At 38.7% G+C, this 72,089-nt stretch overlaps 1 protein-coding gene and 1 pseudogene across 2 annotated transcripts; one reads left to right on the top strand and one right to left on the bottom strand.

The window, feature by feature from the left end:
* The first annotated feature begins 14,914 nt into the window (after positions 1 to 14,914).
* On the top strand, positions 14,915 to 20,554 carry PBDC1 (polysaccharide biosynthesis domain containing 1). 2 transcript variants are annotated; one of them, XM_036107620.2, is made up of 6 exons: positions 14,915 to 15,071; positions 15,160 to 15,225; positions 16,456 to 16,515; positions 17,025 to 17,165; positions 18,414 to 18,525; positions 18,832 to 20,554. In XM_036107620.2, the coding sequence occupies exons 1-6, from the start codon at positions 15,042 to 15,044 to the stop codon at positions 19,080 to 19,082; spliced, it is 660 nt and encodes a 219-aa protein (XP_035963513.1). In that variant the 5' UTR covers positions 14,915 to 15,041; the 3' UTR covers positions 19,083 to 20,554. The 2 variants fall into 2 exon arrangements, with proteins under 2 accessions (XP_035963513.1, XP_035963514.1); XM_036107621.2 differs by lacking the exon at positions 14,915 to 15,071 and having other exon boundaries at positions 16,409 to 16,515.
* A 22,992-nt stretch (positions 20,555 to 43,546) lies between these two features.
* LOC118545412 (POU domain, class 5, transcription factor 1 pseudogene) lies at positions 43,547 to 44,612 on the bottom strand (annotated as a pseudogene).
* Between the last annotated feature and the right edge of the window lie 27,477 nt (positions 44,613 to 72,089).

The raw sequence follows: 72,089 nt of genomic DNA, 5'->3' as shown, positions 1-72,089 counted from the left end.
ATTTGTCTGATAACGCTTTGTGTGGGGTTTGCTTATAGGCCCAAGTTTAAGTTTATTTCAGTCAGTATTTCCACCCTCCCTTGCATCTGATTTGCTATCAGCGAACCCGTAAGTAAGAAGATCTGAGGGAGGTCTCATCTGGAAGAAAAATCCATTCCATACATACATATATATATATATGGACATATATATATATATATATCCACATATATATATGTGTATAGATACAAGTATATGTATGTGCGCATATACATATATGTGTGTCGAGACATACACACAAATCCATAAATTTTATGTATTTATATCAATCATATAACATTAACATAGAATATTTAAATATAATAGTATAATATATAATTATACATAATAATATAATATAATTAATATAATCATGTATAATAACAGAACATATTATATGTAATACGTAATGTGTAATATATGCAAAATGATGATATAATATAATTAATGTAATTATAATATATGTGATATGTTATATTTAATATGTGTGTATATATACATATGTAAAACAGGAGAATTTCTGTGTTTGTCTGGTTTAGAAGAAGTTCCAACTTGGGGAAAGGGTATATACATTCCTGTTCTCTGACATGCTTAAACTTAGGGAGGTACTTAGAGAAGTCTTCCCTCTTCTAGTTGTAGCATGGCTCTTAGTCCCTCCATACCGGCATCAGGGTCTCAAACGGAGCACTTTGTAGGATCTGTAAATATTCATACAGCAGTTTGGACCAAGCAGGCCGGCAGGGCTTTGAAACTTGTTCATAAGCCAGTCCCTACTTATCTCCCACTGGTATAAGATGGTGGGGCTTACTGGTTTCCTTCTTCATCCTCTGAATGCCCTTTCCTACTTGTCTCTCGCTTTCAGATTTGGGACAAATTACCTAATGGTGTGAGCTCTTTCTCTGCAAGCAAACCTCAAAGTGCAGTCTTGCATAAGCTCGGAGTCCAGGAGAAATGTGTTCTAGCATGTCTTGGGCCCATCTCTGCTTCTTCAGCGCAACTGAGGAAGTAAGTGTAAACACAGATAACTGATTTCTTCACTCAGGCCTATCCCTACCACCCTCTCCAGCCAGAGCAAACGTGTATTCACAGGCCGGAAGGCCAGCAAGAGCTACAGTTTTCTGACTGGATCGTAAAGAGTGAACATTGTCTGATCTTGAACACCCAGTGCCGCTAGTTAAACTAAAACACCTTTCCACAAGATACTTAGTTCCAATGCTCAAGCTGCTTATTTTTCTCATGCCCCCATCCCCATCCACCCTTCTATTTCACGACTTATTTTCTCTCTTCAAACCTCCAACACTGCCTCTCCCATCCTCACTCTGAGCTGATGACCTCCCTTTCTAGTTCATTGAGAACACTGCAATAGGAGTCAACCCGAATCAACAAGTCCAAAATTGAGCTCCCCCATCTTCCCCTATGAACCTTCTTCAGCTGCGGTATTTTCCATTGCAGGGTAATGGCAACTCTATTCAATCAGTTGTTGTGCCATAGACTTGAGAGTGATCCCTCACTATGCTGCTGGACTCACCCCTCATTTTCAACCTGTCAGGAGAGCCCGTGAGGTCTTTGGAACAAAATATGCCCAGAATCTGACCACTTCTCACCACCTCCACTGCTAACATCCTGTGACAAGCTGCCATCGGTCCCCGCGCCGCCCCCCCCCCCCCCCCGCCCAACGCAGCATACTGAAACTGTTTCCTGACTTCTTTCTCTGCTTTACCCTCCCGCCCGCCACCCGCCACCCCCCTCCGAACTGGCCCACTGATAGTCAATCCGGCAGCCAGAATAATGCTATTACAATATATAATCAGATCATATAATGCCTCTGCTTAAAACCAACAGCTTTCATTGCCCTCAGGGTAGAGTAAGAGTCCTTAGAATTGCCTACAAGGCCATACGTGATGTGTCCACTAGTTACCTCTCTTACCTTATCTCATAGTACTCTCCTCCTTTCTCATTCCCCTTTGGCCACAGTGACCTTCTTACTGCTCCTAAAGAAGCGGCTTGGGCACCATCTATCTGTTCTTTCAGCCTGGAGCATCCTTTCCCCCAGATGTCTGCATGACTCCTTCCCTCATCTCTTTTATGTCTTTGATTAAATGTCACCTTTCAGTGTGGCTTACCCCTAAACATCCTATTTCAAATGCCCCTCCCCACCACACATACAATTCCCCTTTACCTTGTCTTATTTTGTTCTTTCAACGCGCTATGTAATTTACTTCCTTATTATGATTGTCTGCTCGTCTCTGCCCACTAGAAGGCAAGCTCTTCAAAGCCAGGGTGGTGGTTGTGGCTGTTGCTTAGTATGTGTGTCTGATTGTTCACTGATTTGTCTCAAGAGTGACTGGCATGGAGGAGGTGCTCAATGAATGTTTGTTGCACGAGTAAATATATATTACCAACATCCTCCGCGTTTACTCAATTTTTTTTTTTTAATCCAGGGAACAGCGAGAGGGAGATGTTAATGTCCCCCACAAAATTATGTTTCCCTCAGTTTCCCCTTATGGTTGCACCATCACCAACGAAATCCCAAGACAAAGAAAAATATTTCCAACACACGTAACAGGCAAAGGGTAAATAACTCTAAGGAACAGAAGCGATGATAAATGGCGCACCGAACGGCGAAACAGACAAGCGAAGCAAACACAGTAGGGCACTCATGAATAAATGAACAGTGTTCACAAACAGTTTGGTAGTGGTGGTGGGGGTCAGGAAACAAACTACTTTTGCTCAACTGTACCCACACTGAGAGTGTTGTAAAAAATATCTCCATGAATGTTGTTGTTGCACCTGGTGTTAGGAAAATGTTGAAGAGGAAGTTCACTCATTACACAGCAACCTCCCTAGGATGACTTACGGGAGAAACCTACCTCAGGGAAAAGCATGGTCATTCCTTCTGTGCGGTCATGCAGGTTTGACCTCAGGGATACCGTGACTCCTGCTGGCGATCACGGTTCCCTCTTTCCATTTAGGCAGCTTGAAAACGTAGATCGACATCTCTGGCCAACTGGCAGTAAATGTGTAGGACCTCATGGCATGTGCTTTGTGTTCAGATCAGTCATCTGATTAGACTTTCACATTTTAATTTGGCCTTGATTTCCTCACCCAATATATCTATTAAAACTCTGATTTTCTTTGGCATTGATGTGCTTTGTAAGCTGTGTGATTCCTCAGCTCAAAGCCTGCCAATGGCTTCTGATCTCACCCAGAGTAAAAGTCCAGTCCTTGGCCTGGAAAGACTCTACCAGATTTAATTCCTCCTCTTCCCTTCACTCACTCTACCCTAGTCAAACTGGAGCCAGCTTATGCTTTTAATAAAATCTTCTGTTTCTGGGGTGATTGAACCCCATGATGTGTGACCACAGCCGTAGACTTTTTTTTTTTTAACCCAGCTTTTGATGACGAAGCATGATGGCTCTCCAAGCCTGCTTATGCCTTGTTCATGCCAACATTTGAATGAAGCTTATCTGTCAGTCATATCCTATATATCTATCTATATCTAAATTACATGTTATGCATTTCTGCAGATCTTCACACGTGCTTTAACGTGTGTGTGTGTGTATATATATATATATATATATATATATATATATATGTTATATATATAGAAGATATAGATATAGATATAGATAGATCGCTACACTTTCCACCAATAGCGTCGCTGGTGTACCTGTCTGGTCAATGCTAAATTCTTGTTCTACAGCTCAACTTCTGAGAAGAAATACGGTCACCAGCCACCACCGAGACCATTAGATTGGTGATGACAACTACCTTCCATCTTAGCGCATCCACATTGCCTGCCAGAAAAAGAAACTCTGAGCCTATTTACTGGGGCCTCGCTAGAAAACAACAATCATCATCCTTATGGTCATTTATCTCTGGCTTTTTCTGTCCATGTGAATCCACCGAACTTCCAAGGCTCCCTCCTCCAGCCCATCCGGTACGACCGTCCCCTCCCTACTTGGATAATTTCCCACAACGTGCACTGCTAACCCAGGATGGGGAAGTGGAGTATATGCAATACAAGAGAGGCTAGACTTTCGGGGCGCCTGGGTGGCTCAGTCTTGTTAAGCGGCTGCCTTCGGCTCAGGTCATGATCCCAGAGTCCTGGGATCGAGCCCCACATCGGGCTCCCTGCTCAGCGGGAAGCCTGCTTCTCCCTCTCCCACTCCCCCTGCTTGTGTTCCCGCTGTCGCTGTCTCTGTCTCTGTCAAATAAATAAATAAAATCTTAAAAAAGAGAGAGAGAGAGAGAGAGGCTAGACTTTCAATGGCACTGTGGCACTTCCAATAGGTCAAAACATCCTAATGAGCGAATCCTTGGAAATCCAGGCCTCTGGAAATCCATGGTATGGGATTTCATCAATTTGGAGGTGCACAGGAAAGCCAGTGGGGCACAAATAGTTTGAGGGTCATGAATTATTACCTGACGGTTCAGGGTCAAGGCCCAGAGGTTTCTCTCTCTTGCTTCCTTTCACCTCAGGGAATGGCCTCAGGCAATGCCTCTGGAGCTAGTTCACTCAGTCTTCTCTGACCAGCAGTGCCAGCCCTTCCTTCCAGATCTTGTTCTTGTGTTGAACCCACCATATGGACTTGACATCCTCACCAGAGAAAACTTGGAAAGTTGGGGAAAGTTAGCAGAATGAATTAAAAGATCAACCATAATTCCACAACCAATGTATAACCACTCTTTGTTCTTAATTTACTCCCCACTGGTCTCTTTCCTATGGGAGTAAGATAATGTAGACTGTAACCCACTACCATGAGATTCAGTGGTGTCCCCTGCTGCACTCCAGACATTGCTGAGCACGTGTGAAGATCTGCAGAAATGGCCTTCCTGCCCCCTGCCCACACACCCATCCTTCATGGGAAAAAGACACTTACCCCAACATTAGTCAGGCAATTAAAAAAAAAAAAAAAAAAAAAATTATTTATTTTTTATTTTTTTAAAGTTTTCATTTAAATTCCGGTGAGTGGACATGCAGTGTAATACTAGTTTCAGGTGTCCAATATTGTGGTTCAACCCTCTCATACAACACCCAGTGCTCATCACAACAAGTGCCCTCGTTAATACCCATCACTCATTTAACCCACCCACCCCCACACCCCCACCTCCCTTCTGGTAACCATCAGCTTGTTCTTTACAGTTAAGAGTCTGTTTTTCGGTTAGGCAATAAAAACAAAAAAAAAGAAATTTAGTCACAGTGAGATATCATTTCTTTTTCTATCAGAGGACTATTTGGTTTAGGGATGGAAAAGGATACTAGGAAATGACATCCTAAGGAAGAGAGAACCAGGAAGTCCGGCCTGGGCCACTAACAGCACTGTGGCTGTTTGAGGGAAGTGGTGCTATGCCTTACTCAGGTTTGTCCCCTGGCCCAGTTCCCATGGGATCAGCTAGGAATCCAATGAGGGGCTGAGAGTAAAAACTGAAAGAGTTGTTTCCATAATAAGAGTGATGAAGCAGTGCCAATCACTCAGCACAGGCCAAACGGCTCCCTTTCATGGTGGGTGATCACCATGTGCAACTGGTGGGCCTGTGGTCAGACCACAGGATGCCCCTGTGCCAGCAAGCCCCACAGGAGCCACTCTCAGAGAAATCTGCTGGTGATACCTGGGTCCAGAGCCCCAGAATCTTTTGGAGATGTGGCTGAATAAAAACAGGGTTAACACCAGGTCAGCAGAACAGGCTCATCACCAATCTCATCCCTGCCTCTTCTCTGGATGCTCCAGAACTCCTAGCGAGCTCTGCATCAACGTATTCAGCCGCTCCAGCCAGGGTGTGTGATGGCCACCAAGGTTATCACCAGGCTTGGGCATGGACAGGCTTGATGGTATATCCTGACATAAGATTCCTTACCCTCACCCAAGAATGGAATGGAATGGAATGGAGTGGAATGACAAAGGATATCTGAAACATGGGCATGGGGCAGGCTTCAGAGGGCTCTGAGTAAAGAATTGATCCAAGTCCTAAATGACCAAATTGTTCTGATCATTTAGGGAAACACACACACACACACACACACACACACACACACACACACACACAACTGAAACAAAAACTTTACCACATTTCTAGCTGAGAAAATTTAGAGATGGGGCTTGGATTATCAAGTGGTAATACCATTAGAAACTGTTTTATGTTTCTATAAAAAATGTTCTGTGATTATAAGAAAGCAAAAAAGGAAAGAAGGAGCAGAGGTAGAGGAGCAGAGAGAGGGAGGGAGGAGGGAGAGAGAAACAGAGAGACAGAGACACACACACAGAGGATACAGACAAAGGAAGGAAAGAAGGGAAAGAGAAAAAAGTGACTATGTATAGAGACCAGCCATGGGCTTAGTTCAGTTTTCTTTTTGAAACCCATGGCTGCTGCCTCTAAAGCCCAAAGTCCTGATGATAACATTCTGGTATTGTGCTTGCTTAGTGAAGCTTTCAGAGCTTCCCTTGAGGAAAAGTTATGACCCACTGCAGCAAGACAGGCATGACTGGGGTCTACGCCCAACCAGTGTGACAGCCCTAGTTCACCGTAGCACCAGGAAGTTGCAGCTAGACCCACAAGTACCATGCCTAACTTGTGCCTATTTCTCCCCTTCATTGCCCCAGGCTTCCCTCTCTGGTAGCAGGTGTGGAACAAAGGAAACTTTGCCGAGAAAAAAAAAAAAAAAAGAATCTCAGAGCGTCAGTCTGAGCTATGTCTGGAAAGTCCATGGCATTCTGAACGATTAAGAATTTACTGAGCATTTGCTAGGCTCCAGGCCTTGTGCTAAGAGTTCCTATGTTCACTCATTATGTAATGCCATCATCAAAACAACCAAGCGAAGCAAGTGTGACTATTACCTCCACTTTTTTTAAATTTAATTTTATTATGTTATGTCAATCACCATACATTACATCATTAGTTTTTGATGTAGTGTTCCATGATTCATTGTTTGCGTATAACACCCAGTGCTTCATTCAATACGTGCCCTCTTTAATACCCACCACCAGGCTAACCCATCCCCCCACCCCCCTCCCCCCTAGAACCCTCAGTTTGTTTCTCAGAGTCCATAGTCTCTCATGGTTCGTCTCCTCCTCCGATTTCCCCCTCTTCATTTTCCCCTTCCTACTATCTTCTTCTTCTTCTTCTTCTTCTTCTTCTTCTTCTTCTTCTTCTTCTTCTTCTTCTTCTTCAACATATAATGTATTGTTTCAGAGGTACAGGTCTGTGATTCATCAGTCTTACACAATTCACAGCGCTCACCATAGCACATACCCTCCCCAATGTCCATCACCCAGCTACCCCATCCCTCCCCCCCCCACCACTCCAGAATCCCTCAGTTTGTTTCCTGAGATTAAGAATTCCTCATATCAGTGAGATCATATGATACATGTCTTTCTCTGATTGACTTATTTCGCTCAGCATAATACCCTCTAGTTCCATCCACACATTGTTGCAAATGACAAGATTTCGGTTTTGTTTTTGTTTTGTTTTTTTTTTTTTTTTGATGGCTGCATAATATTTCATTGTATATATATATATATATATATATATACCACACCTTCTTTATCCATTCATCTGTTGATGGACGTCTTGGCTCTCTCCATAGTTTGGCTCCACTTTTGAAGTGAGGAAACCAAGGCTCTGTGAGCTTTAGAAACCTGCCTAAGGTCACACAGATAAGAAAATTCAGGTGCCTCTGAAATACAAGATGACATACAGTAACCACAAACCATCATGGCCCTGAAACTGAAGAGGGGAATAAGGTTGGTAATTTCCAAGGAGGAGGTGATTTTTACATCTGACCTGATTTCAAATCCCTTTGAAGGGAGGTGCCTTCTCTCTTAAACATCTACTCGCAGACACACACACACACACACACACACACACACACACGCACACGCACACGCACACACACACACACACACTGACTGGTATGGGGCAGTCTGAGTCCCATGTGATCCAGATTCTGCAGTTCACAGAATGATTATTTCCTTACCCTTATTCATGAACAATATTAAATCAACATTCCCAGAATTTTCTTGGAAACTTAATGCATCAGAAGCTCCCAACCTGGGGTGCCTGTGTGGTTCAGTTGTTAAGCGTCTGCCTTCGGCTGGGGTCATGATCCCAGGGTCCTGGGATCGAGCCCCACATGGGGCTCCCTGTTCGGCGGGAAGCCTGCTTCTCCCTCTCCCACTCCCCCTGCTTGTGTTCCCTCTCTCGCTGTGTCTCTATCTGTCAAATAAATAAGATCTTAAAAAGATAAATTAATTAATTAAAAAATAATAATAAAAAAAGGAGAAGCTCGGAACTTAGCCCCAAATGTGTTCACTTCAGTTGAGCTGATTCCACCATCCCCCAAGGATAGCTTAGAACCCTTCTCTGTCTTCCCATAATGCCCTGGATGTATTGTTATCGATCCATTCATCCAACAAATAACCATGGAACTCCTCTAATACAGGTCAGCCGCTGTATTACCCCATGGAATCTCTATCATTCCAATCACTCCTATCTTTTTTTTTTTTTTTTTTTTTTTAGTGATCAGTTTCCATGTAACCATATCTCTCACTAGGATGAGTGCCTTGTGAGAAGGCACCCTGCATTATTCACTCTTATATCCCTAGGGCTTAGCCACATATGGGCACACCTCTGAGTAGGTTATCAACAAATACTGGAGATTGAATGAAAAATTTCATGAGGTATCTACTGCCTGTAAAAAATTAGGAAGACAAAGAGGGTCAGCATGTCAAGGGGTATGGAGGGTGGAATGGAATATCCTGACTGCACATAGGGACAGAGGGAGGTGTCCTCCTTTCTGAGCATGTGCATTGGAGAATCATGCCTCTTCATGGGACCCATGTTCAGAAAATGGTGGCGCAAGCATGATGAACGGGAGAGGTCTCGGGGTGCGTCGTCACAGAGGTTACTCTCGTTCACTCTTGGTCCCTTCCATGCAGCTGCAAGAATTCTTCCCGATTTAGTTCCAGTCTTGGCTAGTCTCATAGGTGGTTGGTCAACTACTGCAAAACAGACTCAGAACTCAATCAAATTAGCCAGAGTTTCTTTAGGGTAGAATGATCAAACATCTGCTGATGTGTCGGCTTCACTTTCAATTTGTCCCTTTTTGTTGTTGTTGTTGTTTCTGGACAAGGAGCCTGAATTGTCTCTTGGTCCCTGGTATAGTATTCAGGGATCGTGCAGGCCTTCTGACTTTAAGTCGTGCTGCCGGTGGCAGCAGGGAGCAGCCCCTCCTTTCTTCATACAGCTACTGATTAATAGTAAATAAATCATAGTTTTCATGAACTGAGCAGCTTTTCTAAATTAGGTTTCACACTACATCATTCATCTCAGAATAACTCTACAAGTTGAGTATGCTGCTTCATTTAATATTTGAAAAAGAGAAAGAGGGAGGGAGGGAGAGGGGGAGGGAGAAGGACCCTGTACAAAAACAGTAGATGGAGGAATTAAGACTTGATTCAAAGTCCAAGTTTATCACTGATTGGTATTATGGATATTACATGGTGTTTCTTGAGTTTTCCTTCCTGAGAAGCAAATCTGTTCATCAGCAACCAAAGAGCAGTAGCTGGAGTCCATGGCCAGCCTCGCAGCACTATCTTATCACAGCAACCCTGGGAACACTAGAGCTACTTTTGATGGTAAGGGGGCAGGATGGAGGTGAGACTGTGGCCATGACACAAAGCTGAGAGGGACTTATGGAGGCTAGTGAATGGTTGCACCTGTGTTTCAGTGAGGGAGAGGTAGTGGTGGTGTCGATGTCACGATGTCAACCCTTCCTGGCCACTGCAACCCAAGACAGAGCAAGATTTTCAGGGACTTGTGAGTCCCTGTGTCAAAAGGAACAAAAGGAACGCAGTGCCTTGGGCGTCACCTCCTGTAACAACTGTGTCAGATGGCCAGGATGGCATCTTAAGGGGCCGGTGTACTTCCGACCACAAAACAGTCCTGGAATATGATCACCCCACTCACATGCGACAGCTTCAGCAAGATGGCACCAACCATCTCTTTTACCTGGCCCTTGCTACATTTTGTAAATCAGGTTTTCTGTTTTCACGGAACACTCTCTCACGTGATTTCTGACCACAGCCCCGGTTGTTTTTTTTGTTTTTTTGTTTTCCCTCTCAACTTTTAGTCACAAGTTTCGAGGTCAGTCGAATTTGCTTTCCTGTCTTTAGTCCAATAGCCAAACAGTCCATGAGAACCACACCCCTGTCCATGAGAACCACACCCCTGAATACTATCTGCCTATTCAGCTGCTCGATTCCTGTTTCATATCTCAGTGACCTCATTGTCCCAGGACACCCTACCTCATACCATTTATGGCTTCTAGCCCGTCTGCATGAATTGGACTCTTCGTTCCTTTTTTTTTTTTTTTTTAAATGAGATGCACTTTGCCACATGTTAATATATTTATTTGTTTAAGAGTTTATTTATTTAAGACTTTATTTATTTGGGGGGGGGCATGAGCAGGGAGAGGGGAAGAGGGAGAGAGAGAAGCAGACTCCCCGCTGAGTGTGGAGCCCGATGCGGGGCTCCATTCTAGGACCCTGAGATCATGACCTGAGCCAAAGTCAGATGCTGAATGGACTGAGCCACCACCCAGGCACCCCCAACAATGCATTTATTATACCGGTTGCACAGATGTTTGACAGTAACGTGTATTACAGAATTGTTGGGTTCAGGGCTCAGAATTTATCCATTAAGTCAAGTTTGTTCACATGTTCAAAACTTCTACTAAATTCTTATTAAGTTGTTGGCTGTTTGAACAGTCAACCGCTGAGAGACATGTTAAAATATTCCACTATTTTACTGGATTTGTCCATTTCTGCTTGTAATTCTTTCAATTTTTGCTTTAGGTATTTTGAGGCTGTGTTACAGCTAGGTTTCTGGGACAAGTTCCAATCTGGGACAGCATCCTGGGGTCACTGTTGCACTCCCTCCTGACCATAGAACACACCCTGTGGACACAGTCACTCAAGATGTCATCTCTAACATCCTGCCTTGGCATGAAACACACTTACTATAAGATGAGTCAACCCCTGTGGGTATTATGAACCACACCTATCACAGAAAACACTTTTATTATCCAGATTTTATATTTTCACGGTAGACTAACTTACATGGTTTCTGACCATACTCCTATTTTTCCTCCCAACTTTTAATGACCAGTTGCAAGGTCCTTCGAGTTTGTCTTCCCATCTAGTCCGACAGCCACCAAGACCACGTGATCCATATTTTTAAGGAGTTTCTACATGGCTTTACCACCTGCAAATAGCAGCACTCACCCAACTGCCTTGACAATGACAAACATATTTGAAAACCGAAGATACTTTCCTTACAGGTAAGATGCCTTCTTCCTACCCTATGGCACCCTAGCTCCAGCAATTATAGCTTTCATTTCCTCCACACCCCTGTCATCCCTGGCATTACCGATACCTCAGCACCTTAATCAGGACTGGTGATGCCTTTGGCTCTACCCATGGCATGTCCACATTACCTGTCTTAGAAGGAAGCTGAAGGTCAACTCAGTGGTGCCCTTCCAGAAAAGAGAATCATCCCAGTTGAACTTCCATCTCCATTTTTCTTACCCCACACCAAAAGGTCTTTCTTCAATATAGTTCTTTTTTTTTTTTTTTTAAGATTTTATTTATTTATTTGACAGAGACACAGCGAGAGAGGGAACACAAGCAGGGCGAGTGGGAGAGGGAGAAGCAGGCTTCCCGCTGAGCAGGGAGCCCGATGTGGGGCTCGATCCCAGGACCCTGGGATCATGACCTGACCTGAAGGCAGACGCTTAATGACTGAGCCACTCAGGCAACCCTCTTCAATATAGTTCTTAAAGTCCACCAACTCTCCCCTCTTAGGTACTATCTTTTGTTCCTGGCCCACTCCTCTTTCCCTTATTTTAATAGCCAGCTGCCTTGAGTCCATCTGAAACAATAGGTGTGAGTGCAAAGGCCGATGCTTATTTTGATAGCTCTGCCTGGCCTGGCAATGGGAAAGGCTCTGGATGACAGTTTTGTCTCCTGCTGTTTGAGGGTACAGATCTTCCAATCTTGTGAGGACCCCAATTCCTGCTCCGTGAGAGTATCTAAGGCTGTGAATATTTGAGCAGCGAGAAGTTCCCTGGTTAAAAAAAAAAAAAAAAAAGTAAAATAATTCTAACAAACCATGTGCATAATATACATAATAATAATAAGGTTTTTTAAGTTTAAAGGCAAGTAATGTGCCCAAAGTATTAGATGAAGCGAATTACGTAAGTGCTTTCTCAGGTAAAAGGTCAGTTGTGTTTCTTAAGATTCTATTCCTATTCGGTTGTTATGTACAGATTTGGCCATCATCGTGAGCCTACCCTTCCACTTTACTGTTGTCTACTGACCTCCTGGTCAGGCCTCCACATTCACTAACGTCCAGCATCCATGCGGATGACCCATCTTACATTCAAACCTCTGGGTTACGTACAGACTGCTATCCTTGCAGAATCATGTCCTCTAGTTTTAGCTATTCCCTGAAAACGTCCCTCCATCTCCTTTAGATCGGTTCTCCCTTTCCTCTGAGCTGCTGTGCAGGACTTCTAAGACATTCTTCTCAAGACAAGACTTCTAACACATTCCCTCTCGCTCTCAGCTGCCTTCTCATGCTTCATAGAGAAAACAGAACGCTTCTGGAGGGAACACCTCGATTTCCTCTTTCTGCTACCTGTCTTCATTCAGTTTCTCTGGACATACACCCAGCTCACCCTCCAGGACAGTCTTTTCTATAAGGCCAATTCCCCAGCAAGCACATTTAAGTCTCTCTAAACCTAAAATAATAATTTAAAAAAGTCCCTGAGCTTCCTCAGAAAATTAAAAAATATAACCTCACTTCTGGGTGTAAATCCCAAAGAATTGAAAACAGGGTGTCAAAGTGCTATTTTCACACCCATGTTCATAGCAACATTACTCATGATAGCCAAAAGGTGGAAGCAACCCAAATACTCATCGACGGGTGAATGGATAAACAAAATGTGGTGTGTGTGTGTGTGTGTGTGTGTGTGTGTGTGTGTGTATTTATACACAATGGAATATTATTCAGTCTTAAAAACAAAGGCAATACTGTCCCCTGGCAACAACATGGATGAACCTTGAGGACATTATACTAAGTGAAATAAGCCAGTCACAAAAAGACAAATACTATATCATTGCACTTATATGAGGTATCTAAAGGAGTCAAACTCATAGAAACAGATAGGCGGTCGTTGCCAGGGGTTGGGGGGGGAGGGGGAAATGGGAAGTCGTTTTCAGTGGGTGCAGCTTTTCTGTTTTGCAAGAGGAACTAGTTCTGTCTCACAGCAATATGGATATACTTAGCACTATTGAACTGTATACTTAGAAATGGTTGAGAGGGTAAATTTTTCTGTGTCGTGTATTTCACCACAATTTTAAAAAGTCCCTGGACCTCATGTCTCTTTCTAGCTTCAACTCTTTGGAAGAACTTTCTGTGGTCATTGCCATCTCTTCTGTAACTCCCACTCCCTTCTCAACCCGCTGCCATCGGGCTTCTGCCCTCACCGTTCCACTAAAACTGCTCTTGCTAAGGTTGTCAATGACCTCTCGACACTGTGGGCTTAGTGTACTCAACCCAGGGTATTGGGACACGATTCACCTTGCTCTCTCTCTGTTTTACTCTTTTTTTCCTGCCTTTTTTCTTCTTCATAAATAGTTCTTTCTTTGGCCTGCTGATCTTTGTGTCTTTACAGTTCTTCATAGTTTCCTTTGAAAAGCTCAATTAAACCTAAAGAAACAGCTATCAGATTTATATCTCTGATCAGATCTCCCTCTAACTAGTCAACTCCATCTGAATGTCCCATAGGCTCTTCAAACTCAGCTCCTCAAATTCAACTCATCATCCCTCCTGTTTTTTTTTTTGTTGTTGTTGTTGTTTTTTTTTTAGCTCAATGCATGCATTCCCAAATCTTATTCTGAAATTTGGGACTCATACTGGAATCCTGATTCTTCTTTATTTCCCATATCCAGTTAGTCAGAAAGTTCTGTGGATTCTATTTCCCTTATTAATTCTTAAAATCGTCTCAACTGCTATTGCCTTGGTTTAGGTTTTCATCACCTAGTGCCTTCAGTTTGGTCTATCTGCTTCCAAAATTGCCTTCTTCAAATGTATCTTGCACGTTGTGTTTTAGTGATCTTCTTAAGACTCAATCTTAATCAGGAAACTGTCTATTCGAAGGTCCCTATCAGCTTACAATTGCTTTTAGGTTAAAGTCTCAAATTGCTGATATTCAGCATGGAAAGCTTAACTTTTCCCTCAATATCACAAATGAGTACACTCTTACTGCAGCTTTTTTTTTTTTTTTTAATTTGCTTCAAGGTCCCATGGTGTTTAGTTCTCCAGTGCCTTTGTACATGCACTCCCCTCTCCCTGGAGTGTCCTTCCCTACCTGCTTCGCCTACTTTGCTGGTTGCCCTTCATGACTCAGTTTTTGTAACCTCTGTTTGTGTTCCCATAGTACATGATGCTATTTCGTGATGACTACTTTATATGCTATCTCACTGTACGTATTTCTTCCAAAACAGGGACTAAATTCTTCACCCATCTTCTCCATTGCCTAGCACCATCCTTGTTTGTGATTTACTCCCTACTTGGAGTATTGGGGTGTGTGTGTGTATTGGTGTAGGAGCCTGCTTGCTCAAATGGAGAGCGTGAATCCGAATCTCTGCTGGGCACTCAGCGCAGTGGGCACGCGAAAGCTTTAACTCAGGCTTTTCGCATGATCACCACCGCTATTATTGAGCATTCAAGCACCTGTGACGTCCGAAGCATCCCAGACTGTGCAGCAGCGCCAACACCTTTACGCGAGAGCAGGGCGGATGAGGCGGGGCCAGGGACAACCGCCTCCAGGCGACGGCGGTTGCGCGCAGGCGCATCCGGAAAGAAAGCCTTTCTTATTCGGCCCTCTCTTTCCAACCCTGCAGGCAGAGCTCGCAAATAGTCATTTCCGGGAAACCGGCGCTTGCTCTGTGGGGTGCAACATGGAGACGACTAGTGGAACTGGTGAGCCGGTGAGTCGCTGCTCTGGGGTCGGGTGAGTGGGGAAGTCGAGCCGGGTCGAGCTTTGAACACCGTCTCTCCCCCTTGTTCCCTTCCCAGGTTGCCGGGGAACTGGTGTCTGTGGCACATGCTCTTTCTCTCCCAGCCGAGTCTTATGGCAATGATGTGAGTATGACTCACCCCCAGCTCTTCTCACTCAGCTAGACTGCTATGTCTGCAGGGCCTGCCACGAAATTGTAATCCCCTGATACCCTCTGTGAACCCACTCCATGCCCGACAGAAACCGCGCTTTTTCATTCATTCTAACCTTTTTGGTCCTCAAACCCAGGACAAATGCCGGTGGAAGTAGTTCCCAAACTTTGCTAAACTAGAACCACCTGAGAAGCTTTTATACCTTCCATTGTCCAGGTCGCAATCTATACCGATTAAATAAAAATATCGGGGGGGGGGGGCAGTGAGAGTCAGAAATTAGTATTTTTTTAAAGTGAGTGATTTCATTATGCAGTAAAGTGGCACCAAATTATGGTATGTCTTGTTTAGATTCTTAAGAAAAAAGCATATGATATTTTTGAGGTACAAGACACAGGGACATGAGAAATAGTAGTAACACTCAAATAAAAATATGATTGATGTTTGTTAGATTAGGGTGTAAGATCCAAAGGAGTTTAGCCGAAGAAGAAACCCCTAAGAACCGAGACAGTAGAGGAAGACTTCACTGAGAAAGTGAATCTCTAACTGGATCCTCAGAGTATAGATGGACAAAGGACATGGTGTAAGGCATGGAGGTAAAAATGCAAATGACTTTGCTGGGGTCAGTGAAGTAGATCCACGTAGCTGGAGTGGGAGGTTTTAATGGAACAGGTGGTAGGTATTTGGTAAGGCTTATTTATAATCTAGCCTGCTTCACAATACTGATTCAATTTTAAGTGTTATGGATGGGAAATTGACTATCTTATAAACACAAATGATGATTATAACATGTTATACTATCAAAAGTGAAAGGTATTTCACTTCCATTATCTTTGTTCTCCCAGCAACTCATTGATATATGTGAGTATATTGTATCAGTTTTACAGTGGCTTAATTCAGTCTTGAGAAGGCAATCTGTCTACTGCTTTATGTAGTCTCCCACAGTTTCACTAGCTGCTGGACAAAGAGCCAGTGGCTTATGCTGTTGACTAGACTGTGTAGGCAGCTCCTTTTGGTGGGTAGTTTCCTTCATAAGGACAAAAGTTTTCTATTTTCCAAACCCATTAGTCCAGTTTTTATCCTTTGACAGTAACACCAAGTTTGGTAGTGTTATTGACATTACCTAGACCTCCACAGAATTCCTCAATTTGTTCTCTAGTAGCAGGATTGGGAGATTCTGACCTGGCATTCTTCACTCCTTTGCAGCCTGATATTGAGATGGCTTGGGCCATGAAAGCAATGCAGCATGCTGAAGTCTACTACAAGGTGACTTGTCTGTCTTCATTATTAAGCAAAATTAAGCATGTAATTGTAGGGTATGGTTCTTTGCTAATCACTATTCTCAGCAAGTTAAGCATATGTATTTTGGAGATAATTTTTATTACTGTAAGATTTTACCCACAGAGAACGAGGGGGTGGAAGTGAATTTTGTTTTGACAAAGAGGAGTTGTACTTCTTTGCCCAGTGTTCTGCTGCTAACTGGCAAAATGATTCCATAGTAGGCAATTAATAAATGTTTGATGACTGAATGAACAATTAATTCACATAGGGCAAAGGCCAGGCAGTACTAGGACCAAAAGGGTTTGAACTGGTGACAGGGATTGTAGTATATTATGGCCCTTGAAAACTGTGTCATGATTTCATCTGGGACCTCGTCTTTCTGTACTTCCTAATAACTCTTCTGCCCTTAGAACCATAAATATTTTCTGGGGAAGGGGGGATAGAAGTGTAGTAAATTAGAGACCAGTATCTGTGTGTTGTCTTGTGTCTGGCAGCTGATTTCATCAGTTGACCCACAGTTCCTGAAACTCACCAAAGTGGATGACCAAATCTATTCAGAGTTTCGGGAAAATTTTGAGAAACTCAGGATAGATGTGTTGGATCCAGAAGAGCTCAAATCAGAATCAGCTAAAGAGGTAAGAATTCTCTCAAATATTGCCAAGCATCTGACCAACAATTATTGATTATGGAAATATTTTTAGGGGCACCTGGGTGGCTCAGTTGTTAAGCATCTGCCTTTGGCTCAGGTCATGATCTCAGGGTCCTGGGATCAAGCCCCTCATCGGGCTCCCTGCTCCACGGGAAGCCTACTTCTCCCTCTCCGACTCCCCCTGCTTGTGTTCCCCCTCTCGCTGTCTCTGTCTCTGTCAAATAAATAAATAAAATCTTAAAAAATTTTTTTTATACAATTAAACTTTTTTCAGTGTGTTTTAAGGAAATATGTAAAGAACCAGGGCTTTTATGTAGTTATAATCAACTAATAAGTAAGTTATGTTATGAAATAAATACTTTTCTGGTTTATGAGTTTGTTTATGTTCATGGGATCTGTTTTTTCTTTTTTTTGACTTGGACATTTCATCCCTTCCTACCCAGCCCTTTCAGGGGAGAAGGAGCAAATTTTCTTATGTTAGTAGTTTAGCTTGGATGGAGAATTGGCAAATTGGAAAAAAAAAAAAAAAAAAGGTTTGGATGGAGAACTGGCAAATAGGATACAGGGAGGTGTTTGAATTCTCCAGATTTAGGTTCACATTATCATGGGCCATGGATAATAGGAGAACTTAGGTTTCCCATTGCTTACCTGATTATCCTACTTTTACAGTGTGCTAAAAACTCTTATAGCAGGGAAAATATTTCCAAGAGTAGGTCCTTGGTTTACCATATATGTAAACTTTTAACATTGTTACTTGGTTTATGATGTATGTAAACTTTTAACATGGTTACTGTTGACTGTTAACTAAATTACTGATCTTTGGAAAAGTACCTTTAGCAATGGACTTCTTTCTTAAAATTTAACTGTGACTTTGTGACCACATTCCTGCTGCCTTTGTCTCATTTGTGCTTCAGTGGGGGTAAATAACTATTTTGGGCTGAGTTAACCAATAACATAAAAGCAAAAGCGAATACATTTAAGAAATCCAATTTTAATTCTGCAGTCGAGGATTTAAATATTTTCTCAAGGTAAAGTATTGTTCATGTTGGGAAATACCAGTCTAAAGACAATAGATAGCATGGAAACTCAATGCTAGTAAAAGTCGAAATCAACTCAGTCCTGGTCTCTTTCACTATGGGAGTTTTCCTTACTGAGGAAGTGGAATCCCTTCTCCTGGCCTGACTTCACCAGCCTCCTGCATTTGTCAGCTAAGGCATCTTTTTTGCCTTTATAGAAGTGGAGGCCATTCTGCTTGAAGTTTGACGGGATTGTAGAAGACTTCAACTATGGTACTTTGCTGCGACTGGATTGTTCCCAGGGCTACACTGAGGAAAACACCATCTTTGGTGAGATTCTTGCCTCTGGAATGGTTTCTATAAGGAGAGTGAGGGATCTGGTTTTACGGATGGATTAGTGACCTGAATAGTTTGGGGGTCATTTTATTTGTTACATATTTAAAGATCATGTTACTGTTTGTTGAGTAACTGTGGGATAAGCTGGTTAAGTATTTTCAGCCTCATTTAACAAGATTAGAATTCCACATCTCTGAAGTTTATAACTGTACTGGAATGCTTTGACTGTTAGTTCAGTTTTCTGTAAGTTTAGAGAAGTAACTGTAACTAGGACAATGATCAATTCTATTCACCTTTCAGCCCCCAGGATACAATTTTTTGCCATTGAAATTGCTCGGAACCGGGAAGGCTATAACAAAGCAGTTTACACCAGTGTTCATGACGAAGAAGAGAAAGAAGGCAACCATGGAAGAGAGGAAGGAACTGACAGTGGAGGGGCAGAAGAGAAAGGAGCCAACAGAGAAAGAGAAAAAGCAAAAACCAATAAAGGAGAAGAAAAAGAGAAAGGAGCCAACAAAGAAATCAGCAAGAGTGGTGAAACAGCTATGTAAGGTAGACAAGGAATAGCACTCTGGAAGCTGTGACTCAACTAAGTCTACAGATACTATGATGCTACTTGCACAGACTCCTGTGGTTAAATGTATGTCCTTGTGCAACTGAAACACATACAGAAGGACATTCTTTCTAGCCTAATAATCAGGAGCTACTCCGGTTGTTCTCTTGTATGAGCCAGCTTAAAAACTATTAGTGGGGTCTTAGTTGAGCATTTCTTGGTATAGTGTTTCTTGGTTCTCACCACTGGTCAAATAAGAAATTTTATGAATAAATTTCTTTTGGTTCTTAGGACTATATCTGTAATTGACTTTTAAAAGATATTTCAAATTATTTGACACTTCAGGTTTTTTTCAGGTATGTAATCTCTTTGTCATGTCTTAATATAAAGTGATTTATGCCTGTTTTTAAATGCTTATCATTGTTTCCTGCAGTGAAGTTTCCTCAAGCCTGTTAAGTTGTATATGGTTTGGGGATTAGAAGTTCCTATGTAACAATTAATTCCTGCTATTTGAGTAAGTATAGCTTTCTGATTTTCTTTGATATATGTGGCAAAATATTTGATGAATACTCTGTGGAGATAAGAGCTGGGGCCTGAACCTGTCAGACCAGTGAATGCAGCCCAGTTCACATTAGAAGAGCAGGACACTGGACCTGCTTCAGACCTGCTTCTCTTCTGCTACTGAAGTTGTTACCTGAAAGCTAGCAGAGATTAATAAGTATAAAGCCTGGTAGAGTGACTTCCCTTTTATAATGCTGTGGACAATAGCATACATTTACATAGTAACATAAAATGAACATTTTTAAATGATATTTCGTCAGACTCCAAAAATAAACCAGTTGATTTTATATAGATGGAGGGGTTTCTTCTCATCTAATGACTTTTAGGAATGCATGTTTCAGTTATCTTTACATATGTATAAAGGTTTGTGCATGTCCCCATAAACTCCCTGACCTTGATTGCTAAAACTAGTTAGAGGAAGCCACAATGTTTATAGTGCATACAGTAAATACTCTGAAAACTCTAACCACAGCATGATCATTCAAGAAAAGATTTATCAGAGCAGAGAAGGGGGAGAAATGAGGTTTTTTTCCCCTGGTGGACACAGAATAAAAATAAAAGTTAAACTTAACTGATGAATTCTTTTCTAGGCAAGAGCTGAACTAGATAGAGATACATACAGCTAACAGCAACAACTGTGCACAAAGCTAGGTTTCTCTATGGATTCTTTTTAGCCAGTTCTTAAAAATATTTAAAACATTTGTTAGACTTTTCATTTTACAAAAAATATGCTTTTAAACGGGTAGGGGAGTGTTAAATACTTCATACTAGACAGACTCTTAAAAATCAAAAACTTCCTTTACTGTATTGACTTTGTCTAGTTCATACGTTCTTAAATATCCATGAACATGTGTCCATACGCATTGCCTGAGGGACTGGGGAAGAATAAAGATTACTGGCTGCATACGATTCTGCCTGTGGTGGCCTTTTCCAGGTTACTCACGAGCAAGAAAACTGGCTTAATTACTTCTCTCTGATTTTGTGGAGAGTAAGAAATAAACCATTAAAAGACTACTTTAAAGCAAGAGGCATCTCTGTCCAAGAACTAGGAAATACAAACTGGGCAAAGGGAGGAGAATAAGAACACGGAACACGTCAGCAACATTGTAAGGCCAGGAAACCAAGACAGTATCCAAGGTCAAAGGGGAGAGTGGGCAGATTTCTTAAGATGGCCTCACGATTTCCACCTCTGGCATACATGCTCTGTATAATTCCCTCCTGTTGGTATGGCCAAGCCTTGTGAATACAAGGGGATTTCATTCCTTCATTTAAGTTACTAACCATTTAATTTTGAGTTAATCAAAGGGACATTATCCTGGGTGGGCCTGGCCTAATCAGGTGAGTCCTTAAGTGAGACAAGCAGCTGCAGATGTTCACCTGTTGGCCTTAAAGAAGCAAAAAGCTGTGTTGTGAGACAAGGGGGCCATGTGGCAAGGACCTGAGGGTAGCCTCTGGGAGCTGAGAATGCTCTCGGGCTGACAGCCAGCAAAAAAATGGGGATTTCACTCTATAGTTGGAAGGAACTAAATTCTACCAACACCCAGTGAACCTGGAAGAGGACTTAAAGTCTCAGACGAGCTTGCAGTCCTGGCTGATACCATGCTTTTCGTCCTGTGAGACCCTGAGTAGAGGACCCAGTTAAGCTGTATCTGGACTCTTGACCCACAGGACTGTGAGATAGTTATGGGTATTGTGTTAAGCTACTAATTATGTGGTAATTTGTTATGGAGCAGTAGGAAGTTGCTACAGACTCTGGTACTGGAAGTGGAGTGCTGCTGTATCAAGTGCCTAAAGTGTGGGAGTGGTTTTGGAATCAGGCCGTGGGTGAAGACTGGAAGAATTTTGAGGAGCATGATAGGGAAAGCCTAAATTGCCTTAAACAGGCTGTCAGTAGTAATATGGACTTGAAGGATGCTGTAGGCGGGGGCTCAAAAGGAAGTAAGGAACATGCTGTTGGAAACTAGAAGAAAGGGAATCCTCCTTAGGAGGTGGTAGCATTGTGGTTAGAGGCCCGGACGTTTGGGATTTGAGGCTTTGCTCTGAATTATTTGGGAGATGTTATCAAGCCAGGCTTGACATGGTGTGTAAACATCTATGATTTATTCAGAATATGGTGCCATTCCAGTTATTTACCTCCATGACAACTTTTGGAGGCAGGGAAAGGGCACAGACTAATTTTGGCATTTACAGAAGGGAAAATTGCAGTCATTTTAAAGTTTTAGGCCACTGAATTTGTGGTAATTTGTTACAACAGCAATAGGAAACTAATAAAGAAGGCATACTGAGCCCTGCTTCAAAAGTAGAGACATTCACTGCACTGTCATTATTTTGAAACTATAGTTGAAACAAAGATGTTGGACCAGATGACTGAGACATGAACTGCACCCAAAGCAAGCTTCAGTGATTCTGAACTATTTTGAACTTACTCTTCTAAGCAATTCCTGTAGCTGAGTCTGTGTGTGTGAGGTGCCATTAATATAATTGGGAATTCTTGAATTTGCTTAATGGTAACGATACAGTGCTTAGTAATGAGTATCTGCTCATTTGAAGCTTACATATATATATTAATAAAACTCAACAGTAACCATCAATTGTTTGGACCTTAGACAAAATATTTTTCTGGAGAGGTGTATTTTATCATTGACGTTGTTTAAAATTTCCAGAGCATGGTGATAATTCAAACAGACCAGATTTTTGTTGGTTTTATTGCTGTTTTTAAATTTTCTACAGATAATACAACTCTTTTTTGCTTGCACACACAATGTGAATGATTCTCACTATCCCACCTTGGTACACCACAATTACTTTCATACATATTTTTATTCAGATAGTCAATATCTTAGGGGCACCTGGGTGGCTTAGTCTGTTAAGTGTCTGCTTTTGGCAGGGTCCTGGAATCGAGCCCCACATCAGGCTCCCTGCTCAGCGGGGAGTCTGCTTCTCCCCCTCCTTCCTGCTGTGCTCTCTCTTGCTATTTCTGTCGCTCTCAAATAAATAAAATATCTAAAAAAATAGTCAATATCTTAATAGATGATTCACAATTAAGGCATGTATGTATGTTTTGTGAATGGCCATTTTCCCATGCCTACATGTTTTTATCTCTAGAATTAATAGAAGCGTTACAGATCTCAGCATGATGTTGGTCTCCTGAATTGTACTACTTTCACATGATGACCATTTATATGACTGGCTAGCTTTAAATTTTCCCTACTCAGGCTTTCTCTGATTTCCTCAATATAAACTGCATTTTCAGGGCACCTGGGTGGCTCAGTCGGTTAAGTGGCTGACTTGAGTTCCAACAGGTCATGATCTCAGGGTCCTGGGATTGAGCCCCAAGTCGGGATCTGCACTCAGTGGGGAGTCCGCTTGGGGATTCTCTCTCTCCCTCTGCCCTTCCCCCCACTTACACACACACTCTCTCTAAAATAAATAAATCTTTAAAATATATATATATGTATATAATATTTATTGCATTTTCTTTAAGTCAGTATATTTTCATTTTATAAAAATTGAGATTGAATTGGGGCACCTAGCCGACTCAGTCAGTGGAGCATGCAACTTTTGATCTCACAGCTGTGAGTTCAAGCCCCACATTGGGTGTAAAGCTTACTTAAAAAAAATTGATATTGAATCATAAAGTAATTTGCCCTCCATCACCTAAGTGGTGGTATTGGGATTCAGATCCATATCTTTTGGTTGTGAATCTTACTGTTTTCCCAAAATCCCACTCTAGATTCAGCTTCTTTCTAGAATAGAGACAAATAATTTGAGTAAGGAATCAAAGTATTTAATAATCAAAGGTAAGAGCATTCTAGTGTGGAGTGATGTACTGAGCTAGTTTAAGCTCCTCAAATATTTGTAATTTCTCTGCCTTTTTCCTTCTTATCTCTGCAAGAGATTCCTTGTTGCATATGCAACTCAGACTTGTTTAAAAAGCATTACAGTATAATCATTATAGTGTATCACTGTAATGTTCAGTTTCAAAATTACATTTTAATTTAAATTAAATTTAATTTCTTCACCTTTCTTATGAACTGAGATTTGGCTGATACATTTCCCTCAAGTGTTTTGCAGGGTTTTTTTTTTTTAAGGTTTTACTTTGTCTTTCTGAAATTCGTACAAGTTTTTCAGGATAAATCACTGGAAGCTCTAATAGATACTACTCATTGGTCTTTACATTGAAAAGAGCATAAGGGAAATAAAAAATGCCTTAACTTAGAGAAGAATAGGCTTTTGCAACTAGAAGGTATCTCAGAAGTCTAATTCAAAAATTTCATTTTTTCTGGTGAAAAAACAAGGCATTAAATGATGTGCTTTGCCCAGTTGAAAATCCTCTATGTATGTAAAAAATTGCTTATTAATTTACTTACTGTCCTTCCTTTTGTGCTAAGAACACCCACCAAGACATCATTCCATAAGGTTCCCTTTGTCCTAGATATACCCTGCACAGGATGCTTTCCTCTAGAAAACAGTTTTAAAATATTCACCATGCTTCTCCATAATTTAGGATTCTTCTGATATCCTTTCTGTTTACACTAATATCTGGCCAAACTTACACAGTTCTGAGAATTTGGATGATGTTTAAAATCAAAATCATAATAACTTAAAATTTCCAAGTTTTTGGCTTTTTATTAAAGAAAACAAGGCTTCTAAAAAGTTGGTCAATCTTTTTTTTCCCCCAGCTTCCAGTAGTTTATTTTTTAAAAAATTTTTAGTATGTTATGTTAATCACCGTACATTACATCATTAGTTTTTGGTGTAGTGTTCCATGATTCATTGTTTGCGTATAATCTTAAGATCATTTTTCTTCCACAAAGTTACTAAGGCCTACATGCTATCATTTGGTTTGGGGAAGATAAACAAGGGAATTCTTTCTGCCTCCAGCCCCTGTAATTGTAATAAGTTGATTGTAATAAGTTGATTGCCTCTTCATCCTGTATGAAATCAAGAACTCTAAGGACTCTTGCTTACCTGCCAATCTCACATCTTAAATTATCTTTTTTATTATGAACATTTTAAACATACACAAAAGTAGAAATAATAGTATAATGAACCCCTAAATATCTGTTACCCAGATTAGTTATCAACATTTTGCCACATTTGTTTTATTTATCCTTTTTTCTTTATTGAAGCATTTTAAAACAAATCTCAGACATCATATTATTTTACTCCTATATATTTCGTTGTGCATCTTTAAAAAATGGACATTTTCTAACATAATTGCAATAATAAATAATATTTTTAACTGATATTCAATTATATAGCAAAACTTAAAAGTGCATACTACAAATGATACTCAGGAAATAGTCCTTTAGAGTATATTTAAGGAATAGGCTGACTGAAATATGACTAGGAGGATATATGTATGTACCAGAAAATTGGTAGATGAGGTTGAAAATATGTATTTGATTCACTGTGGGCACTAATAATGAGCCCTAGGTACTGAGCTAGATGTCTTACATCTTATCCCTAACATATAGGCATTATTAACCCCATTTTACACATGAGGAAATTTAGACTTGAAGAGATTTTGAGTCCCAAGTTAAGGATTTTAGATTTAATTTAGCAAGTAGTGGCTAGATATTGGAAGTTTATTTTAATTTCTGGGTAGTCATATGATGAAAACTGCTCAAGGAAGATTAAACAATGTGCAATATTGAGTAAATATTAAGTACTTATTCTGGATTGATTGGTTCAACCTAATCCTTGCATTTTGTGATTAAAAAACAAATCTATGCTCCTTTAAGACATGGAAATCAGAACCTACAAAGAATAAATGTTTAATAACTCATTACTTACTGCCAACATTGCCCAGGAAGGGAAAACCCCATGAAGGATTGTTTATTAATTTTTACTGGCCTCTCTTAGAAATGATACACATCTTTTACTCATATCCTGTCAAATGGAATTCAGTCCCTGCCACTGAATTGCAAAAGAGGGTGGGAAATTTATTCTAGGTGTGTGTCTGGAAAGATGAGGAAGAAAGAAAAAGCTTGCTCCCCCTGCTTGTGCTCTCTCTCTCTCTCAGTCAAATAAATAAATAAAATCTTAAAAAAAGAAAAAGAAAAAGAAAAAGAAAGAAAAAGTTTTTACTGACCACCTAGCCAGTCTCTGTCACAGCAGGTGAATAGTTATTCTTGTCTCCTACACGTATTCATTAATTTCAGTTTATTCACCTCTCAAGTTATAGAAAGTGATTCCCAATCTGTGACTCTGGTGCTCAGTGAATTCCTAATTGTACAGTTGACTTCTTGAGTCCATGTTCTTGGACATTGTGCCAATATGGTCTGAAATAAGCTTCTTTATGGACTCTTCATTATTTCTTTTACATGATTAAAATGGCCTGTTTTGGAATAAAAACATGTCACTCACTATTGTGTTTTAAATTTAGACAATATAATCTACTTTTTATTTTATTTTATTATTATTTTTTAAAATATTATTTTAAGTAGGCTTCATGCCCAGCGTGGAGCCCAGCATGGGGCTTGAACTCACCACCCTGAGATCAAGACCTAAGCTGATATCAAGAGTCAGACGCTTAACTGACTGAGCCACCCAGGCGCCTCTACATTATTTATTTTTAATTAAAAAGAAATCCATCCATTCTGGGCACAGAGAGGCTGTTAATTTCCTTATAATCTGCAATAAATTTAGGACTTTAAACCTGGTGTAGGTTAGATGAGCAAATCACAGAAGTGACAGTTTGGTTTAGATTTTAGGTAAGGAAGTGTTTATATGTCAGACGATAAACATTACAAATTCACACGGAATGGACTTGAGCCTCAGCTTTGAAATCTGGTACTCTTAAATTTAATCTGTTCTAAATTAGTCCAGCACAGTATAAGAGAGAGAGAATGGATTAATATGTGTAATTATTATAGAATTATTTGAATTGCATACGATAAAAAGAAATAGCTTCCTTTCTTCAAGAAAATGTTCCATCATTACCAAAAAAGTTATAATTTATTCAAACAAGTTTGAAATATTTCATCTAATCTTGGAGCTCATTTTATCATCCACTTATTTATTTGTTCGTTTGTTCATGTGTTTATTTTTGTCTTTATCATGACTTAAAGGATAATCATTCTCTTCAAGATCCCTGCCACTTTCATCTCTGACTCAATTCTCCTGCTTCTACCTTCTACCTTCAGCCTCAGTGCCTTTAGACTTGATGTTCCCTCTGCCTGGAAAGCTTTCCCACAGATATTCATATGATATTCATTCACTTCTCAAAGATCTCTACTTAAATATCACCTTAATAGAGAGGTCTTTCCTGACTTCTTTATTTAAAATAACAACTCCCTTGGCACTCCCTATCCTTACTGTAATTTTCATTATAACTCATCACTGTCCCCTCCACCCCTACCCTGGAGGACAGGAACATTGTTTTGTTGGCTGTTGTTTGCCTAGCATGTAGATCAATATCTGGCTAGCATATAGTACGATCCCTTTTTAAAGAATTTTTTTAAGTTTGTATTTAAATTCCAGTTAGTTAACATACAGTGTAATATTAGTTTCAGATGTACAATATAATGATTCCACACTTCCATACATCACCCAGTGCTCATCACAACGGCACTCCTTAATCCCCACCACCTGTTTAACCCATTCCCCACCCACCTCCCTTCTGGTAACCATCAGTTTGTTCTCTATAGTTGAGTCTGTTTCTTGGTTTGCCCCTCTCTTTTTTTTTTTTTTTTTTCCCGCTTTGCTTATTGGCTTTGTTTCTTGAATTCCATGTATGGGTGAAATCATATGATATTTGCCTTTCTCTATTTCACTTAGCATAATACTATTTAGCTCTATCCATGTCCTTGCAAATGGCAAGATCTCATTCTTTTTTATGGCTGAGTAATAGTCCATTGTATATATATACACACCACATCTTTTTTATCCATTCATCAGTTGATGGACACTGTCTATTTCCACAATTTGCTATTGTAGGAAATGCTGCTATAAACATCAGGGTGTATGTATCCCTTTGAATTAGTATTTTTGTATTCTTTGGGTAAATACCTAGTAGTGCAATTGCTGGATCGTAGGGTAGCTCTACTTTTAATTTTTTGAGGAACCTCCCTACTGTTTTCCAATGCAGGAAAGAATATCCAATGGGAAAAATTTCTTCAACAAATACTGTTGGGAAACCTGGACAGCAACATGCAAAAGAATGAAACCGGACCATTTTCTTACAGCATAAACAAAAATAAATTCAAAATGGGTTAAAGACCTAAATGAGAGACCTGAAACCATAAAAATCCTAGAGGAAAACACAGGCAGTAACCTCTTTGACATTGGCCATAGCGACTTCTTTATATGAAGATCTTAATAGTTTTGAAAAAATTAGTAAATAAAATTCCTACTATATATCAGGCATAATTCCAATACACTGGAACCATAGCCGAAACACTAAATAATCAGATTGAAGTAAGATCCAAAATTTTTCCAGTGTTATTCTACCCATCCAGACAGGGGCATGTTGGAAAAGAAAAATTATGGTCCAAATAATTCCACATTTTGAAAGGCCATCATACACTGGGCAATAGGAGTTGAGAAGCCAACTCATGAACAAGAAAGATCCACTAGAAAAATGTCTACTTTTCTACAGGTAGTTGCAGTCATAACGCTAGGTTTATCAGATCACCTTTACAAAGTGAAATATGACTATGAATAAGATTCCAGATTTATAAAAAAAATGCCTACAGCATATAGGAGGCCTTTGACTCATATTAGTCTCCTTTTAAAAAGAATAGTGTCTCTTCCCTAACCTGTGCCTCCTCTGAATTCATATTTTTTTGGTCATAACCATTTTTTCTCTATCATTCTGGTTTAAAATTTTGGCAACTTCTCTCACTTATTCCTCTTCTCTTTTCACCTTCCACTTCTTTCTCATTCATATGGCTTCTAAATTACATCTATACTACTCTGTGGATGAGGCCACCACATTGAACAATTAACTCCAGGGGATGGCATTCACATTTTAGTCTATGTTAATGGAGTCATGCACTGCATAAGCCTGCACAACTATACACAGTGGTCCTGCATGTGGCTGAGACTGCTAGTTGTTCACTCAATATTTATTCTCCCCTTCTTTTTAAAATTTTTCATTATGTTCAGTTAGTCAACATATAGTACATCGTAAGTTTTTGTTGTAGTGTTCAACGATTCATTAGTTGTGTATAACACCTAGTGCTCATCCCAACACGTGCCGTCCTTAATACCCATCACCCGGTCACCCCATTTCCTTCTTTTTAATAGAAAGACTCCAAATTTTAGCTTAACATATTGATGCTTGGATTAAAGGACTATATTTGCCAACCTCTCTTGTAGCTAAGTTTAGACATCTGACTAAGTTCTGGTTAATAGGAGGCAACCTTAAGTTTGTTTTGTGGATCTTATAGGAAAGTTGATCAAAGAAAGCTAATTCATCTGCTGGAGTCCCTTCCACTCCTTTTCTGCCTTCTGTCTTTCCTTCTTTTTATGGCCTGTAACAAGAATGTGATGAAATGGGAGACAAACCATGAGAAACTCTGGACTCCGGGAAAAAAACTAAGGGTTACAGAAGGAAGGGGGGTGGGAGATAAGGGGTAACTGGGTGATGGGTATTAAGGGGGCATGTGATATGATGAGCACTGGGTGTTATACACAACTAATGAATCACTGAACGCTATATGAAAAACTACATGTATCATATGATCTCACTGATATGAGGAATTCTTAATCTCAGGAAACAAACTGAGGGTTGCTGGAGTGGTGGGTGTGGGAGGGATGGGGTGGCTGGGTGATAGACATTGGGGAGGGTATGTGTTATGGTGAGTGCTGTGAATTGTGTGAGACTGTTGAATCGCAGACCTGTACCTCTGAAACAAATAATACATTATATGTTAAAAAAAAAAGAAGAAGAAGAAGAAGATAACAGGAAGGGAAAAATGGGGGAAATCAGAGGGGGAGATGAACCATGAGAGACTATGGACTCTGAGAAACAAACTGAGGGTTCTAGAGGGGAGGGGTTGGGGGGATGGGTTAGCCTGGTGATGGGTATTAAAGAGGGCACGTACTGAATGGAGCACTGGGTGTTATACGCAAACAATGAATCATGGAACACTACATCAAAAACTAATGATATGGGGTGCCTGGGTGGCTCAGTTGTTAGGCATCTGCCTTCGGCTCAGGTCATGATCCCAGGGTCCTGGGATCGAGCCCTGCATCGGGCTCCCTGCTCAGCGGGGAGCCTGCTTCTCCCTCTCCTAGTGTTCCCTCTCTCGCTGTGTTTCTCTCTGTCAAATAAATAAAAAATCTTAAAAAAAAACCTAATGATGTAACGTATGGTGATTAACATAACATAATAAAATAAAATAAAATAACTAATGATGTACTATATGTTGGCTAATTGAGATTAATAAAAAAAGGAAAAAAAAAGCTTCAGCTTGGACTATATCTTGTACTATAAGGTGATCTTGAGGATGTAAGCAGTTATTTATTCTGCCTATAGTATCATTTGTTTCTTCTGTCATGTCTTACTTCTGACTTAGCCCAATCATCATAGGACCATCAGGGACAAACAGTTTGACAAAGTTAGGATTATTGAACCATTGTAAGGAGAAAGACTGCATATCAGGGAAATCATGGAGCATTTTTACAAAGAAAAATGGAATTATTATAGGATTTGGAGGAAATAAGGAGTTTAGGTGAAATTTAAAATTAAATACAAATGAAGTCATGTCTTGTTAGCCTCACAGCAAAGTAAGGTTGTGTTTAAAAGGGTCAACATCAGGTCCTGGTATGCGAAAGTCAACTAAGGGTTTTGTTTTCTTGGAAACTACAAAGGTAAGATAGATGCATAATATTTTGTTCTGAAATTCCTTATCTGAATCTCTCTACTTGGTTTGTATTTTGAAGCTGCTTTTCTGGGTCAAAGTAACTTAGATTCTCCAGGAAGAGATGGATGTTTTATTCTTTCTGATATAATTTCAAACAAAATTTCTGATGGTCTATGATTTTAGAGGGCAAAGTTCCTTGGTGAGTAAGAAAGCAGTGGTCACTCAAGGAGAAGTTGTTATGAAACTTTTCAGTTTCACTGTAGCCTTGAAAAAAAAAATTGTTTCTTAGTAACTTCTTTATCTGTGTCTGTTATACTAGCATGATGAATGGCAGTACAGGTTTTTATCTTCTTAGTTCAAGCTAATTTTTTTACTTTCTCACCTCTAACCTCAATAGTAATATTACTTTGCTTTTCCTTGTAAGATACTTTATAGTTTTCAAACCATGCTTGGGTGTACCCATTATAAATTAAACTTACAAAAATAACCTTCTGAAGTAGGAAAGGAAAAACACATATGAAGAAACTAGAGATCAGGGAGGTTATATGATTTATCTATGGTGGCATGCTAGCAAATGACTAGGCCAGAACTCAGGTTTAATTTCTGGTTCAGATTCCTTTTAAATTCTTAAAGGCACTTCTTCCTCTCCTTAAACTTTCTCTTTTTAGGGATGCCTTTGTGGCTCAGTTGGTTAAGCGGCTACCTGGGTCCTGGAATGGAGCCCTGCGTTGGGCTCCCTGCTCAGTGGGGAGCCTGCTTCTCCCTCTCCCTCTGCTGCTCCCCCTGCTTGTGCACGTGCTCTCTCTCTCTGACAAACAAAATCTTAAAAAAAATTTTTCTCTTTTTGGAAAAGGATTGGTGGATTATATAACCAATAAGCTTAGATTTAGCATTACCTATCTGCATCACACATATCCATTCAAGAAATAAAAGCAAGTGTTTTTTTTTACTTCTTTCTTCATACAGATATATGGCATAAATTGAAAAATAGAATAATTAACTTATACATTAGTAGCAATCAGTGCCTTAAAATATATAAGAATTTCAGTAAGATACAATAAGGTTTTAAAAAGAATAATTTTAGAACAGTTGAGAGAAATTTCCAATGAAAGAAAAATATAATGTTTAAATTCAAGTGAAACTACAGTTTTTCAACACTATAAAGGTTTTATTGAAAGTGCAATATACCATTTGCTCTTATTGAAACTGTTCATTTACTAAATCTGCATGGATAATGAAAAATCTTCATGGTCTATCATCTATCTATATCTATCTATCATCTATCTATCATCATCTCTATCTGCTTTTGTGGGTGTGTTGGTTATGGACAGTTAAAGTTAGTGATCAGACTTCCAACCTGATCATTCCTTTGCTTTAACTATTACCTATTCTCTCCTTCCATAAAAAAACATACTGTATTGGGATCCTCTTTTCCTGCATCAATTCTCTATCTTTTTAAATAATGGGATTGAAAGTTCTTTTTGTTCCAAATCACTTGTTGTTACTACTGTTACCTGGATCAGAGCATTCCCCAAGGCCAGGGAAAGCTAGAGGAAAAAGAATTGAGATTCTGGTTTGTAGAGCAAGACAGTGACTGGGAGGGCTGAAAGTAAGCATATGGATTAAGGGAGAAGCAGCCTTATGGTCCTCTAGCATTTAAGCTTTTGAATCCACTTCTGGGTCCTGGAATGGCACCTTGAATTTGTTCTTTCTCTCTTTTTCCCTCGCTCCCGCCCCATTCTTTCCCCTTCCTCTTTTTCTTCCACTACTCTCAGAGTTAAGGCCATACTTTAGTCAAAAGAATATAAAGCTTGAAGTCATCAGACATAAATCTTAAACACCAGCTATATAATCCTGCACTAGAGAGTAATTTACTTGGGCTATGTTTAGCAATGTCCAGTCACTGCACCAAAAGGAGATACATCTCCTGTTCCTTTTGAGATTGTATGGTGGAGAAAACTTGACATTCTTTCTCTTAGTACCAGCCCTCATTATTATGGCTTTTTAAAGGAAGTGAACTCTTCTATGCAAGGGAAAGGGAGGTGGAAGTAGAAGTCTTTGGGCTCTTGGCTTCGTATGTATTCTTCAACAGATGCTTTATCGGTAAAGCCTTGCATTTGGGGGAAAGCAGATTAAGTGGTAAAAAGCAAGTAAACCCATAATTTGAATAAGATCTATGAATCTCTGTTAGGCTTTGATTTGGTTGTCAGGCCATTTCTGTAATTAGAAAGCATTACCTATTAAAATAAAGAACCTCCTGGGGCTCCTAGATGGCTCAGTGGGTTAAGTGTCCGACTCTTGATTTCGGCTCAGGTCATGATCTTGGGGTTGTGAGATCAAGCCCTGCCTTGGGCTTTGTGCTCAGCAGGAAGTCTGTTTGGGATTCTCTCTCTCCATCTCCCTCTGCCCCTCCCCCCTCAAAATAAACAAGTAAATCTTAAAATAACTCAAAAGTCATTTATAACTTAGTATGAAATAGCTCAGAGCTTGTTTTATAATATTGAAATTAACTGAAACAAATAATACAATTAAAAAATGGACAGAGGATTTGAATAGACATTTTTCCAAAGAAGACATACAAATGGCCAACAGACAGAGGCGAAGATACTCAACATCACTAATCATCAGGTAAATGCACATCAAAACCACAGTGAGATATTACCTTACACCTGTCAGATTGGCTAGAGTAAAAATGATAAGAAATAACAAATGTTGGTGAGGGTGTAGAGAACAGGGAACCCTCACACACTGTTGGAAAATAGTATGGAGGTTCCTCAAAAAATTAAAAATAGAATTACTATATGATTCAGTCATTCCATTACCAGGTACTTACCCAAAGAAAAGAAACACAGTAATTTGAAAAGATATTTGCACCCCTATGTTTATTGCAGCATTATTTACAATAGCCAAGATATGGAAGCAACTCAAGTGTCCATCAATAGATGAATGAATAAAGAAGATGTGATACACACACACACACACACACACACACACACACTGTAATATTACTCAGCCATAAAAAATGAATGAGGTCTTGCCATTTGCAGCAACATGGATGGACCTAGAGGGTACAATGCTAAGTGAAATAAGTCAGACAAAGACAATATCATATTATTTCACTCATACGTGGAATGTAAGAAACAAAACAACTTAACAAAGAAAGAACAAAAGAGACAAAAAAAATCAGACTCTTAAATACAGAGAACAAACTGATGGTAGCCAGAGGGGAGATGGGTGGGGAATGGATGCTCTAGATAAAGGGAATTAAGAGTACACGGAGTGTGATGACCACTGAGAAATGTATAGAACCATTATATTATATACCTGAAATCAATATAATACTGTATGTTAATTAAACTTCAATAAAAAATTTAACTGAACCACCAACTGGCAGTTTTGATAGGTTAGAATAGATTATTCAGGCAAAGATTGACCTGAGTTGAATAAAAGCAAACTCAGTCACATGAATACCCATGCCATATGGAAAATACAAATACAAATTTCAACTATTTTGAAATTTGAGCCCAAAACATACTGTGCACTATGGTTATTTTGGTGTGTTGATGAAATCAATTAAGTGGACTGTAATGTGGGACAGATAAAAATCTGCAGAACAAGCATCTATTCAATACATTTCCAGTTCAGACTGATAAAGGTGAGTTATGTCACCAGCATCCACAGAGCCTAGAAGATATTTTCATATGAATAGCCTTCTATGCCAAAAGGCCAAGCTGAAGACTGTTTATTACAGAAAATTGCATTTCCCACAGTTAAGACATACCATATGTATGGTATGTGTAAGGGCATATTTTTGAAACTATTTTCTAATCAGGTATAAAACATGACTGTTTAGAGACCTTGAATTGCAAAATGTCTACTTGTGTATTTGATAAATTGGAATTGTAGTGGCCAACTTCAACAAATGTCCTTTGATATTCAGGCAGTCTTATTGTTTAGTTACGAATATTTCAAATCCAAGCTGTCACCTGGACAGTCCATCTGCACTAACTGAGAATGACAAGACTTATAAGCAGTATTGCTAATGGCAGAGACACACTTGTTATGGCCATCCTGCACCAGGAAATTTCACTTAGATGAACACTTGGCCCTGGGTTGCTTGAAGATGCTAGGAGTAATTGCAAAATGAAGGTGACTTCATTCATTTCAAGGCACTTCCTGTATCATATGTAGCTCTATATTCCTACTGATGCAGGAGCTTTTGTAAACTGAACAAATAGGGTACTTTGTTATAGGCATTAAAAGAATACTTACTCCAATCCCTTACCTTTGGACTCTATAGTTCAAAGAGTACTTTTGCATTCATTATCTCATTTAATCTTCACAATATCCATGAAGTGGATTGAAATAAGCAGGGCACAAGACACAACTCCAATTTTATATGTGAGAAATATGAGGTTCAAAATAGTTGACTTGCTTAATGTCATATAGATAATCAATTAGAAGAGTAAATGAAAAAAAAAGATCAAGGTCTTCTGGATCCTAGGCCACTGCTTGTACATATGTGTATTTGATGAGGTCCAAAAATGAATCTCAGATGAAATGACAGGGGAAACCAAGCACAGAAAAAAATCTATTTTCATCATGTCCAAAACTAAATTCTAAATTTTGTCTATTTTACTGAAGTATAATTAATATACAGTATTATATTAGTTTTGGGTATACAAACTCAACAATTGTATACATTACACAGTGCTTATCATAATCCAGAAATTCCACTACTATCTACCCAAAGAAAACAAAAGACTAATTTGAAAAGATATACACACCCCTATGTTCTTTGCAGCATTACTTACAATAGCAAAGATATGGAAGCAACCAAAGTGTCCATGCATACATGAATGGAATATATATATAGAATGAGATGTTGTCATTTCCAACATCTTGAATGGACCTAGAGGGTATAATGCTAAATGAAATAAGCCATATGGAGAAAGACAAATACCATATACATTTTATCAATTTTGTAAAATATCTTTCATATCACAATTCAATCACTTACCTCTGCTATTATAATTTCTCTAACTTTCATAGTATGACTCAAGTTATCACCCTTTTACTCTAATTCACTTCTAGACACTCATCTCCTTAAAGTCAGTCACTTATATCTATGAATTTAATCTTTTAAACATCAATGGAATTCTCTTTAACATTTGGATATTAAAAATTCTTCACTAGATTTTTAAAAAGTAAATGACAATGTTCATGAACTGTTTATCACAGTGCTTTTTATCACAGTGCCTAGAATGTTATAACTGACCAACACAAAATTTGGTCTAAGATAATGGGTTTTCAGAATCTGTGCTCTTAATCACTCTGACATACTAACTCTCAAGTAGATATTATTTACTCAAAATGATGTTTTATCACACTGGAAACAACAGATACTGGTGAGGATGTGAAGAAAGGGGAACCCACTTATACAGTTGGTGGGAATGCAACCACTCTGGAAAACAGTATAGAGGTTCCTCAAAAAGTTAAAAATAGAACTACCATATGACCCAGCAATTGCACTACTAGATATTTACCCAAAGGACACAAAAATACTGATATGAAGGGGCACATGCACCCTGATGTTTATAGCAGCATCAACAATAGCCAAATTATGGAGAGAGGCCAAATGTCCATCAACTGATGAATGGATAAAGAAGATGAGGTATATATATATACCTCTGTGTATATATATACACACACACTGGAATATTAACCATAAAAAGAATGAAATCTTGCCATTTGCAATGATGTAGATAGAGCTAGAGTATAATATGCTAAGCGAAATAAGTCAGTCAGAGAAAGACAAATAGCATATGATTCCACTCATATGTGGAATTTAAGAAACAAAACAGATGAAAATAGGGGAAGGGGAAAAAAGAGGGAAGCAAACCATAAGAGACTCTTAAAGACAGAGAACAAACTGAGGCTTGCTGGAGGGGAGGTAGGCAGGGGATGGGCTAAATGGGTGATGGGTATTAAGGAGGGCACTTGCGATGAGTACTGGGTGTTATATGTATGTGATGAATCACTAAATTCTATTCCTGAAACCAATATTACACTATATGCTAACTAACTAGAGTTTAAATAAAAACTTGAAAAAGAAAAAAAATACATTAAAAATAATATTTTATCAAATAATGTTGACTTTACTTATTCCCCAAGATAATTGTAGCCACTTCCTGGGGCTAAACTTGTGTCCTAAAAATGGATTCAGATTTTGTTTCTGGTGTTCATACTTTTTTTTCAAAAGGTTTTTATTTAAATTCCAGTTAGTTATCCAATTTTCCCAGCACTGTTTATTGAGGAGACTGTCTTTTTTCCATTGCATATTTTTTCCTACTTTGTCAAAGATTATTTGACCATAGAGTTGAGGGTCTATATTTGGGCTCTCTATTCTGTTCCATTGGTCTATATGTCTGTTTTTGTGCCAGTACCATGCTGTCTTGGTGATCACGGCTTTGTAATATAGCTTGAAATCGGGCAACGTGATGCCCCCAGCTTTTTTTTTCTTTTTCAACATTTCCTTGGCGATTCGAGGTCTTTTCTGATTCCATACAGATTTTAAGATTGTTTGTTCCAGCACTTTGAAAAATGTCATTGGAATTTTGATCGGGATGGCACTGAAGGTATAGATTGCTCTTGGCAGCATAGACATTTTAACAATGTTTATTCTTCCGATCCATGAGCACGGAATGTTTTTCCATCTTTTTGTGTCTTCTTCAATTTCTTTCATGAGTGTTCTGTAGTTCCTAGAGTATAGATCCTTTACCTCTTAAGTTAGGTTTATTCCGAGGTATCTTATGGTTTTTGGTGCTATTGTAAAGGGAATCGATTCTCTAATTTCTTTTTCTACAGTTGCATTGTTAGTGTACAAGAAAGCAACTGATTCCTGTGCATTGATTTTGTATCCTGCCACATTACTGAATTGCTGTATGAGTTCTAGTAATTTGGGGGTGGAGCCTTTTGGATCAACATGGATGGGACTGGAGGAGATTATGCTAAGTGAAATAAGTCAAGCAGAGAAAGTCAATTATCATATGGTTTCACTTATTTGTGGAACATAAGGAATAGCATGGAGGACATTAGGAGAAGGAAGGGAAAAATGAAGGGGGGGGGAATCGGAGTGGGAGACGAACCATGAGAGACTATGGACTCTGAGAAACAAACTGAGGGTTTTAGAGGGGACGGGGGTGGGGGAATGGGTTAGCCCGGTGTTGGGTATTAAGGAGGGTATGTATTGCATGGAGCACTGGGTGCTATACGAAAACAATTAATCATGGAACACTACATCAAAACATAATGATGTACTCTATGGTGACTAACATAACATAATAAAATAAAATTTAAAAAAATACATTCCAGTTAGCTAATATACAGGGTAATACTTGTTTCTGGTGTACCATTTAGTGATTCAACACTTACAGTATCTGGTGCTCATCACAACAAATGCACTCCTTAATCCCCAACACCTATTTAATCCATCCCCCCACTCACCAACCCTCTGGTAACCAGCGGTGTGTTCACTATACTTAGGAGTCTGTTTCTTGGTTTGCCTCTCCTTTTTTTGCTTTGATCATTTGTTTTGTTTCTTAAATTCCACGTGAGTGAAATCATGTGGTATTTGTCTTTTTCTAACTGATTTATTTTGCTTAGCATAATACTCTCTAGCTCCATCCACATCATTGCAAATGGGAAGATTGTGTTCTTTTTTATGGTTGAGTAATATAGATACATACAATGGAATATTACTCAACCATATATGTGTGTGTGTGTGTGTGTGTACACACATATACATATCTCACATCTTTTTTACCCATTCATGAGTCGATGGACACTTGGGCTGTGTTTTGGCTATTGTAGATAATGCTGCTATAAATATTAGGGTGTATGTATCCCTTGAATTAGTATTTTTGTATTCTTTGGGTAAATACCTAGTAATGTGATTGCTGGATAGTAGGGTAGTTCTACTTTCAACCTTTTGAGGAATCTCCATACTGTTTTCCAGAGTTTCTGCAACAGTTTGCATTCCCACCAGCAGTACAGTGGGTTCCTCTTTCTTTGCATCCTTGCCAATATCTGTTCTTTCTTGTGTTGTTAGTTTTAGCCATTCTGAGTTGTGTGAGGTGATATCTCATTGTAGTCTGGATTTGAATTTCCCTGATGATAAGTGATGTTGAGCATCTTTTCATGTGTCTGTTAGCCATGTGTATGTCTTCTTTGGAGAAATGTCTATTCCTGTCTTCTGCCCATTTCTTAACTGTATTATTTGTTTTTTGGGTGTTGAGTTTGATATGTTCTTTATATATTTTGGATACTAACCCTTTATCAGATATGTCATTTGCAAATATCTTCTCCCATTCTCTAGGCTGTCTTTTAGTTTATGTTAATTACCTCCTTCACTGTGCAGAAACTTTTTATCTTGATGAGGTCCCAATAGTTCCTTTCTCTTTTTCTTTTTCTTTTTGTTTCCTTTGCCTCAGAAGACATATCTAGGAGTTAGATGCTAAGACTGCTATCAAAGAAGTTGCTGTCTGTGTTCTCCTGTAGGATTTTGATGGTTTCCTGTATCACATTTAGGACTGTCATCCATTTTGAATTTATTTTTGTGATGGTGTATGAAAGAGGTCCAGTTTCATTCTTTTGTATGTTGCTGTCCAGTTTTTTAGCACCATTTGCTGAAGAGACTGGCTTTTTCCCATTGTGTATTCTTTCCTGCTTTGTTGAGGATTAAATGACCATATAGTTGTATCCTGTGACTTTGTTAAACTTGTGTATCAGTTTTAGCAGTTTTTTTCATGGAGTCTTCTGGATTTTCTATATAGAGTATCATGTCATCTGCAAATAGTGAAAGTCTGACTTTTGATTTATTTGCCTTTTATTTCTTTTTGTTGTATGATTGCTTGTCAGGATTGGCCAGCAAACCCTGAGGTGGCAAATGAAAAGATTACTCCAGACACCTTAGTAGGAGAAAGGAGAGGGCCTGGGGACCAGAGGCTATAGTGGCAAAATGTCCCAAGCCAGACTTTGCTCCACCTTTATTGTGAATGTTATCAATATAACAAGGGAATAAGAAAAATAAGAAGGAATGTGAAGATGTAATAATCAAGACAGTGGCATAGGGAGTATTGTGTGACTAGAACAAGCTGTGCTTGTGATGGGCATGCAGACTGGGAGTACGGGGAGTGGGTGACCTCCGAAGATAAATGTTTCTCCTAAGTCAACCATTTACTCCCTGGATGAGTGCATTGAGCCGCAACAAGAATCTGGCTGTTTTCAGCCCAGAAACCTTAAAGGGGGCTCAGTTTTCTGGACACTCCTTCTTTGCTTTTCAACAAATCTCATCCAGGGAGGCATGTGTTTATTAAATCTTATCTAGCCAGACACTATGAATTCCAACAATTGCTGAAGCTGGGACTTTCAGTACTATGTTAAATAACATTGATAAGAGTGGACATCCCTGTCTTATTCCTGATCATAGGGCAAAAGCTCTCAGTTATTCACCACTGAGGATGAAATCAGCTGTGGGTTTTTTGTACATGGCCTTGATTATGTTGAGTTATATTCCTCTATCCCTACTTTGTTGAGCATTTTTATCAAGAATGTGTGCTGTACTTTGTCAAATCATTTTTCTGCATCCATTGAGAGGGTGCTATGTTTCTTATCTTTTCTTTTATTAATGTGGTCTATCAGGTTGATTGATTTGTGAATATTGAACCACTCTTGCGGCCAGGAATAAATCCCACTTGATCATGGTGAGTAATTCTTTTTTTTTTTTAGATTTTATTTATTTATTTGAGAGAGAAAGAGAGGGAGAGAGAGAGAGCACAAGTTGGGGGGTGCAGGGGGAGAGGCAGAGGGAGAAGCAGACTCCCCGCTGAGGAGGGAGCCTGATGCGGGGCTCGACCCCAGGACCCTGGGAGCATGACCTGAGCCGAAGGCAGGCACTTAACCGACTGAGTCGCCCAGGTGCCCTGGTGAATAATTATTTTAATATACTCTTGGATTCAATTTGCTAGTATTTTGTTGAGAATTTTTGCATCTACGTTCATCAGGGATATTGGCCTGTACTTCTTCTTCTTTTTTTTTTTTTTTTTTTTTTTGGTGGATTCTTTATCTGGTTTTTGAATCAGGGTAACGCTGGCCTCATAGAATGAGTTTGGGAGTTGTCCTTCCATTTCTTTTTTTTGGAAAAGTTTGAGAAGTAGAGGTATCAGATCTTCCTTAAATGTTTGGTAGAATTCCCCTGTGAAGCCATTGAGCCCTGGACTTTTATTTGTTGAGAGATTTTTGATTATTGATTCAATTTCTTTGCTGGTTATGGGTCTATTCAAATTTTCCATTTCTCCTTGTTTAAGTTTTGGTAGTTTATATGTTTCTAGGAATTTATCCATTTCTTTCAGATTGCCTAATTTATTGGTGTATAATTTTTCATAACATTCTTTTAAAATTGTCTGTATATCTTTTTAAAATTTTTTTAGAGAGGGGGAGGGGATTTTTTTAAAGATTGTATGTGTGTATTTATTTATTTTATTTTTAATTTTTATTGTTATGTTAGTAACCATACAGTACATCATTAGTTTTTGATGTAGTGTTCCATGATTCACTGTTTGTGTATAACACCCAGTGCTCCATGCAAGGGGCAGAGAATCTTAAGAAGGTTCCATGCCCAGCATGGAGCCTGACATGGGGCTCAATCTCACAACCATGAGATCATGACCTGAGCTGAAATCAAAAGTTGGATGCTTAACCAATTGAGCTACCCAGGTGCCCCAATAATTGTTTGTATTTCTGTGCTGTTGGTTGTGATTCCTGCCTTCTCATTTCTGATTTTATTTATTTGGTTCCTTTCTCTTTTCTTTTTGATGAGTCTGGCTAGGGATTTATAATTTTTATTAATTTTTTCAAGGAACTAGTTCTTGGTTTCATTGATCTGTTCTACTCCTTTTTTGTTGTTATTATTTCTATATCTCTTATTCCTGCTCTAATATTTATTATTTCCCTTCTTCTGCTGGCTTTTGTTTTCTCTTGTTGTTCTTTACCTAGCTCATTTAGGTCTAAGGTTAGGTCGCCTATTTGAGATTTTTCTTGCTTCTTGAGGTAGGCCTGTTTTGCTATATATTTCTCCTCTTATGACCATTTTTGCTGCATTCCAAAGATGTTGGACTGTTGTGTTTTCATTTTCATTTGTTTCAATGAATTTTTAAATTTCTACTTTTATTTCCTTGTTGACCGATTCATTCTTTAGTAGTGTGTTGTTTAACCTCCATGTATTTGTGGTCTTTCCAAATTTTTTCTTGGGGTTGAATTCAAGTTTCATAGCGTTGTGGTCAGAACAGATGTGTGTTATCATTTCAGTCTTTTTGTACTTGTTAAGGCCTGAGTTTTGACATAATGTGTGCTCTATTCTGGATAATGTGCCATGTGCGCTTGAAAAGAATGTGTATTCTATTGCTTTAGGATAGAATGTCCTGACTATATCTTTTATGACACTGGTCCAGTGTGTCATCCAAAGCCATTGCTTCCCTTTGATTTTCTGCTTAGATGATCTGTCCATTGCTGTAAGTGGGGGTGTTAAAGTCCCCTAATGTTGTTATCAATATTGTTATCAATTGTTATCACAAGAATTGTTAATTCTTTTATATATCTGGGTGCTCCCACGCTGGGGACATAAATATTTACAATTGTTAGAATCCTTACATTTCTACATAAATTTTAGAATCAACTTTTCAGTTTTTAAAATGCATCTTGTGATTTTGATTGTGATTGTGTGCCATATATACAATTTAGGAGAAAATTGATCTTTACAATATTTAATATTCCAATCCGAATTATGCAATTTCTTTTCATTTATGGATTTTTATGGTATTTTCTTACAGATTTTTTTAAATTAACAAACTTAACTTTTTAGAGCAGTTACAGGTTTACAGCAAAATTGCATGGAAATACAGAGTTCCTCTATAGCCCCTGCCCTAACATATGCACAGCCTCCCCCATTTTTGATATCATGCACCATGTGGCACAATTGTTATAATCAGTGAACCTACACATCATTCACATCATTATCACCCAAAGTTCATAAGTTAAGGTGCATTTCTGATGTTTTAATTCTATGGGTTTTGCAAATTTATAATGACATGCATTTATTATTACAGACTTGGAGTATTATCACTGCCCTAAAAATCCCGAGTTCTGTCTATTCATCCCTCCCTTGCCTCTGACTCCTGATGACCACTGATATTTTTACTAAATATTCAGAGAGGGATATATTATTTTAAGTTTTTATTTAAGTTCCAGTTAGTTTACATACAGTCTAATATTAGTTTCAAGTGTATAATTTAGTGATGGGGATTAAGGAGTGTATTTGTGATGAGCACCAGGTGTTGTATGTAAGTGTTGAATCACTAAATTGTACACCTGAGAGGTATACTTTAACAACTCTGTGAAGCAGTAGAATGTTATTTTGGGATTATTTACACAAATGCAAAAAAGAGATTCCTGCAACATATTCAAATTTATAGTATTTGCAGTCTAAAAATGCAGTTGGTGATTCGGAAGATATTATCAGAATTAGTTACCTGTTCTTTATTTGTTTTTCTTTATATATTTGTATTTACTTGCATGAAAATGTGAAGAACAATTCATTTTGCAGGCAAGGTATTTGCATTGTAACATATGACCTTCAGAATTAAGTGGTGAAATTTCACAAAATAGTTCAAATATTGACTTCTTTAAAACCTGAAGAAGGTTTTACTGCTTTTTAAGGGTTTGATATTATGATTATGCTTTTATGATTTGTTGTTTAATGGGTGCTCATTTTTTTTCCATGTCCCAGGCTTCTTTATTTAAGAACAAAGTGATAAGTGACATGGGGATTAAAAACAAAAGCATCCTGGAACTTCACCTTCCCTCCAACCTGTTCCCTCCAATCTCCCTGCCCCCACATCCCTTTTGTTCCCAAGTCATTTCTTAGTGAATGAAGAACTTAATCCCAAAGCCCTGGTACAAACCTTAGGTTCTCTTTCCCTAGCTGTCCCCCTTCCTCTGCCTCCCATTCCTGGTAAGGGCTGGCACCTCAGTTTGAATGCATGGGAGAGCCCATAGTGGTGACAGAGACAGAGGGAAATGCCTCACCCTCAGGAAAACCAACTGGGGAGTATAGCATAGTGAAGTGAGGGCCTCCATAGCCTGGGATACCAAAATGGTGCCAGAGGAAAGGATACTGGTGCCTGTGAGGAAGGGGGAGAGCAGCCTCAAAATCTTCTTGTGAATAGTCACTGATCATTTACCCTTCTGGCAATGATTGCAGAACCACACTCAGGCCACATCCTTCTCAACCTGAGCTGCTGGGCAATGTGGCTGATCTGCTGCAAGGTGGGTTTCAGGCACTGCAGGAACATGTTCTCCAGGTTGTCTCTCACTTGGTTCTCCATACTTGTTCACTTTCTCTTTGGGGCCGGCACAAGGGTCTCTGCTTTGCATATTTCATGTAGATTTTCATTGTTGTCACCTTCCTCCACCCACTTCTGCAGCAGGGTCTGCAGCTTATACATGTTCTTGAAACTGAGCGGCAGAGCCTAAAAACCGCAGATGGTTCTTTGGCTGAACACCTTCCCGAAGAGAACCTCCAGGGTGAACCCTACATTCGCCTGAGTATATCCCGGAGTGATCCTCTTCTGCTTCAGGAGCTTTGTGAATTGTTCCAGGTCTTTCTGCTGAGCTTTGATGTCCTGGGACTCCTAAGGGTCTTGCTCCAGCTTCTGGTCAGGCTGCACAATCCCAGGTGGGGAAGCACAAGGCTCAGGGGAGGCCCCCTCAGAGTTGCTCTCCACCCTGGCCCCCAATTTGCCCTCTGGCTGAGAGGTCTCCAGGCTGTCTTGAGGTCCAACCTGAGGTCCACAATATGCCATCCTCCTGCAGAACTCATATGGCAGGGGCAGGGGGTGGAGGTGGGTACAGGGAAATCCCCTACACCTCAGTGCCTGGCCCAACCCCCCACCGGGTTCCTGACCTACCGAGATGGTCTTGGAAGCTCATCCAGGTCCGAGGGTCAACCCAGCTGGATCTGGCCCTCCTGGCCCATTATCTCCACCACCTGGTGGGGGTGAGAAGTTCAAGTCAGAAGCCAGGTGTCCGACCATGGGGAATGGAGGCACCCCAAGCTGGGAGCCTGGAAAAATGAGGGCTCTCCAATGCTCAACACCTCTATTGTGTGCTCATTTTTATTTACTTAGTACACAGCTTGGCAGCCTTTCTTTTTAAAAAAATTTTTATTATTGATGTACAATTGTCATACAATGCTATATTAGTATCATGTGCACAACATAGTGATTCAACAATTCTATATATTATGCAATGCTCCCCATGATAAGTATAGTTATTATTTGTCACCATACAATGTTATTACAGTATTATTGACTATATTTCCTATGCTGTACTTTTTTCTTTATTTTTTTTATTATTATGTTATGTTAATCACCATACATTACATCATTAGTTTTTGATGTAGTGTTCCATGATTCATTGTTTGCGTATAACACCCAATGCTCCATGCAGAACGTGCCCTCTTTAATACCCATCACCAGGCTAACCCATCCCCCCACCCCCCTCCCCTCTAGAACCCTCAGTTTGTTTCTCAGAGTCCATAGTCTCTCATGGTTCATCTCCCCCTCCGATTCCCCCCCTTCATTCTTCCCCTCCTGTTGTACTTTTAATTCCCATAATTTATTTATTTTACAACTGTAAGTCTGTACTCTTAATTTCTGTCATGTATTTCACCCATCCTCACACTTTCCTCCCCTCAGGGAACCACCAGTTTGTTCTCTGTATTTTTGAGTCCTTTCTGTTTTTTTGTTTTGTTTTGTTTTGTTTTTTTAGATTCCACATATAAGTGAAAGCAAATGGTATTTGCTTTTCTCTGTATGATTTATTTCACTTAGCATCATATCCTTAAGGCCCATCCATGTTGCCACAAACAATGAGATCTCATTCTTTTTTATGGATGAGTAGTGTTCCACTGTATATTTTATATTTTATAAATATATTTAATATGTTATATATATATAATACATACATAAATACATGCCATATCTTCTTTATCCATTCCTCTATAGATAAACAGGCTGCTTTCATGTTTTGGCTATTGTAAATAATCCTGCAATGAACATAGGGGTGTATATATACTTTTGGATTCATGTTTTTATTTTCTTTGGGTGAATACTGAGTGGTAGGATTAGTGAATCGTATGGTATTATTATTTTACTTTCTTGAGGAACTTTTATACTATTTTTCCTAGTGGCTGCATCAATTTGCATTCTCACCAACAGTGCATAGGGTACCCTTTACTCCACATCCTTGCCAACACTTGTTATTTGCTTTCTCTTTAACACTAGCCATTCTTACTGGTGTGAGGTGATATCTCATTGTGGTTTTGATCTGCATTTCCCTGATGAGTAGTGATGCTGAACATCTTTTCATGTGTCCATTTGCCATCTGTATGTCTTCTTTGAAAAAATGTCTATTCAGGTCCTCTGCCAATATTTTAGTCAAATTATTATTACTGTTATCATTTTGATGTTGATTTGTATAAGTTTTTTAGATATTTTGGATATTAACCTCATATTGGATATATCATTTACAAATATATTCTCCCACCTACTAGGTTGCCTTTTCATTTTGTTTACGGTTTCCTTTGCTGTGCAAAATATTTTATTTTTTCTTTAGAAGTAACCATAAAATGATGTATATTTACATCAATACATATACATACAATATACATAATATACATAAATTAGAATTTATGGGGTAAAATCATAATGATGATGATCTCTATCCATTTTTGAAGATTTACTAGTGCCAAGCACACAGTTCTCAGAGCTTTACAGAACTTACTCATTGAATGTTCTCAACAACCCTATGAAATAGGTATTATTATTATCCCTATTTTACTGTTGAAGTCACTGAAACACAGAAAGGTTAGGTCACTTGTCTAAAGTCTCACAGATGGTAAGTGAAAGATCTAGGACCCAAAACCAGACACTGTATCTCCAGAATCTGCAGCTTAAAATACTTTGCTTCTGTAGCATTAACATGCCATAAAATAATAACATACAAGCTGAGATTGGGTTGAATAGAATAAACTGAAACCTGTTAATGTCCTTATATTATTTAAGAAAGCCTAAATACCTTGAATAACTTTAAAGTTTGTTAACTGCATGTAAAAATGTCAAAGGTAACCACTCAAAAATAGGAAGATCAAAGACAAAAATTGGAAGAAAGAAGGCTCTCTCAAATCCAAAATAAGAAAGGAAGGGGGGTGAGGCGCCTGGGTGTCTCAGTCGGCTAAGCATCTGCCTTCACCTCAGGTCATAATCTCAGGGTCCTGGGATCAAGCCCTGCATCGGGCTTTCTGCTCAGCAGTGAATCTGCTTCTCCCTCTGCCTCTGTGATCACTTTGGCTCTCTCTCAAATAAATAAATAAAATCTTAAAGAAAAAAAGAAAAGAAGGGGGAGAAAGCAGCATAGGAAAAGCACCAACAGAAAACACAAAATAAGGTCATAGGACTAAATTCAAATATATCAGGTATTAAAATAAAAATAAATGGATTAAACCTCATTGATTAAAAAACAGATGATCAGACTACAGAAACTATTTTCCAAATATATATTACTTAAATCATACTTAAAACAAAAAGACATAGAGAGAAGAGAAATGTGGAAATATAGAAAAATATATACCAAGCAAATACTAACCAAAAGCAACCTGAGCATGCTATATTGATATCAGACAAATAGATTGTAAGGCAAAGGCACTATGGAAAAGAAAAATGATTGCAATTCATTCAGGTGATGTAATAGTTCTAAGTTTGCTGCATACAAATAACCTTAAAATAGATAAAGCACAATTGCTAGAGCTACAAGGAGAAATTGACAAATTGAAAGACTTAAAGACACATCTCTTAGAGATTAATAGATTAAGCAAGGAATATAAACAAGAAATTAGAAGACTTGTATAGAAATAATGAAAAAAACCTGCTTTATTAAACAAACTCAGAATCCTGAACCCAATAGATTTTTTTAAGTACACATTGTTCATCTACAAAAATTGACTGCTTGGGCTATAAAACAAGTCTTAAAAATTTCAAAGGACTGAAACCATTACAGGCCATCTTCACTAATGACAATGCTATCAAGCTAGAAATCTACCTTCTTTTCCTTCTGTTTTTTTTTCTTTTAATTTTATTAAGTTTTAAAAAATTTTAATTCCAGTATAGTTAACATACAGTGTTATATCAGTTTCAGGTGTACAATATAGTGATTCAACAATTCTATACATTACTCAGTGCTCAGCATGATAAATGTACTCTTTAAACCCCATCACCCATTTCACCCAGCCCACATCCACCTCTCCTCTGGCAACCACCAGTTTGTTCTCTATAGTTAAGAGTTTATTTCTTGGTTTCTCTCTCTCTCTCTTTCCTTTGTTTATTTATTTTGGTTTCTAAATTTCACATATGAGTGAAATCATACAGTGTTTGTCTTTTTCTGAATGACTTATATCACTTAGCATTATACTCTCTAGCTCCAAATATGTTGTTGCAAATGGCAAGATTTCAAAAGCAATTTTTATTGTGTTTGGTATTTATGGCTTTAAATGCTTATACGACAGAATGTTAAGTTAGAAATTGGGACTAAAGCCTCAAAGATGACAGAGATCAGATATCAATGTGAGCTGTGAAACAGACTCTTCTGGATGGAAATTTAAAGTAGATATCTAAAAATCTGTGAAAAAAACTTACCAATATTGAGGTATAAAATGGTCAGATTTGGGAAACTGGCAAGGATGTTTTGAGAGAATTTATTTGGCTTTTACATGCTGAGTTACCACTCCCCAAAGTGAAGGTGGTGCCTCCCTTTCACATTAATCTAATTAGAGGTGCTTCAGTGGGGCCACTTGGAGAGCTTAGTATATAGCTGGACAGTTTGGAGGATACCAAGGCTTGGAGCAAAAGGCACTGGCCTGAGTTGTCAGGGCAGAGAAAGTGCATAGACCAGCTATACTTTGCTAAGGTCAAAGGTGCTTTGTGACCCAGGTGAAGGGGAGTGGAGAGAGAACCAGCATGCAGCCATTTTTTTAAAAAGATTGATTGATTTTTAATTTTTTACTTATTCTATTTAATTAACATATAGTTTATTATTAGTTTCAGGGGTATACTTTAGTGATTCATCAGTTGCATGTAACACCCAGTGCTCATTACATCAAGTGCCTTCCTTAATGCCTATCACCCAGTTACCTCATTCACCCACCCACCTCCTCTCCAGCAACCCTCAGTTTGTTTCTTATAGTTGAGTCTTTTATAGTTTGCCTCCTGTTTTCATCTTATTTTATTTTTCCTTCCCTTCCCCTATATTCATCTGTTTTGTTTCTTAAATTCCACAAATTAGTGATATCATATGGTATTTGTCTTTCTCTGAATGACATATTTCATTTAGAATATTTCCCTCTAGTTCCATCCATGTCATTGCAAATGGCAAGATTTCATTCTTACTGATGGCTGAGTAATATTCCATTGTGTATATATACCACATCTTCTTTATCTATTCATCTGCTGATGGACATCTGGGCTCTTTCCATAGTTTGGCTATTGTGGACATTGCTGCTATAGACATTGGGATGTGTGTGCCCCTTCAAACCACTATGTTTGTATCTGTGTATAAATGCCTAGTAGTGCAATTGCTGGGTTATAGGGTAGTTCTATTTTTACCTTTTTGAGGAAACTCCATACTGTTTTCCAGAGTGGCTGCACCAGCTTGCATTACCACCAACAGTGTAAGAGGGTTCCCCTATCTCCACATCCTTGCCAACATCTGTTGTTTCCTGAGTTGTTAATTTTAGCCATTCTGACTGGTGTGAGGTGGTATCTCATTGTGGTTTTGATTTGTATTTCCCTCATGCCAAGTGATATGGCACATTTTTCCATGTGTCTATTGGCCATTTCTATATCTTCTTTGGAGAAATGTCTGTGCATGTCTTCTGACCATTTCTTGATTGGATTCTTTGTTTTTTTTCGGTGTTGAGTTTGATAACATCTTTATAGATTTTGGATACTAGCCCTTTATCTGATATGTCATTTGCAAATATCTTCTCCCATTCTGTGGGTTGCCTTTTAGTTTTGTTGACTGTTTCCTTTGCTGTGCAGAGGCTTTTTATCTTGATGAAGTCCCAATAGTTTATTTTTGCTTTTGTTTCCCTTGCCTTTGGAGAAGTGTCTATCAAGAATTTGTTGCAGCCAAGGTCAAAGAGGTTGCTGCCTGTGTTCTTTTCTAGGATTTTGATGGATTCCTGTCTCACATTTAGGTCGTTCACCCATTTTGAGTTTACTTTTGTGTGTGGTGTAAGAAAGTTGTCCAGTTTTATTCTTCTGCATGAGGCTGTCAAGTTTTCCGACACCACTTGTTGAAAAGACTGTCTTTTTTGTATTGGATAATCTTTCCTGCTTTGTTAAAGATTAGTTGACCATAGAGTTGAGGGTCCATTTCTGGGTTCTCTATTCTGTTCCATTGATCTATGTGTCTGTTTTTGTGCCAATACTACACTGTCTTGATGATTACAGCTCTGTAATACAGTTTGAAGTCTGAAATTGTAGCAGGGAGAGGCAAGATGAGAGAAGAGTAGGGGACCTCTTTTCATCTGGTTCCTTGAATTTAGCTAGATAACTATCAAATCATTCTGAACACCCATGAATTCAACCTGAGATATAAGGAAAGAATATCTGGAACTCTACAAGTAGAAAAGGGATCACTTTTTGCAAGGTAGGACATGTGGAGAAGTGATTCTGAGGGATATATCAGAAGATAAATGGCACAGGGAGGTAGCCTCAGTAAGCCGGCTACTGGAAAGTGATATAGCCCTGGAGGGCAAAATAGGAAACCTTAGAAATCTGCTCCAGTGAGAGACATCCCTTCCTGAAAGGTGCTCAGGTAGAGAAAAGGGGCAGAATTCTAGGTGGGACAGTGTGGTCTCAGGATCCCTGGAGTCACAGAAAGAATGGGGGTGCCTGAGCCAGTAAAGTTCCCAGACGTTGGAGCGGGGTAGCTGGTTATGGTCAGTGAGCTTGGGAGGGTGCTCTCAGCTCAGTTTGCCATAAACAATGAGCTGTGGCCTGATCCGGTGACTGCTTTCAGCATAGGGGTGCTGCAAAGACCTGAATATGGGACCCTCCACCTTCCCTTGGGAGGGGCAGAGCTGGTGTGTGTTCACGATAGGATGACCACTCTCCATGCCAGAGTCCTACAAAGTGCAGTAGTGGGGGACCCTCAGCCTTCCCCTGGGAGTGGGCACACACCTCAGAAGCCTGCAGAGTTTGGCACACACAAAAGTTAAGACCATTTATCCCTGAGGATTTATTGAAGAGTGGGGACCACGAACTTTCACCTCTGGGGCTGGAGATCGGGGTACAGCCATTTTTGTTTTGATCCTCTAAAAGGCAGGGAAAGCCTTCAGAGAACAAAAGCCACACAGAGCAACCAAAACAACTTACACTGAACCTGGCCCCCTGGCAAGGGGCAGTGAAACTTTGCCCAGGCAAAGACACCTGAGAATCAGGACAGACAGAAACTGAAAGAATGTGTGACCACCAAGCCAGCCCTCAAGAAATAGTAAGGGGGATCCTTTAAGCGAAGAGAGAGCCCAAGAGTAACATAGACCAGAAAGAAACAGAGACAATCTACAGAAACAGGGACGTTATAGGTAATACAATGGCACTAAATTCATATCTTTCAAAAGTTACTCTGAATATAAATGGGCTAAATATTCCAATCAAAAGAAACAGGGGACTAGATTGGATAAAAAAAGCAAGACACATACATATGTTGTCTACAGAGACTCATTTTAGACCTGAAGACACCTCCAGACTGAAAGTGAGGGGGTGGAGAAACATTTATCATGCTAATGGACCTCAAAAGAAAGGTGGGAGCAATCCTCATATCAAGCAAATAGATTTTAAACCAAAGACTGTAGTAAGAGATGAAAAAGGACACTATATCATACTTAAGGGGTCTACCCAACAAGAAGATCTAACAATTATAAATATTTATGCTCTTATTTGGGGAGCAGCCAATTATATCAACCAGTTAATTACCAAATTAAAGAAACACATTGATAATAATTCAGTAATAGTAGGGGACTTCAACACCCCACTTGCAGCAGTGCACAGATCATCTAAGCAGAAGATCAACAAGGAAACAAGGGCTTTGAATGATACATCGGACCAGATGGACTTAAAAGATATATACAGAGAACTCCATTCTAAAGCAACAGAATACACATTCTCCTCAAGTGTCTAGCAAGAATTTGCTGCAGCCAAGGTCGAAGAGGTTGCTGCCTGTGTTCTCCTCTAGGATCTTGATGGATTCCTGTCTCACATTTAGGTCTTTCATTCATTTTGAATTTATCTTTGTGTATGGTGTAAGAAAAAAGTCCAGTTCCATTCTTCTACATGTGGCTGTCCAATTTTTCCAACACCATTTGTTGAAGAGACTGTCTTTTTTCCATTGGATAGTCTTTCCTGCTTTGTCAATGATTAGTTGACCATAGAGTTGAGGGTCCATTTCTGGGTTCTCTATTCTGTTCCATTGATCTATGTGTCTGTTTTTGTGACAGTACAATACTGTTTGATGATTACAGCTTTGTAATAGAGCTTGAAGTCTGACATTGTGATGCCACCAGATTTGGTTTTCTTTTTCAACATTCCTCTGGCTATTCTGGGTCTTTTCTGTTTCCATACAAATTTTAGGATTACTTGTTCCAGCTCTGTGAAAAATGTCAATGGTATCTCAATAGGGATTGCATTGAATGTGTAGATTGCTCTTTAAAAAAATTGGGGTTTATGGGGCGCCTGGGTAGCTCAGTTGGTTAAGTGTCTGCCTTCGGCTCAGATAATGATCTCAGGGTCCTGGGATCGAGCCCCACATCGGTCTCCCTACTCAGTGGGGAGCCCGCTTCTCCCTCTCCCCCTGCTCATGTGCTCTCTCTCTCTCTCTCTCACTCTTTCTCTCAAATAAATAAATAAAATCTTAAAAACAAATTGGGGTCTTTTCTCTTTTCTTTTGGATAAGTCTGGCTAGAGGTTTATTGATCTTATTAATTCTTTCAAACAACCAGCTTCCAGTTTTGTTGATCTGTTCTACTGTTCTTATAGCTTCTATTTCATTGATTTCTGCTCTAATCTTTATTATTTCTCTTTTCCTGCTTGGTTTAGACTTTATTTGCTGTTCTTTCTCCAGATCCTTTAGGTGTAAGGTTAGCTTGTGCATCTATAAAGATGTTATCAATCTCAACACCGAAAAAACAAAGAATCCAGTCAAGAAGACACGAACAGATATTTCTCCAAGGAAGACATAGAAATGGCCAATAGACACATGAAAAAATGCTCCATATCACTTGGCATGAGGGAAATACAAATCAAAACCACAATGAGATACCACCTCACACCAGTCAGAATGGCTTAAATTAACAAGTCAGGAAATGACAGATGTTGGCGAGGATGTGGAGAAAGGGGAACCTTCCTACACTGTTGGTGCGAATGCAAACTGGTGCATCCACTCTTGAAAACAGTATGGACATCCCTCAAAAAGTTAAAAGTAAAGGTACCCTATGACCCAGCAATTGCACTACTAGGTATTTACCCCAAATATACAAATGTATTGATCCGAAGGGGCACCTGCACCCCAATGTTCATAGCCGCAATGTTCACAATAGCCAAACTGTGGGAAGAGCCGAGATGTCCATTGACAGATGAATGGATAAAGAAGATATGGTATATATATATGCAATGGAATATTACTCAACCATCAGAAAGGATGAATATCTAGCATTTACATTTAGATTTTTGATTATTGATTCAATTCCTTTGCTGGTAAATGGTCTGTTCAGGTTTTCTATTTCTTCCTTTTTCAGTTTTGGAAGTTTATATGTTTCTAGGAATTTAGCCATTTCTTCCACATTGTCTAATTTGCTCATATATGAAATTGACTCAAAGTATTCTCTCTTTTTTAAAGATTTTATTTATTTATTTGACAGAGAGAGACACAGCGAGAGAGGGAACACAAGTCGGAGGAGTGGGAGAGGGAGAAGCAGGCTTCCCACTGAGCAGGGAGCCCGATGTGTAGCTCAATCCCAGGACCCTGGGTTCATGACCTGAGCCAAAGGCAGAATGGCTACTCCAGCTTTCTTTTGATGTCCATTAGCATTATAAATGGCTCTCCACCCCCTCACTTTCAACCTAGACGTGTCTTTGGGTCTCTAATGAGTCTCTTGTAAGCAGCATATCGATGGGTCTTTTTTTTTTTTATATCCATTCAGTTACCTTATGTCATTTGATTGGTGCATTTAGTCCATTTATATTCAGAGTAATTATTGAAAGATATGAATTTCTTGCCATTGTATTACCTGTAATGTCACTGTTCCTGTAGATCATCTCTGTTCCTTTCTAGTTTTTGTTAATTTTGGTCTCTCTTTCCCATTCAAAGTGTCCCCTTCAATATTTCTTGCAGGGCTGGTTTTGTGTTCACAAATTCCTTTAGTTTTTGTTTGTGAAATTCTTTATCTCTCTTTCCATTCTGAATGACAGCCTTGCTGGATAAAGTATCCTTGGGTGAATATTTTCCCCATTTAGCACATTGAATATATCATGGCAGTCTTTCTTAACTGCCAGGTCTCTGTAGACAGGTCTCCTGCCAGCCTTATGTTTTTACCCTTGTAGTTTAAGGACCTCTTGTCCCAAGCTGCTTTCAGGATTTTCTACCTTTTAAATTTGCAAGTTTTACTATAATACGTTGAGGTGTGACCTATTTTTGTTGATTTTGAGGGCAGTTCTCTGTGCCTCTTGTACTTGAATACCTGTTTTTCCCCCATATTAGGGAAGTTCTCAAAACTCCAAATTTTAGGTACTCCCACAGCATGGACCCATGCTCTTCTTCTAGGAGAGGGTGTTGCCATGCTTTTGCTTTTTGTTTGTACCATCTCAAGAAAAGAATCTCACGACCTGCAGTTGTTTGCAATTTATAGCTACACAAAGGAGAAAACTGGTACCTAGACTCACTGTTCTTAGTCACTTCTATGCTCCTATGCCTGGTTACTCTGCCACACTTAGGACCACCCATTCTTCTCGCCACCCCAGGGATCCTCAGATCCTGTCACACCTAAGATTCCCTCCTGCTTCACCACCTGAGCACCTTTAATTCAGGCACATCCCCCACTGTAGCAGACTTCTAAAAGTTCTGATTTTGCACTCCTTTGCTTATAATACTTTGCAGTAGCCTCCGTAAGCTGGGGCTCCTTCCCTTCTGCCTTATCCTCACCTATATCACACCAATTTCAAGTCTCCACACCTCCTACCTTCCAAACAGTAGTCACTTTTCTACTTGCTGACTTGCAGCATTTGTTTTCTCAGATCTCCAATTGATTTCTTGGGTGTTCAGAATGATTTGATAACCATCTAGTTGTATTCAAGGGATGAGACAAACTTAGGGTCCCCCTACTCCTCTGTCATCTTCTATTTATTTATTTGAGAGGGGGGAGAGAGAGAGAGAATCTCAAGCAGACTCCCTGCTGAGCATGGAGCCTGGCATGGGGCTCAATCTCATGACCCTAAGATCATGACCTCAGCTAAAATCAACAGTTGGATGCTCAATGAACTGAGCCACCCAGGTTCCCCTGGAGCCATTTTAAATCCTACCCTGATCTCGTCCTTCTCAGTGGTCTCCCTGTTTCTATTTTTCCTTCACTTGTTCTGTCCAGCCTCAACAGAGCAGTCACATTAATCTTTTGAAATGTAAGTCATTACTCTGTATAAAATAGCTCCCGGTAAAAAGGCCAGGAAGAGCCAATGTCCCCAAGGTTCCTATAAAACTGTATTTGAACCTGGGAGGTGGCACAGGGCTATTATTATGATGCTTTAAACTGCATACATAAGTTTTATAAACCCTCTTACATTGATGGTAGTTTACATAATTTACAAAGAAAATTCATCTACACTGGTTTAAATGCAGGAATGCAAATTTAGTTTGATATTAGAAAACCAGCTAATATAATTTACCACATAAAGAGATCAAAGGAAAATAAATCACATGATCATCTAATAACTGCTGCATAAATAGTTAATACAACTCAACACTTGTTTATAATTTTAAAAAAATTTAATGTGCAAACTAAGAACAAAGGGGACCCTACTTAATCTGATAAAAGATATCTTAAAAATTCTTTCTAAAATATACAGTTAAGGGTAAAATGTGAGAATAATGAAAGATACCTGTTTTCTTTACTTACATTCACTGTTGTCCTGGACATGTCAGCTGGGATAGATGGTATAATGGCAAGAAAACCCTAATGGTTACTAATGTGAACTGAGCACCAGGTGGCTAGAATTCAAATATCCTCTGACCTTTCCTAGCTTTGTGGCCTTAGGCAAGTTATTTAACCTTTCCATTATCAGTTTTTTCTACTTAAAAATATGGGAATTATAGAACCTATTGCATAAGGATCTTGTGAAATTTAAAATGTATATAAAGTATCTAGAGCCATGCCTGGCACATGTTATATGTTGTGCATAAGTGTAGTCATTATTATTATTATTTAAAAGCCCCCAAAGAACCTACAAATTATTGGAATTAATAGGCAAGTTAAGCAAGGCTTCTGGATAAAAGATTCATATTCAAAAATAAAAATTGTATGTATATATACAAGCAGCAAAGTTACAAAATGTAGTTTTAAAAAAGATACTATTTGTAATAAACAGCAAAAATAAGAAACAGGTGATGGGGTTTATGGAGTGCACTTGTGATGAGCACTGGGTTTTGTACGTAAGTGTTGAATCACTAAATTGTACACCTGAAACTAATATTACACTGTATGTTATATAACTGGAATTTAAATAAAAACCATTAAAAAAGAAATTCTTCTAAGGAAATCTAACAAAAACACTGACTAACCCTTATAGAAAAATTATAAAATGTTATTTATAGATACTGAAGGAAGATTTAAATTAATGGACCTGCATATCATATTCATGGATTTGAAAATTAATTGTTCTAAAGCTGATATCAGCCCCTAAGTTGAACTGTAGATTCAGCATACTTCCAATGAAAATCTCAATAGGATTTTTTTGTGGAAATTGACAAGCTGATTCTAAAATTTATATGTCAGAGTCAAGGACTTATAATAGCCAAGCCATTAGCTGATGGTGATGGTGGTGGAGGGCTGGAAAGTATGGATTGCCTAACCAGATATTAGACTACTTATAATACTTGGTAATTAAAAGCATAATATTAGACTGGTGGGCAGAATAGAGACCCTTGAAACTGATCTGTGCAGATATGGAAGCTTGGTAGATACTAGTGTTACCATTGCAGGTCACTGGGGATAAAGGTGGGACCGACTATTCAGTAAAAGACATTGAGACAATTGGTAATCCAAATAAAGGAGCAATTAAATAAGAATCCCTGTGTCACACTAAAAACAGAAATCAAATCCAGGTGGATTAAAGACTGTGAAATGTGAAAAGAAAAACTAAATATTTTAGAAGATTTTCTTTATGACTCAGCATGGGATAGGACTTCTTCAACCCATTCTTCCTGGAATCTTCTCTATCTCAGTAATAGCAATTCCATCTTCCTAGTTTTTCAGGTCAAAAACTTTGAAATCAATTCCTTTTTCACACACCCCAGATCCGTTTATTATAGCATATTCTGTTTGCTCTGTCTTACACTACCCAGAATCCTACTACATTAGGTCACTTTCACCACTACCTCCCTCTAGGACATCTAGAGTTGTGTAGTACACCAGCTCTGCTCCCTAGACCAAGCCAATAACATCTTTTTCACCTGAATTTTTGCAGTTGACTCCTCACTCTTCTCCATATTTTTGCTCCAGCCTCCCTGCAACTATTCTCAACATGGCAACTGGAATGATCCTTTAACATAAGTCAAACAATGCTGTTCTCCTGCTTGAGACCCTCCCTTGTCTTCCTATCTCATTAAGAGAAAAGACCTTCAAGTGGCCTTCCTCACCTAGCCTGTTTCCTCTCTGATTTCCTCTCCTTCACTCCTGTTCAACCACCAGAGCCTCACCAACCTGTAACAGCAAGCACAAAGGCTGATGGGGTGGGTGGAAATAAAAAGGATGCACAGGAGAGGCATACTGATCTAAAAGATTTTTATCTGGGTTTATTTTTGCTTTTGTATCCTTTGTCTCAGGAGACATATCTATACATATGTTGCTAAGACTAATTCCAAGAGATTACTGCTCATGTTTTTTAGGAGTTTATCATTGCAGGCCTCATGTGTATGTCTTTAACGTATTTCGAGTTTATTTTTGTGTACGGTGTAAGAAAGTGGTCTGTTTCTATTCTTCTGTATGTAGCTGTCCCCTTTTCCCAACACCATTTATTGAAGACATTGTCTTTTCCCCAGTTTATGTTCTTGCTCTTTTATTGTAGGTTAATTGGCCATGTAAGTGTGTGTTTACTTCTAGGCCCCCTATCCTGTTTCATTGATCTCTGTGTCTTTTTCTGTCCTCAAACCATACTGTTTTGATTACTACAGCTTTGTAGTTTATATTGAAATCTGTAGTTTATATTGAAATCGTGATACCTCCAGCTTTGTTCTTTATTCTCAAGATTGCTTTTGTTATTCAGGATCTTTTGTGGTTCCATGCAAATTTTAGGATCATTTATTCTAGTTCTGTGAAAAACTACTGGTGTTTTTATAGGGATGGAATTAAATCTGTAGATTGCTTTGGGTAGTATGGACATTTTAACAATGTTAATTCTTCCTATCCATGAGCATGGCATACCTTTTCATTTGTGTTGCTTTCAATTTTATTCATCAATATTTTATAGTTTTCAGAGGATAGGTCTTTCACATCCTTGGTTAAATTTATCCTTAGATATTTTATTATTTTTGGTGCAAATGTAACGGATTATTTTCTTAATTTCTCTTTCTGTTACTTTGTTATTAGTGTATAGAAACACAACAGATTTCTATATATTAATTTTGTATCCTGAAATTTTACTGAATTCATGTATTAGTTCTAATAGTTTTTTTTTTGGTGGAATCATTAGAGCTTTGTATATATAGTATCATGTCATCTGTAAATAATGACAGTTCACTTCTTCCCTACCAATTTGAATGCCTTCCATTTCTTTTTCTTGTCTGATTACTGTGCCTAGGATGTCCAATACTATGTCGAATAAAAGTGGTGAGAGTGGATCCTTGTCTTGTTCCTTATCTTAGAGGAAAAGCGGTCAGTTTTTCACCATTGAGTATGATGTTAGCTCTGTGTGTGTGTGTGTGTCACACCTGGCCTTTATAATGTATGTGTGTTTTATTAATTATGTATGTTTCCTCTAAACTCACTTTCCTGAGTTTTTTATCATGACCAAATGTTGAATTTTATTGAATGCTTTTTCTATGTCTATTGAGATAATCATATGATTTTCTTTTTGGGGGGGTTCCTTTTTTTATTTAAATTCAATTAATTAATATATAGTGTATTATTAGTTTCAGAGGTAGAGTTCAGTGATTCATCAGTTGCATAGAACACCCAGTGCTCATTCCATCATGTGCCCTCCTTCATGTCCATCACCCAGTTACCCCATCCCCCCACCTCCCCTCCAGCAACCCTCAGTTTCTTTCCTATGCTTAAGAGACTCCTATGGTTTGTCTCCTTCTCTGATTTCATCTTGTTTTATTCTTCCCAGGTTTGTTTGTTTTTTACTAACCAGAATCATGCTGTATGTATTGTTCTTTGATGTGCTTGTTGGTGATGTTCTCAGCCTAGCACAGTCCTTTTATCCATTCTATAGTCTACAGAAATAGTGTCACTATTTGGGTTGCTTCATTCTGCTGTTACAGTTATGCCCACTTTTGTGCACAAACTTGAGCACAGGGGTTGGAATTTAGAATTTGAGGGGAAGATTGCCAGTTTGAGCCCTTGGCAATCTGAGGTGAAGGCGTGTTGACTTGGCATTGAGCAGGTGGCAGGCCATGCATGCTGACTCAGGCAGGAGGGCAGCTGGACTGTGAATTTGGGACCCACAGGCCGATGGCATCATGTGTGACAGGAACGTGGCTTGTTTTGCTTTTAACTTTTGTTTTTCTGGGAAACTCAATCTCTCCTTCTATTTCTAAATAGAAAGCCTTGCTGGATAGAGTATTCTTGGCTATAGATTTTTTCCCTTTAGCAGTTGGAATTGATCATGCCACTCTCTTCTGGCCTGCAGAGTTTCTGCTGAAAACCCCACTGATAGTCATATGGGGTTTCCCTTGTATGTCACTGCTTTCCTTTTTCTTGCTGCTTTTAAAATTCTCTCTTTATCACTACTTTTGGGCATCTTATTTACTTTGTGTCTTGGTGCAGACCTCTTTGGGTTGGTTTTGTTGGGGGTTCTCTGTGCCTCAATCATATGATTTTCATCCTTCCCTTTGTTAATGTGATTTGTGGATGTTGAACTATCCTTGCATTGCTGAAATAAATCCCACTTGATCATTGCAAGTGATCCTTTTAATGTATTGTTGAATTCAGTTTGCTATTATTTTGGGGGAGATATTTGCATCAATGTTCATCAGGGATATTGTCCTGCAGTTTTCTTTTTTGTAGTATCTTTGTCGGTTTTTGGTGTCAGGGTAATGTTGGTCTCAGAATCAGCTTGGAAACTTTCCTTTCTCTTTTATTTTATGGAATAATTTGAGATAAATAGGTTTTAACTCTTCTTTAAATGTTTGGTAGAATTCATCTGTGAAACTATATGGTGTTGGACTTTTGCTTGTTGGGAGGTTTTGGATTACCAATTCAATTTTGTTACACTAATCAGTCTGTTTAAATTTTCTATTTCTTCCTGATTCAGTTTTCAAAGATTACATGTTTCTAGGCATTTATCCATTTCTTCCAGGTTGTCTAATTGGTTGGCATAATATTTTTCACAGTAGTCCCTTGTAATCCTTTATACCTCTGCGGCATCATCTGTTCTCTTTTGTTTCTGATTTTGAGTCCTCTCCTTTTTTCTTAATGAGTCTGACTCAAAGTTTATCAATTTTCAAAAAACTAGCTTTGGTTTCATTGATCTTTTCTATTCTTTTGAGTTTCTATTTTATTTATTTTTGCCTTGATTTTTATTACTTTTTTCTTCCTACTAACTTCGGGTTTTTTTGTTCTTTCTCCATCACCTTTGGTGTAAGGTTAGATTGTTTATTTGAGATTTTTCTTGTCTCTTGAGGTAGGCCTGTATCACTGTAAACTCCCCTCTTAAAACTGCTTTTGCTGCCTCAAAAAGATTTTAGATCATTGTGTTTTCATTTGTTTCCATGTGTTTTTTTATTTCCTTTTTGATTTATTATTTAACCCATTCTTGTTTAGTAATACGTTGTTTAACCTCCATATATTTGTGAGTTTTTTCCAGTTTATTTCTTGTAATTCATTTCTAGTCTCATACAGTTGTGGTTGGAAAAAATACTTGGTATGACTAATCTCAGATTTATTGAGATTTGTTTTGTGTCTTACCATGTGATCTACCCTGGAAAGTGTTCCATGTGCACTTTAAAAGAATGTGTATTCTGCTGTTTTAGAATGGAATGTTCTGTATATATCTGTTAAGTCAATCTGGTCTAATGTATCATTCAAAACCACTGTCTTCTTTTTTATTTTCTGTTCCATTGATGTTAATGAGGTGTTAATGTTCCCTACTATCATTGTGTTACTGTCAATTTCTCCCTTTATCTGTTACTATTTGCTTTATGTATTTAGGTTCTCCTATGTTGGATGCACAGATATGTACAATTATATCTTTTTGTTGGATTGATCAATTTATCATTATGTAATGCCTTTCTTTGTCTCTTGTTAGAGTCTTGTTTTAAAGTCTATTTTGTCTAAAACACTGATGAAAGAAATTTAAGATGGCACAAACAAATGGAAACATACTCTGTTTTCATGGATCGAAAAAAATAATATTGTTAAAATGTTGATATTACACAAAGCAATCTATAGATTCAATGCAATCCCTATCAAAATACTATCAGAAATTTTCACAGAACTAGAACAAATAATACTAAATTTGTATGGAACCACAAAAACAAAAAAAAAACCCAAAGAAATCCTGAATAGCCAAAACAATCGATAGGGAAGAAAAAAGCTTTTTCTCCTTTTTTCCCTTGCTTTCTTCTGTTGTGATTGATAACTTTCTTTAACATTATGCTTGGATTTTTTAATTTTCATTTTTGTATATCTATTAAAAATTTTTGGTTTGTGGTTACCATGAGGTTCTATATATCATACTAAATATATAGTAGTCTATATACATTGATCATCATTTAAATTCAAAGATATTCTAATCATACTACATTTTTACTTCCCCCAATGTTTGTTTATATAATGTCATATTTAATTTTTTTAAAATTTTTAAGCCCCTTAATAAAGTTTAGATATAATTGAATTGAATTTGCTACTTTTGTCTTTTAACCTTGATACTAGTTTTACAAGTGACTGATCTACTACTTTTATTGTATGTTTGCTTTTATTTGTGAATTTTTCATCTATTTATCTTACTTCTAATTATGACTTTTTCTTTTCTGCTTAAAAAGTCCATTTAACATTTCTTGTAGGACCGAATTATTGGTGATTAACTCCTTTAACTTTTGTTTGTGTGGGACATTATCTCTCCTTCAATTCTGAATGATAACCTTGTCTGGTAAAGTATTCTTGGTTGTAGTTTATTTCCTATCAACATTTTATAAATATATCATGCCATTTTCTTGTGACCTGCAAGATTTCTGCTGAAAAATCAGCTGATAGCCTCATAGGGTTTCTCTTGTATGTACCTATTTGCTTTTGCTACTTTTAAGATTCTCTATCTTTTCTTTTTGCCATTTTAACTATTATATGTCTTGGTGTGGACCTGCTTGGGTTTATTTTGTTTGGTGCTTTCTATGCTTCCTGGACCTGGGTGTCTTTTTCCTCCCCCAAGATAGGGAAGTTTTCAGCTATTATTTCTTCAAATATTTTTTCTATCCCTTTATTTCACACTCCTCCTATTGGAACCCTTATAATGCAAATATTAGTATGCTTGATGTTGTACAAGAGATTCCTTAACCTATTCTCCTTTTGAAACCTTTTATTTTTCCTTTTGCTGTTCAGCTTTGGTACTTTGTGATACCATGTCTTCCAGGTCACTGATCAGTTCTGCTTCCTCTAATCTGCTGTTGATGACATCTAGTACATTTTTCATTGGAGTTATTATATTCCTCCACTCTGGTTCCTTTTTATATTTTTTATATCTTTTTTGGAGCTCTCATTGAGTTCATCCTCTCTTCTTTCAAGCCTGATGAGCATCATTATGACCATTACCTTTAAGTCTTTGTCATGTAGATTGCTTATCTCTCTTTCATTCAGTTTTATTTCTGATGTTTTCTCTTATTCTTTCATTTGGAACATAGTCCTGTGTTTCCTCAATTTCTTTGACTTTCTGTGTTTGTTTCTGTAATTAGATGGAACAGCTATTTCTCCTAGTATTAAAGGAATAGCCTTGTGTAGGACTATCTCCTGTGTAGACTATTTAAGTCTGGTGGCTTTGGCTGTTTGGCTGGATGTGTATTGGGTGCAGGGTGGGCTTCCTGGGGCACTCAGCACTGAAACTGACCTGGTGGCATAGCTGATGCTGAAGTAGGCATAAGCCAGGGGTTCTTGGGGCACTCTACACAAATGGTGCCCTTTCAGGATAGCTGAAAGGAAAGTGGCACAGGCAGGAGTTCTCTGAACATTCCATGCAGCAGTACATCTTGGTGGCACAGCTGGCAGTGAAGGGGTGAAGAAGCTTTTTCTTAAAAGAAATTTCATATATTTTATAACAGGGACAGGATGGTATCAAACTAGAAACATAGACTAAGGATCATGGTATGCTGTAAGAAATCAAACAAAAACAAGTATGAATAAAACAACTTAAGCAATTCAAATACTCTATTGCAGCAATTAAAGTCAGTTCAATGGTTTATGAAAATTATGAGTACATGTTTTCATAAATAAAATTTTTATTTTATTTATTTACTTATGTATTTATTACTTTTATTTGACTATAGTTAGCACAATGTTACATCACTTTCACTTGTGCAACATAGTGATTTAAGTTCTTTATATGTTATGCTATGCTCCCCACAAGTGTAGTAGCTAACATCTGTCACCATACAACACTATTACGATATTATTGACTGTATTTCCTATGCTGTCCCTTTTATTACTGTGACGTATTCATTCTATAACTGAAAGCCTGTATCTTCCACTCCCGTTCACCCATTTTGTCATCCACCCACCACTTTCCCTCTGGAAACCATGTTTGTTCTCTCTATTTTTGGCCTGATTCTGCTTTTTCTTTGTTTATTCATTTGTTTTGTTTTTTAGATTCCACATATGAGTGAAATCATATGGTATTTGTCTTTCTCAGACTTATTTCACTTAGTGTAATGCCCTGTAGGTCCATCCATGTTGTTGCAAATGGCAAGGTCCCATCCTTTTTTATGGCTGTGTAATATTCCTGTGTGTGTGTGTGTGTGTGTGTGTGTGTGTACACAACTTCTTTGTTAACCATTTGTCTATTGATGGACACAGGTTGCTTCCATATCTTGGCTATTACTAATAGTGCTGCAGTCAACATAAAGGTGCATATATCTTTTCAAAATAGTGTGTTCATTCTCCTTGCTAGATAGCACTTATTATGTGAAAAAAAATTATAAGTACTTTGTAATATTAATTATTTAATATTTGTAAAATTTCTGTGCATTTGGTAGTTATTATATCCATTAAAAGTAAACAGAGGAATACACAGCTATATTAGAAGACCAGTTTAACATGTCTACTAAGTAACAGAGCAAAGTTTATAATCTCTGGGGCATGGCAGAAATGTGGGATTTAAAATCTATTTTATGCTGCCTCATACTCAAAAACTCTATCTTCACTGTACTTAAATATCCATCTTGGAAGAAATTATTGAGATATTGTTTTGGGTTTTTTTTGAGATACTGACAATACCACATGTAAGTTTAAAGTGTATAACCTGATGTTATGATACATGAATATGTTGTGAAATGATTATCACAATAAGATTAGTTAAGAGTTCCAGCTCCTCAGATAATTACCATTTATTTTATTTTTTTAAATTAACATATAATGTATTATTTGTTTCAGGGGTACAGGTCTGTGATTCATCAGTCTTACAAAATTCACAGTGTTCAACATAGCACATATCCTCCCCAGTGTCCATCACCCAGCCACCATATCCCTCCCACCCCCCTCCACTCCAGCAGCCCTGTTTTTTTCCTGAGATTAAGAGTCTCTAATGGATTGTCTCCCTCTCTGATTTCATCTTGTTTCATTTTCCCCTCCATTCCCCTATGATCCTCTGTCTTATTTATCAAATTCCTCATATCTGTCAGATCATATGATAATTGTCTTTCTCTGATTGACTTATTTCGCTTAGCATAATACCCTCTAGTTCCATCCAAATTGTTGCAAATGGCAATATTTCATTTTTTGATGGCTGCATAATATTCCATTGTATATATATATATATATATATATATATATATATATATATATACCACATTTTCTTTTCCATTCATCTATTGATGGACATCTAGGCTCTTTCCATAGTTTGGCTATTGTGGACATTGCTGCTATAAACATTAGGGTGCATGTGCCCCTTTGGATCAATACATTTGTATCTTTGGGGTAAATACCCAGTAGTGCAATAGCTGGGTCATAGGGTAGCTCTATTTTCAACTTTTTGAGGAATCTTCATACTGTTTTCCAGAGTGGCTGCACCAGCTTGCATTCCCACCAACAATGTAGGAAGGTTCCCTTTTCTCCACATCCTCGCCAACATCTGTCATTTCCTGACTTGTTAAATTTAGCCATTCTGACTGGTATGAGGTGATATCTCATTGAGGTTTTGATTTGTATTTCCCTGATGCTGAGTGATGTTGAGCACTTTTTCATGTGTCTGTTGCTCATTTGGATGTCTTCTTTGGAAAAATGTCTGTTCATGTCTTCTGCCCATTTCTTGATTGGATCATTTGTTCTTTGGTTGTTGAGTTTGACAAGTTCTCTATAGATTTTGGATACTAGCCCTTTATCTGATATGTCATTTGCAAATATCTTCTCTCATTCTGTGGTTTGTCTTTTGGTTTTGTTGACTGTTTCTTTTGCTATGCAAAAGGTTTTTATCTTGATGAAGTCTCAATAGTACATTTTTGCCCTTGTTTCCCTTGCCTTTGGCCATGTGTCTAGGAAGAAGTTGCCGTGGCGGAGGTAGAAGAGGTTGCTGCATGTGTTCTCCTCAAGGATTTTGATGGATGCCTGTCTCACACTTAGGTCTTTCATCCATTTTGAGTCTATTTTTGTGTGTGGTATAAGGAAATGGTCCAGTTTCATTCTTCTGCATGTGGCTGTCCAATATTCCCAACACCATTTGTTGAAGAGACTGTCTTTTTTCCACTGGACATTCTCTCCTGATTTGTTGAAGATTACTATAATGTTGAGGTTCCATTTCTGGGCTCTATATTCTGTTCCACTGATCTATGTGTCTGTTTTTGTGCCAGTACCATACATTCTTGATGATCACAGCTTTGTAATAGAGCTTGAAGTCTGACATTGTGATGCCACCAGCTTTGGTTATCTTTTTCAACATTCCTCTGGCTATTTAGGGTCTTTTCTGGTTCCATACAAATTTTAGGATTATTTGTTCCATTTCTTTGAGAAAAGTGGATGGTATTTTGATAGGGAATGCATTAAATGTGTAGATTGCTCTAGGTAGCATACACATCTTCACAATATTTGTTCTTCCAATCCATGAGCATGGAACGTTTTTCCATTTCTGTTTTTTTTTTCTAAAGATTTTATTATTTATTTGACAGAGAGAGCAAGAGAACACAAGCAAGGGGAGCAGTAGAGGAAGAGTGAGAAGCAGGCTCTCTGCTGAGCAGAGAGCTCAATGTGGGACTCAATCCCGGGACACTGGAATCATGACCTGAACAGAAGGCAGATGTTTAACCAACACAGGTGCCCCGTTTTTCCATTTCTTTGTGTCTTCCTCAATTTCTTTCATGAGTAGTCTATAGTTTTCTGAGTATAGATTCTTTGCCTCTTTGGTTAGATTTGTTCCTAGGTATCTTATGGTTTTGGGTACAATTGTAAATAAGATCGACTCCTTAATTTCTCTTTCTTCTCTCTTGTTTTTGGTGTATAGAAATGCAACAGATTTCTGTGCATTGATTTTATATCCTGCCACTTTACTGAATTCCTGTATGAGTTCTAGCAGTTTTAGGTGGAGCCTTTTGGGTTTTCCACATAAAGTATCATATCATCTGCAAAAAGTGAGAGTTTCACTTCTTTGCTGATTTGGATGCCTTTTATTTCGTTTTGTTGTCTGATTGCTGAGGCTAGGACTTCTAGTAGTATGTTGAATAGCGGTGGTGATAGTGGACATCCATGCCATGTTCCTGACCTTAGGGGAAAAGATCTCAGTTTTTCCCCATTGAGAATGATATTTGCTGTGAGTTTTTCATAGATGGCTTTTATGATATTGAGGTATGTTCCCTCTAACCCTACACTGTGAAGAGTTTTAATCAAGAAAGGATGCTGTACTTTGTCAAATGCTTTTTCTGCATCTTTTGAGGGTATCATATGGTTCTTGTTCTTTCTTTTATTAATGTATTGTATCACATTGATTGATTTGTGGATGATGAACCAACCTTGCAGCCCAGGAATAAATCCCACTTGGTCGTGGTGAGTAATCCTTTTAATGTACTGTTGGATCCTATTGGCTAGTATTTTGGTGAGAATTTTTGCATCCATGTTCATCAGGGATATTGGTCTGTAATTCTCCTTTCTGATGGGGTCTTTGTCTGGTTTTGGGATCAAGGTAATGGTGGCCTCATAAAATGAGTTTGGAAGTCTTCTTTCCATTTTTATTTTTTGGAACAGTTTCAGACGAATAGGTATTCATTATTCTTTAAGTGTTTGGTAGAATTCCCCTGGGAAGCCATCTGGCCCTAGGCTTTTGTTTGTTGGGAGATTTTTGAGTACTGCTTCAATTTCCTTACTGGTTATGGGTCTGTTCAGGTTTTCTATTTCTTCCTGGTTCAGTTTTGGTAGTTGATACATCTCTAGGAATGCATCCATTTCTCCCAGATTATCGAATTTGCTGGCATATAGTTGCTCATAATATGTTCTTATAATTGTTTGTATTTCTTTGGTGTTGGTTATGATCTCTCCTGTTTCATTCATGATTTTACTCATTTGGGTCCATTCTCTTTTCTTCTGGATAAGTCTGGCCTGGGGTTATCAATCTTATTAATTCTCTCAAAGAACGAGCTCCTAGTTTCATTGACCTGTTCAACTGTTCTTTTGGTTTCTATTTCATTGATTTCTGTTCTGATCTTTATTATTTCTCTTCTGCTGGGTTTAGGCTTTATTTGCTATTCTTTCTCCAGCTCCTTTAAGTGTAGGGTTAGGTTGTGTATTTGAGACCTTTCTTGTTTCTTGAGAAAGGCTTGTATTGTATACTTTCCTCTTAGGACTGCCTTTGCTGTATCCCAAAGATTTTGAACAGTTGTGTTTTCATTTTCACTGGTTTCCATGAATTTTTTAATTCTTCTTTAATTTCCTGGTTGACCCATTCATTCTTTAGTAGTATGCTCTTTAGCCTCCATGTATTTGAGTTCTTTCCGACATTCCTCTTGTGATTGAGTTCTAGTTTCAAAGCATTGTGGTCTGAAAATATGCAGAGAATGATCCCAATCTTTTGGTACAGTTTGAGACCTGATTTGTGACCCAGGATATGATCTATTCTGGAGAATGTTCCATGTGCATTTGAGAAGAATGTATATTCTCTTGCTTTAGAATGGAATGTTCTGAATATATCTGTGAAGTCCATCTGGTCCAGTGCATCATTAAAGCATTTATTTCCTTGTTTATTTTTTGCTTATATGATCTGTCCATTTCAGTGAGGGGGGGGTGTTAAAGTCCCCTACTATTATTGTATTATAGTCGATGTGTTTCTTTGCTTTTGTTATTAACTGGCTTATATAATTGGCTGCTCCCATGTTAGGTGCATAGATATTTTCAATTGTTAGATCTTCTTGTTGGATAGACCTTTTAAGTATGATATACTGTCCTTCCTCTTCTCTTATTATAGTCTTTAGTTTAAATCTAATTTGTCTGGTGTAAGCAGAGTGGTCTTTAGCTTCCAGGTGTTTGAATTTCTGCCAAATTTTTTCTTGTGATTGGTTTCCAGTTTTAAAGCATTGTGTCTGAGAATATGTGGGGAATAATCTCAATCTTTTGGTATCGGTTGAGACCTGATTTGTGACCCAGTATGTGGTCTATTCTGGAGAAAGTTCCATGTGTGCTTGAGAAGAATGAGTATTCTGTTGTTTTAGGGCAGAATGTTCTGTATATATCTATGAGGTCCATCTGGTCCAATGTATCATTCAAAGCTCTTGTTTCCTTGTTGATTTTCTGCTTAGATGATCTGTCCATTGTTGAGAGTGGAGTATTGAGGTCTTCTACAATTAACGTATTGTTATCAGTATGACTCTTTATTTTGGTTAACAGTTGGCTTATGTAGTTGGCTGCTCCCAAGTTGGGGGCATAGATATTTACAATTGTTAGATCTTCTTGTTGGATAGACCCTTTAAGAATGATATAGTGTGGGGCGCCTGGGTGGCTCAGTCGTTAAGCATCTGCCTTCAGCTCAGGTCATGATCCCAGAGTCCTGGGATCGAGCCCCACATCAGGCTCCACTCCTCAGGAAGCCTGCTTTCCCTCTCCCACTCCCCCTGCTTGTGTTCCCTCTCTCGCTGTGTCTCTCTCTGTCAAATAAATAAAATCTTAAAAAAAAAAATGATATAATGTCCTTCTGTATCTCTAACTGCAGACTTCAGTTTAAAATCTAATTTGTCTGATATAAGAATTGCTACCCCAGCTTTCTTTTGAGGTCTGCTCACGTGGAAGATGGATCTCCACACTTTCAGTGTGGATGTACCTCTAGGTTCAAAATGAGTCTCTTGTAGACAGCATATGGATGGGTCCTGTCTTTTTATCCAATCTGCAACCCTGTGCCGTTTTATGGGAGCATTTATGCCATTCACGTTGAGAGTGATTATTGAAAGATATGAATTAATTGTCATCATGTTTCCTGTGAAGATGTTGTTTTTATAGATTGTCCCTGTAACTTTCTATTGTATATCACTCTTTGGGTCTTTCTCCTTTTATAGAACCCCCCTTAATATTTCTTGCAGGCCAGCTTAGTGGTCACATATTCTTTCAATTTCTGCCGGTCTTGGAAGCTCTGCATCTCTCCATCCATTCTAAATGACAGCCTTGCTGGATAAAGTATTCTTGGTTGCATGTTCTTCTCGCTTAGTACCCTGAGTATGTCTTGCCAGGCCTTTCTGGCTTGCCAGGTCTCTGTGGATAGGTCTGACGTTATTCTGATGTTCCTCCCTCTGTACGTAAGGAATCTCTTCCCCTTAACTGCCCTTAAGATGGTTTCTTTGGTTCTAAGATTTGTGAGTTTTTCTATTACATGTCGGGGTGTTGGCCTGTTTTCCTTGATCTTGAGAGGGGTCCTCTCTGCCTCTAGGACATGAATGTTTGTTTGATTCCCCAGATTAGGGGGGTTCTCAGCTACGATTTGCTCAAATACATCTTCTAGTCCTCTCTCTCTCCACCCCCTCCGGGATTCCAATTATTCTGACATTGGAACGCTTCATGGTGTCACTTATTTCTCTGATTCTATTTTCATGGATTCTGAGTTGTTTTTCCCTGGCCTCCTCTTTTCCCTTTTTATCTATTAAATTGTCTTCCAGGTCACTGATTCGTTCTTCTGCCTCGCTTACCCTAGCTGTTAGATTATCTAGATTGGACTGGATCTCATTGATAGCATTTTTAAGTTCTGCCAATTCAGCTTTCATTTCTGCCCTTAGAGACTCTATGTTGCCCTTAATTGATTTCTCCATTCTAGCTATTGTCTTCACAATTGATAGCCTGAATTCCATCTCCGACATATTGGTTGTATCTGCATCCATTTGTAAATCTGCAGCATAAGTCATAATCTCTGAGTGTTTCCTATTTTGGGGGCTCCTCCTCTTAGTCATTCTGTTGATGAGTGGTTGAGGGAATGTATAGAGTCCAAATTATTGACCAGAACCCAAGCAAGATGCACCTGTTTTCTAGGGACCTTAGGGTTGCTGGCCTCTTGTGTTCCCAGCTTGTCTTCTTGGGAGGGGCCTGCCACGCTGTTACTCAGGCAGCCCTGTTTGGGCAGAGTTGCCCTGCCCCTTGTGGTGGGGGATGGGCTCAGTGGGAACCAGTTTTTTGGGGCTTTTTTTCTCTGGTGGCTTTCCCTGGTGGCTTTCCACATCTCTTCCGAGACTCAGAGCAGAAGAGACCATTTCTAACCCTCTGCCTCAGAGCAGAGAGATTGCATTCTGTTCTTCAGTGAGCTCTCCAGCCACAGTCTCTCCGTTTCTTTCTGTGCTGCTATAAACTGCCGGGCCCTGGGTTTTGCACCCCTCCTCAGGGCTCCCAGTCCTGCCTCCAGGTCAGGGCACGTCTCTGCCCCTTGTGCTTCTAAAACCTCCAGTCGCCCCCAGTTTGCACGGGCGACCCCACCGCTCTGGGTTTCCATCCCGGTTTGCCCTAAAGTCCTTTCCCCGCAGCTACCAGTCTGCAAGTCTGTACCCCGTCCCCAGCACGCGAGGCTGTGGCTCACCAGCGGTGTAGGATCCCCACAGCCAGGCTCCCTCCCGCTGCCGTTTATTCTCCGGTATCTGCCTGCAGAATCACCGCTCCCCGCTTCTACCTTGTAACCAACTGCCTGTGTTATTCTGTTTGTAGAGATCCAGATCTATCTTCTTACATCTCAGGCTGATTTTGTGGGTGCTCAGAGTGGTCTGGTAGATATCCTGCTCAATTCTGGTGATCAGTTAGAATAGGGTCCCCTACTCCTCTGCCATCTTTCCCCCATGTCTAAAAAAAGATTTTAAAAAAGGAATTGGTAAGATAAGAACGGGAGGCGGGGGAGCAACAGTTTTGAAAGAGAATATCTTTCCTCATTAAGTATTCTTGGAACACTTGTCAAATGTTAGTTTACTGCATCTGTGTGAGTTTAGTTTTGGTTTCTCAATTTATTTATTGTATTATGTGTCTATTTTTATGCTACAATCAAGATTTTTTTTTTTGTTTCTCAAGATTATTTTAGCTAGGGGCATCTGGGTGGCTCAGTTGGTTAAGTGACTGCCTTCAGCTCAAGTCATGATCCTGGAGCCCCAGGATCAAGTCCCACATCAGGGTCCCTGCTCAGCAGGGAGTCTGCTTCTCCCTCTGACCCTCCCCCTCCCGTGTTCTTTCTCTCATTCTCTCTCTCTCAAATAAATAAAATCTTTAAAAAAAAAAGATTTTAGCTATATGGGGTCTTTTGTGATTCCTTACAAATTTTAAGATTCTTATTTTTTCTATTTCCATGAAAAATGCCACAGGATTTGATTGCACTGAATCTGTAACTGGCTTTGGGCCT

Source organism: Halichoerus grypus, chromosome X (assembly GCF_964656455.1).
Source record: "Halichoerus grypus chromosome X, mHalGry1.hap1.1, whole genome shotgun sequence".
In the NCBI taxonomy this organism is placed as follows: Eukaryota; Metazoa; Chordata; class Mammalia; order Carnivora; family Phocidae; genus Halichoerus; species Halichoerus grypus.
The sequence above is the reverse complement of the archived record's forward strand: the minus strand, read 5'-3'. Positions and strand labels throughout refer to the sequence as shown.

Bases quoted from the DNA above. Each gene is read 5' to 3' on its own strand.
- PBDC1 (XM_036107620.2), top strand. From the start codon at position 15,042: ATGGAGACGACTAGTGGAACTGGTGAGCCG. The intron at 16,516-17,024 runs GTGACTTGTCTG...TGTGTCTGGCAG, and splicing joins ATGCTGAAGTCTACTACAAG to CTGATTTCATCAGTTGACCC. The intron at 17,166-18,413 runs GTAAGAATTCTC...TTGCCTTTATAG, and splicing joins AATCAGAATCAGCTAAAGAG to AAGTGGAGGCCATTCTGCTT.